The 72089-nt window shown below is 39.5% G+C and overlaps 1 protein-coding gene across 1 annotated transcript; it reads left to right on the top strand.

Annotated features, from left to right (window-relative positions):
• The first annotated feature begins 22860 nt into the window (after positions 1-22860).
• Positions 22861-50072, top strand: CDC42EP3 (CDC42 effector protein 3). The gene is made up of 2 exons (XM_084202010.1): positions 22861-23059; positions 47989-50072. The coding sequence occupies exon 2, from the start codon at positions 48269-48271 to the stop codon at positions 49028-49030; it is 762 nt and encodes a 253-aa protein (XP_084058136.1). The 5' UTR covers positions 22861-23059; positions 47989-48268; the 3' UTR covers positions 49031-50072.
• Positions 50073-72089: the final 22017 nt, after the last annotated feature.

Raw genomic sequence — 72089 nt, 5'->3', positions numbered from 1 at the left:
GGCTGGTCTTTAGGTTTACCATGTTTGGGCAGACTCTTGGAGGATTTGAGCTGTTTTCTTTCTTGCAGACTCTGTCAATGGCTGTAGGTAATGCAGTGCCCAAGTGGTGGATAGGGCACGTACCAGTAGATGGTGCTGAAGAACACGCAGCATGTTCCCGAGCTTAGGGAAGCTTCCAGCAAGTGGCTGCTGGTGGTATACACAGCTGAAGAAAAAAAAGCAAATCTGGATTTTCATCTTGTTAGAGCAGATTAAAAATCATGGTATTTTCTTGCAATGTTGAGTGAAGAACTTTCAGGAAAAAAAAAAACAAAAACCAAAAACTTTGTCATCAAAGACGGGCTGTTTCTTCCACTGCAGACCTTACATTAGGACCTCCACTGCACTCTTCTTTCTTTAAAAAAAATACAGTTTTTCATATCCTGGTATGTTTTTTTAGTTCAACCACTGCTGCTTCCTTTTTAATTTCTTTACATCTCATTCCAGGATATGAAACTTCTAAGCATGGGGCAGCCACTGTGCACAAAATCGTTTTGAGAGATTCACATATGCCAAGCAGTCAGGAAATGCAAGTCCACCTTGGTCAGATCCTCATATCTCTCCCTTTAAGTAAATTAACGCTGAAACACTTATCTTTGTACAACTTTAACTGTGTGGTTTCACTGTGTTTCTAGTCAAGGCTAGGAACACACTCATAAGTTTTCACCCTATACTAAGTTGGGGATCTTTGCTTTGATAGACAACAGATAACATTGCTTTTCTTGATTCAAAACCTAGAAGTCTTGAGGCAGGAGGGTAGGTTTTGGATGAGTGTGAATGGAAAAATGGGGAAGAAGCATGCTTGAAATAGTTTAGATTGCTGATGGTTAAATACATAAATTTGGTGAATGTGATTGAGGCAGTTTAAATGAGTGACTCTTGGTTTGTCTTTTATTGTATTCATGAATAAGGGATTCAGGGGGCCACTTCAACTGCATCTGTTTTTATCCTGATTCAAATCATTCTAGAATGAAGGAAGCCAGGTAAAATATTCAACTACATGAGACCTTTCTGTTGTCTCTTAGGGGACATGGCGTCTTTGGGACATTTAGATCCATTAATTTCAGAAAATTCCTCTATTCCTGTCTGACAGAGCTGCCCCCCACACACACCGAGCTCTGCACCCTGCTAGGTGCACAAGGGAAAGTGTGTCATTAAGTCCCCAACAACTCACATGCTGGCTCACCAGCACAACTCCCTTTTCCCAGCTTTAACACATTACCCAGGTTTATGACATATTGCAGCTGAGGCCAAGGCACATGTTTATTTCTGCTTCAGGGGTGACAATCTCTGGAAGATTCACCAAAAACTGTCTTTGTAGTATAAAGACCTCAAAGGGCTGACAGTTTCTAGATAGTTTTCTGAATTGCCTTCATTTCAGAAGACATGTTCAGCTGTAGGAGTGAGGATTAAGGGGACAGATGCACAGCCAAGGAAACCTCTTGTTTAACTCCTTCATATGAGAAGAACCATCTCCACCAGCTCCTGCCCACTGGGCACAGGGCCAGGCACAGCTGCTCTCCAGTTCCACCACTTGTGCTAAGCATGCCATGAAGTACAGAGAGGTCTTAATTGAGCTTCAGGCACCCATCTGCACTGCTCTGCTATGGCATTTCTGGGTGCCAGGGCACCAAGGGTACCTAATATTGAAATGCTGTATCTCAGTATTTAGCTCTTGAGATAACTCAGGAGTGCTTGGGGGACATGGCAGTGTTGCACATGGCTTCTAGTGCTGTTGGGAATGACACATTTCCCATCCCAGAGCCTGCAGCACTTCTGGAAAAGTTCCTCTAACACTTGACAGTGATTTGTCAGCACCACCCACATCTGGCAGCCCTTCTGTGGAGTTCTGCATGTGCACTGTTCACACCATTATCCTTCATCTTAGAGCCAAAAGGAGGGGAGGACTCATTCAGGCCTAAGACCAGACCTGAAGATTAACAGTCTTCCACATTCCTCACAGTTTTGGAACTGCTAAAATGCCTGGGATTTTTTTTTAAATACTTAATTTATGCTCTGAAAGGAAGAAATAGGTATTTCATCTTTTGTCTAATGAAGGTGAATTTGCTTACGTTGTCAAAAATAGTCCTCTGGATATATGAAAGCTTATGCTCCTGTCTGGTTTACAGCACATTGTTTGTAAGGAAATTCTGCAGTGGCAAAAAGCATGGTCTTGGCCAGAAGATCAGCCCATTAATAACACACAAAGATGCACTGTATTCTGCCAGGCAAAAACACCAGACAAGCTGGAAGCCAGTATGGAAATATTTAATGATTTTTTTTTCAGTAGAAGAGCCAGCTACTGTATTTCATTAAAAGGGAGTAGGATTTTAAGTGCAATAACACATAGATTTCATAAAATTTAGGTATTATAGTTTACACTGAAAATAATTTGGGTTTGGGTCACTGAAGCTAAGCTATTATTGAAAAAATGAATGTCTTTTCATATATGATGGCTCAGAGAAACATGTCTGGATTAAGTTCAATATAACATTTCCCTTAAATTCGTATACATGTGATCTGGTGCTGTTCTCATTCTATGATCTATATAAAAACTCAGGTAAAAACATGGAGAAGTCTGGAAGAAAGTGTCATTTTGGTCCAGTTTTTCTTCCTTGGATGGATCTTAGAAGATGCAGTGTTTTAGCTAGGAAGATCTAAAGACAGCTTTTCTGACATTTGGCAGTAAGAGAAGATACAGAGAAACTGAGCTAATCCTACAACTGAGAGCTATAACAGTAATGTGAGTCAAGTTGTAAACTGTACTGGGGGTGTTGTATTGCCATCAAAGAGTTACTGCACAGAACAGCAGAGACTAAATCTGTGGGCTGATAGGAATCCTGGCTAATCAGTAAGAAGTGATGACAAAATGCACCCAAGCCAAAAGAGTCATACCTCATCTCTGCCTTCCACGACTGGAAGTGACCAGACAATGGAGCACAGTTGATATCAGATTTACAGAGCTGGATAGGTTTGGCTTTTAGAACATTTTGGACATATTTAGAGCTTTTTCTACAAATTCCATCTGCACTTGTGCACGTACATACACTGATACACCTTGAAACGTGCTTGTCCAAGCAGTCATATACTGTCATATGAAAGATTTCTCAGCTATACATGGACTGATCTTGGCTGCATGATTTGACTCAAGTTATGTCGTCAAATGATGTAACATTACACTAAAAATAACCAAATAACCTATGTACATTTCTTACTAGAGGCAAGTTTCTCCAAAACAGAGGATAATTTTCTTTTAATAATTTAATTATATCATTCCTCCTACAGTGCAAGCTGAGTGTATCTTTTAATTTTAATGTGTATTCTTCTCTTATGTCTCAGGTATGCTTTGGGGTTTAAGATATGAGGGTGATCCCCCTGAAGATGATTTAAGGTCCTCTGTATTCCTCTCAACATATTTTGCTCCTTGGGAAAATCACTCTTGAAAACTGTCTAAAAGACAATTTATAGCTTCAGGTTAACATGTGCCAAACTGATTTGTCTACAAAAATGAAATAGGCATACAGTGTAATGGAAGAGGATTTCCAGGCAGCCAAGTGTCATGATAACTGAGTGCCTTATAGCGTTACACAATCTTAGAAGAACTAATGCACTGCAAGATAAAGTCCCACCCTTCACAACTCTCAGGAAATGCAGATTATATGTGGTTCACAATCTGTCTGATTTACTGCTGATATTATAAAGTGCTCTGTAATCTACATCCAGGCTCCAACTGTACTTTAGGAGTACCATCAAGGAAATTAGCATTAATTAGATAGAGGAAAGATGAAAGAATCTAGGAAGTATTTAGGACACAGTAATCATGTTTCCTAAAGAGAGAGACAGAGTGTGGTCAAATAAAGCTGCTGAATGATTAGGTCAGAGACTCCTGCTTTGCAAGGGCCAAATGCAATGAAAAACACTGCAACCAGAGCTGAGAGAAGGGCAGCTCTATTTATTATTTCATTCTAAACCTGCTCCATCTTCCTCCCCTGACTGTCCTTACCCTAGCTATGGCCACAGGCTGCGAATTAGAGGCACTCTCTGGCTGAGTTTGGTGCTCCTAAAATAAATGCTTTGGTCACATATAATCTCTGAGGTGTCTAAAACTGGGGAAGTAAACAGCAGAAATAACTGCTTTCCCTGGGGTTGTAATATAATCGTTTAAAGTGCAGTATTTCCCTGTACTCAGTGCTGTATGAATGGTGAACAAACTGAGCAGCAGTCTGCCAGAGCTGTTCCTGCAGCAAGAGGGGAATTAAACATGTCCATGAAACAAGACTTTTGTCGACACTTTATTCTGTAGATTGTGCCTGCAGTGTTATACAAGGTCTCCTATCACCACAGAAACTATGAGCAAGCTGGAAGGATCCTGCAGAAATTACACCTACATTGATGGTTAAATAGATGCAAGTCATATTGAAAGCAGCAGAAGAAAGGAGAAAAATAATATTTACAGACATTGGGATGGCTCATGGGAAGTGTCTCCTACTCAATGTAACTGACCTGAGCTGGGGATTTGTCTGAGCAAAGAGAAGAGTTAAGCGTTCGGCTTTCAGTGCTCTGCCTTGGCTTTGGTTCCCAAAGTGTCCCCCCACCATTTACAGAGCTCTTGCATTTCTGGTGTGTGGTGTCATCGCTGCTCAAGGAGGCAAGTGGCTGCTGTAGAGATGATGTGTGTCTTGCGCTCCTATTCTTTGTTTTCCAGAGTTTACACTTAGAGCAATGTATTCTGTCCACCTTACCATGTGATGTGCATGATGGCACCACAGCCTGAGATTAGAGTATGAGGGTTCAAGTTCAGAGACCCACATTACTTGTGGAATCACTTCCACTTGTCTGGAAGTGCACAATGAATGTAAAATGCTGCACTTCAGGCTTGAAAGCAATTTATCTTCACTTTTCTTAACAGAAACAACCATGTAAACTCTTGAGAATACCCAGGCTGCAGACTTCTGTCACCGACATGTTTTATGAAAAATCCTTTCCTTAGGATTTTTCCTCCTGAAAAGCTGAGAAGCCTCAGGAACAAAATGTAAACAATGATTATTTGCTGCTGTAGAATGCAACAGGTGGATCTGGGATTGGTCTCATCTGGTTGTTTCTAATTAATGGCCAGTCACAGTCCACCTGTCTCGGACTGTTTCAGTCAGTCTGAACCTTTGTTATTCATTCCTTTTCTATTCTTAGCTAAGCCTTCTGATGAAATCCTTTCTTCTATTCTTTTAGTATAGTTTTTAACATAATATATATCATAAAATAATCACTCAAGCCTTCTGAAACATAGAGTCAACTTTCTCATCTCTTCCCTCATCCTGGGACCCTTGTGATCACTGTCACAGACTTCCAAGTTAGATAGATCAAATTCAATCAGTACTTGTTTAATTTAAAAAATATCCTTCATAATACAGGCTAACTACTAAAAATCTTTGTTCACATTTACTCAGTTACATAAATGTATCAAATTATTAACTGCCAGCAGAAGACGATGTGCTCAAAAATTTGAAGTCTGATCTTCACTGTATCATTGAATCAGAATGTAGTGTCAGGTAAATCTGATTCACCCAACCCCAAATTACTCCATGCATTCATGGACTAATTCATAGTTCATGTCATTATATTTGATTTCAATATTTTAATATAATTTTAATTTTGACTTTGTTTAAAAAAGCCCTTTAGCAGCCGTAGTTTGGTCTAACAATAAAAATGTAAGTGACTTTGGCACAAACTTTAGAAATTAAAAAAAAAATTCCCATTACAGTTTTAACATAAAGGCACTATAAATACTTGAACACAGTATTAGAAATCCTAGCTGACTTTGCCTATTTCCATGCTAAGCATGCCATTCTAGGAATTAAGATACATCCTGGAAATTTAACGTGTGTTGGTTTGCTTTTTAATCTTTTTTTTTCAGTCCACTATTCCTTCATTTATATTTCCTCACTATGCTTTTAAGTGCATACCAAAATACAGAATCTACACTTAAAATTACAAACCTTTTTTTTTTTGCAAACTAGACACTGATTTTGTGACAGTTTCTCAAGCACTTTTTAGCCAGACTGTTCTATCTTTCCCCCTGCATCACTTTGGAGGTCTTTATTTGTGGGTGGCAGGATAGGAAAGCATGAACATTGTAAATGGTGCTACAGATGATGCTACAGTATAGCTGCCAACATAGCCTTTTGCTCTATATCTATGAAATTTACTACATTTCATAAAAAATGGTTCCTGTAATTCTGTCCTGCAAAAAGAATGAGCACATGGTACTATTAAATAAAATATAAGTTATTAAAAAAGACACACACAAAAAAGTACATCTATTTAATTTTAATACCACAATTTGTAGCTTCACCTCAAGGTTTGATTCAGATTTTGCAAAGTGTTGGGATTGGTAAGGCTAAATTAAGAAACATGATACTGACTTCTGCTTAAACTGCATTTAGCATAAAAGCCTCATAGTAGCTATTGCTGATACATGTTTGTGCAAACAGACACCACACTGATGAAAAAAAAATTCCCACTGATTAACTGAATGCACATATGGAAGGATTCTTACAACTATTTTTAATGTGAATAAAACTGCACAGGAACTGATGATACGTCAGAGAGACCTGCTGAATATCCAGGGACATAGGGAACTTTTAAGAAGAATGAAATACAATATCATGTGCTGTTTTTAGAGCAAGGTATGACACAGACTAGGTAGAAGGTCACACAGAGTGTATCTAACATCAAGGAATAAAAACAGCCTCAATATTTTTATTACTTAGATTCTTATGATTTGGGGAGAAACTATCTTATTATTTTTGGATGCCTGAGTTCTGCAATTACATGAAATAAATTGCACAGTAAACCAGCTCCTGATAAAATTTTAATTGGTATCATCTGTTTTTCTGACTGCTTTTACAGATCTCAAAGTAGCTTAGTTGGGAAGGGAGCTGGTGCACTATAAAAGTAGTTATTACTTTAAATAAAACATTTCAGTCAAACAAACTGACTAAATTCCTTAGGATGTATGAACTTGGCAAAAGATGATTCTCCTTTTTTGGTGTTTATCTTTGTCACTCTATAATAATGTTTCTGGAAAAAAATGGCTAGGGAACCCCTTTTTGACTGAAAATTCAGAATGAAAGAGTTAATGAAGCAAAACCAATGAGCAGAAATGCAACTATGATTAAAAGGTAATTATATCTATTTACCTTGCTCACATATATGGAAATGATACCAACAGCCCTATCTATGTACATATCTATCTCATACCTCCATAAGCAAAGGACATTGCACAATCCAAAATGTAGAGGGTTTTTTGTGGGTTTTTTTTCAGCCCTAGCTCACCAAGCACCAGACAAACACATCCTCAGTCATGAGAAAGCCATGGGCTAGAATGTGCTTTTTGCACAGAAGGCTGCATTCCATTCATGCACTGAAATTAAAGCTAAATAGAAACCGGAGTTCCTCCAGGCAAGAACCATAACTTCTAATTACCAAAGGTAAAAGATAAACTGAAAAAAACAAACATTCTTTCAGATACTGCTAAAATTATGATGTGAGTCTTAGAAATATTTATCTTTCCATCCATGAGTGAACATTCTTCTGGTAACTTGGAGTTTTTCTTGGATTCTTGTTGCTGTTTCACAATCATCTAAGGCTTTATTTGTAGTCTTAGTGGTGCTTATATAATTACATAAATCTAAAAAAAAATTAGAGTGGCTGATTATTCTAAATTCCAGTTAAAATAAGTCAATTGAAAAGGGAACTATACCTCAGTGTTTCAGCTACATTTCAGAGGGTCATATATTCATGTGCTCAGCAGGTCACAGAATGAACGATCTTGTCACAGGAGATCACAAGGATTTCTGTGAGATCTCAAATATAATTAAATGTCTTATGTGGATTCACAATAAGCCACAAAAGGCAACAGTGTCTAAATTGCTGGTAGTCCTGAAAAGTCTTAGAGCTGGGTCAAGTGAGAAATGAGACTCTCTCCAGTGAGAGCTTGTCTTTGAGAAAGCACTCAAGAAACCAAGTCTAATGAACTGGAAGTACAGTATCAAAGTTGATTAACTGTGCAATTGAGGATAGGACCAGGTGAACTCTGCCACAGAGGCTTTATCTCTGTGTGGCACCAACATACATGGCTTTGGGGTTTCCCAGACCTACTGCCTCCCCACAAAGCCCAGTAATTAAAGTTAATTCTTCCTGTTAGTGTCAAACTGATTGCGCAGGTCCAAAGTGGCTCTCTAATGCATGTGGGGTATATCCCATGCTTGCCAAACTAGCAGGCATTGGGTGAGTGAGGCGTAGATCCAAACTGTGTGTCCACACGCAGTACAGAAGTCTTTGATCTCTGTGCAGATCTCTGTATAGAAGTCAGGTAAAAGTGTCAGCTCACATGTCAGTTCAGGGCATATGCAAAACACCATCTGACCTTTCACCATGAATCTCTAGGAAGGCTGAAAATCCCAGACAAATATAGAAAGTGATAAAACTTGCCCAGGCAAGATTTCCAGGTAGAAAGAAAGAGGGCACATGTTTGGAAACAGAAAGCAAACAACAAAAAAGGGAATGTACTAAGAGTGGCAGTTTGCTGGATCATTCACAGCCGTTAATGCATGCTATTGCTGTTGGAAATTGTTAAAATTTTCAAAAGTCCTCCTGCAGAAGCATGTCCTGCTAATGGCTACTTGTCACAAATGAGGTTTTAAGGTCATGTAAGGAATCTTGTTAACAAACCATGTAATCAAAAGTCTGTGTTGTATATCAATGGACAGAGCTGGATCAAACTCAATTCAGATTCATTGCATATTTTTACATAATGACAGTCCCCTTCTTCTGTTGATCAGGTCATAAAGGTCTTAAAGACATTAAACTGTATTAAAGGCATACAACTGTAATTTCTCTTGTTTCGGATTAAAGAAAACCTTAGGAAGAATGACATAAAACATGCTGAGAAATTCTCTCAGTAGCTGTTCATAATGAAAACCAAACTCTTACAATATATGTAATAAAAAGTACAAATCATAGTGAAAATGGTGTTTAAAAGTAGAAATTATTTTCAATCTTTTTGGAGTAGTGGTGGTACCAGTAAGGTAAACTGAATTTTGTAGGCAGAATCCTTTACAGAGCACAACAGATCTGAATCCACTTTTTCAGATTACTAACTGAGTAACAATAGCTCACATCTTTTGCATATGCTTTCTGCTGTGCTCCACAGCAAACTCTTGTAGGTGAGGAGTCCTTGATCTTTTGGCTGGTTTCCAATCCCAGGATGTTCACTTTCCCTTTCAGTGTCAGCTTGAGGAAAAATGGCAAAAAATAAAAAGTGTAGGAAAACATTCAAGGAATCTCTTGGTACTGGGTCCTGCTCACGAGTATGTTATTGTGTTTGGACTGCTAAAAAAAGAAACCAAGGCACAAATTCAAAGCAGATCAGAAATCACTGTATTTCCATGCCGTAATATGCACTATATGCTGCCATGGGTAGTTTAGCTTCCATGCCCTTCTCCTTTGGAGAACACATTCTCCATCTAGTAAGAATTTGCTGCATGTTGAGTGCCTCCCTACCACTTTTGAATATCTGGGCCAAGAAATGTGCACCTGCAGATCCCAATACACAGCTGGAGCAACATTCCAGCAGGCTCCTGCAAAGACTCATCAGCTCTGATCCTGTTCACTGCTCCAATTAATGAAAAAAATAATAGCTGCAAAGTCCAGTTTTAAGCCTTTTATCCAGAACCACCTGGCCACTGCTAAACAATTAGTTACTTCCTCTGATATACATGGAGATTCAGAAGTTTTACAGAGGACACTTAAAAAGTATATTAATCTTCACTTAAATGTTGATTTTCATGTCAGAGTCTTAGCTTAGTGTGCTACATTAAGGACCTGCTTTTAAAGTACAATGTTATCTGCTTAGTGCAGACTCTTTCATTTCCTTTTTTATTCATTACTTTGTGCAATTGTCCAAATATAAGGTAGATTAATATAAGAAAGAAAAAAAAATATATATATATATTTGTAAAAGAAAACAGGAATTAAGTGATCGCCATCAGTCTGACATTTTGGTCTGCACCTTCTTCTTCAAACTAAACTGAGGTAGGGCAGACACAAACACTGTTTCTTATAAATATCTACAATCCTGATATTATCACTGATGTTTTTACATTTCAGCTCCCCTGAAGCCTGTGGAGTTTGCTTCTAATTTACACTGTGGTTAATGAAAGCAGAATCAGCCCTTTGAGATCATAATTACATCAGAATTTGGCCTGTCCCCATACTTACTCCTTTTCACCTCCATTAAGTAATAGTAACAAAGAAGAGCTCTGGGTAGAGGCTTAAAGCATGAGATTTTTAATTTGAAGGATGATGAAAAGGTAAATTATCTTGGCTTTTCCCTTCTATCAATTAAACAATACAAAATGCTGCATTATTTGATTATGCCATTTTCTTTATGAGACCTGTGTTGTGGAAATGAATACTGATAGTCACATTTGGTTGCTGACAAAAAGCCTATAAGTGAAAGATACAGTTACTGTTGATGTCTTGTCCCAGGAAATCATAGGAAATTCTCTTTTCACTCTTCAAAACTTGGAAAAACAAGCAGAGAAAACATAAGATATAGATGACCTGATAAAAGTTGCACAATTATTGTGTAACTGCAGAGACATTTAAGAGGAAACACATAAATCTCTGCAGTCAGCCGCAGATTTAATCCAGTCCCCGCTTCCCCTCCAAGGCGCCCTGGTGGGGCCAATGCCAAACCTACCCCCAATGACTGCAGCAGATCCCTCACTTCACTCCTGGCAGACCCTTACCACACGGCCAGAGGGATGCCAGCATGTGAGGGGGACTCCTGTTCTGCTCCAAACCCCCCAGGGTTGCACACCATCACTGCAGGAGTCCTTGTGCAGCAATCAGGCAGTGCCCTGTTCCTACCCACTCACTGTCCACAGTCCACCCCCAGCTACAGGCACCAGCTGCAGAGAGACAGAAAGGCTGGTACTAGAGGGTCATTTCTGCTGGAAGCTCAAGAAGCACCATAAGGATGCTGCAAAGAGCTTGGATGTCTTGAGATGCAAACAAGGGCGAGGTGTAGCTTGTGTTTTGAACCTACAGAGGGGTGACTCTCACTGTCAAACCAAACACTTGTCGTAGAACCAGCCTCAGGCCGGTCTGAACTGGTGGATCCAGAAACACTTCCTGTCCCCTGGGTCAGGGCAGCCCAGGCACTTCCCAGCTGTGTACAGGAGATAAACTCAGACATATGCTGTCTCGTCCCTGCCCTGGCTTCTGCTGGAAGCAACATGGAAACTGAGCAGAGAGCTGCCATGTGCTCAGGGCAAGATGACAACACTGTGGGGATAATCAGGATCCTCCCTGGATACCAAAGCAGGCATCTGCTCTCAGCTTGGACACAGCCTAGATGTGTCAGATCATTTACCATGGATATTGTGTTCCACAGGGAATGGGAAAGATCCTTGAAAATCAGTGGGGTGAGGTTGGTTTGCAGCAGCTTAGAGCCCAGGGTGACCTAATGGTGCTGCAATTTCAAGTACTCACATTCCTCAATTCAAACACACCATGAGCTAATCGATGATCCATTTGTCTCCCCATTGGATAGCAAATAATAGGGGTTTAGATGCCAAATAGGAATGTGGCCCAACAGGGGAAATTTAAAGCTTCTATTTATTTGGGACTTCCCATATTGATATCAGCAGTGATAGGAGGACCAACTGAGCAGGAAGGATATTATGGGCTGTTGCCTGCTTTTTGCAACAAATTCCTTTCAAATCCGTGCAGGATGTAGCCTTGTCATCCTGTTTGAAAACATTCTTCGCATGTTGGAGTTTTCAATGCTAAGAGAAAAAGTGGCCAAAGGGTTTCTTATGGCCACAGGGATCAGGATCACATATATTTGTGAGGATGAGCGTCACAGAGTAACACTTTATGTCATCCTGCTGGCTCACTGCACCTGTGCAGGCATTGTGTTTTTTAGGAAGTGTTTCAGTTTACAACATCCTGTTCTATGCTGCTGAAGCCACAGCTATTTGCAGCACATGGAAATACTACAAGGGCTGGAATGTAGAAGTTCAGTGTTTCTTGATTCTTCCTTAGTATAGATTGTCATGTCCACACCCACGGAAATTAGTCTTTAGCTGGAAGGTGATTCAGTTCAGATCAGTATTTATCTCTCTGGTCAATAATTTCCTTTCAGGTAATTCCTGTTGAGGAACATAAAACTCTTATACCTTGCAGAAAAGGAATTCCCACAACAGTAAAGCATGTATAATAACGTCATCGGTACTATGTTTTGGTAAGAGAATTTGGTGCCCAGTCAGGACTTTCTGTTTAGAGCCCATTTTGCCAAATCTCAGCAGCGAAGTATCAGCACATTACACAGGAGTTAATAATGAACTATAAAGCCACTGCTTGCATGCTGCATAATTTTAGCAGCTTGGTTTTAACGGCATTTTCCTTCCTACATTTTTATTTCTAGTTCACTTTGAAGAGACTGCATATTTCAAAATTTCTTTCCCTAATTGTTAATACTGTTAATTTGTTGATATCATGGGGTTTATTTATTGCAAATAATAGTGTAATTTAAAGCTAGTCATAAAAAGCTTGCTAGTCAATGTGCTCCAAACTTGTAAATCTTATTAGATATATTGCCAGGTAGAGGGCTACATGAAATCAATTTTCCTTTGAGCTTAAGTGGGACATTAGATTGCCTCTCCCAGGCAAAATCTCTGGGACTGTTCCACAGAAGGGAGTGCTAGACATGGTGACTGACTTTACAGACAAAAATTTTAATTTCAAAGTTTGCATTTTAAATATCCAACAGTTTTTCAGATAAAAATGACCCCTTATTTCTTCTTGGTCAGTATGTGTAGAGGGATGGGCTCTGTGAGGCCTGAGAGCACCCCCCAAACACTCTGGAGGCCTTGTAGGGGGGCAGACCCATTCTCTGACAGGCTGCACATCACAACACAGGTCTCTGACAGAATTACGTTAGAAGGATTTGTCAGCACTTGTTCTGTTTCACGGCTTGGAAGTGCAGTTCCACGCAGAGAGGGCATTATTAATCAGCACGCAATTTCTGCAGGATGTCATGAATCACAGGTTGCAGGACATCCTCCTGAAAGGCTCCATAAATTCTGACTCATTTTTAAAACAAACACAAGACAATAGCAAGCAAGACCAAACAAAGGTAAATATGAAAGCACTGAAATGCAGGAATAGTATCCCACCATATCTCCTCCCAGCTGCTATCTTCCTCCCTTCTCCCAGCCACTGAAGAGCAGAGAGCTCCACATCCCTTGAGGAAGGATTGTCTCTGCATCTCCATGTGCACATCCAACCAAATTGGAGCCTGAGTAAATCTTTGCTTCAGGACTTCAGGATCTGGTTGGCTGTGAGCTAACGCTGAGTAAAACCACTTCCTTTCTTGATGGAATTCACTAAGGAATTTATTGGAATCAGCACTGGCATTTTTCTTCAATGATGCATATTTTAAGCTGAACGTGTCATGAGAGAGTCATCACATGACATTTTTCCATGGTTCTATGGTCTTGTTTTCCAAAACTGCGTAAAGTATACGACTGATATTTGCACATCAGTTAGTAGTCCAGATAAAAATGGAATAGACTGAGTAGAAAAGTCATCTCTTCAAGGACAGAAATACAAGACAACCATGCATGGCTGGAAATCCAAAGCTGAGCACTAATACCCTAGCTTTAAGTTGATGTAGCTCAACCATTAAACTGAAGATTAATGAATCTACTTGAAATATTTGTAAGGAACTCAAAACTGATGGGAAATAAAGACACTTCCACTTCTTAAAAATCAGATCAGACTTGAAGAGAATTAGATACCGGAAGCAATTTCATTTTTTTTTTCTGATTTGCAGCCTTAAACAGACACACAGAAGTCAAATACAACAATTCATACAACAAATTTTATAAGTATTCAGAGAGACTGAATAAACAAATGGTTGCAGAGCAGTGTGGTTTTCTGTTCTCTATGGAGTGCTAGCTCAGATCTGGGAAGGTTCATTATACTTCATATTGGCTGCCTTTACAGGAGGGCTTGTAACAAACTTCCGCACTTTTAAAAAATTCATCAGACGTTATCAATTCAAACCTATAATCTGGTTTGGGTTAATGCATACCTCTGTGTAGCAATCTGAGAGCTGGTTTTGGAGGTTTCAGAGCACTGGCCACTGCAAGTACAAGTAATGAAAATTTTGTAACAAAAACTCTCTTTGTGTTTCCAGTAAATTGGCAGATGTTACTAACTGACAATTTGTTCCACTCCATAAATTCTGACGGACAGAATTAAGTTTAATACATCTAGAGTAAATGACATATAGAAAAAAAAAAAAAGTCAACATTTAACACACCAGGTCCCAAATAAAAACCTCCAAGAGTTGTGGTTACTTAAGAAAAACAAACTACGTCATTCAGCAGAAAGATTTGATTAAGGTTTGGTACGCATCTTCTCCAATAAAACATGTATTCCAGTCATATCAGTTTTCTTAAGAGGCTACTCTTAAGAACCCAATAATTTAGCTAAAACAGAATGGGATTTAAAATATTAGCTAAGCGACAAAATTCCATTGAAACATATGCACCTGATTCTGGACTAAGCTAGGGCAAACAAAATTCCTACCTGAATTAAGTGGGTGTTTTCTTATTACACTAACAATGCACCATTGGCATGTAGTTAATGGCCAGTTTGTAGGCTGTTTACACATTTAAAAAGATTAGTCCCTTTGCTTCCCAAATGATATTCTAGGATGGCAACATATTTATGTACATGTGGAATGGCAAGGAAAGGAGAGAAAGAGTTAATGAGAGTTAAATTCTTCAGATGAAAGGATTTTTGTCCGAGGATCAAAACCCAACACTATTTATCACCAACAAATTATTTTTTCCAGCACTGTCATATTTTTATCTGATTCCATTTGATCAGTGTTTTAATCACATACAGTACACTGTTCATTTAGCCAGACATCAGGCCATCTAATTATATAACAGAAGCATTGCAAAAAATATTGCAATAATTGATGTGAAGATTATGAAAATTAAAACACACATACCAGTTATATTTGTTATTAGGTTTCCAGACCTTTTTCTGCAAATGCACTAGGTATCTTATGAAGTGGAGGTACCTTTAGAAAAGAGATTTCGATTTTGCCATGCTAACCATTTTAAAGCTTTTTTTTGTATTTTGATTCTACTAACACTTTTCAATCTAAAATAAATAATAAATCTTTATTGCGTGTAAGAAAAAGATGTGTCCTGGGTTAGCTACTTCCATCTTTCTCAAATTGCAGACTCCTAAAAATTTTCCTATGCAGATCCATACCTACTGACAATAACTATTCTTTTCCTAATTGTCATCATAAGACCCTCAAAACTGAGCACCAGGGGCCTACAGATAACAGGTTCAAAACAAGTGCTTCAAAAGCAAGGTAGCAACTCACTTCTCTTAACCACTCTGGGGACACTGGAGAAGAGGAAAAAAGTCAGATCTTTCTGGGGGTCTTGGTGGTTTCAGGCTTGGTTTGTGGATTGTGTAAATTGTGAATTAGAGAATATTTGTGGGACTGTGGAAAAGGTAATTTTATTTTGCATTTTAAAGGCAGATTTTGATACAGCTAATCCTGTTTGTGAGGAGAAATAACTAGAGGCAGACTTGGTTCCAATCTAGAGGGCAGAGGACAGGAGCTGCACACCTATGGTAACATCAGGACATGGAGAAGTGCACGCTGTAGTAAATGCATAGAAAAGTCAACCTTATGAAGTGCATTTCTTTAAGTGATAACTGCACATATTTTTACACCAACATCATGTCACTGATATTAATAATTATTCTCAATTTACTGTAAAATCAACTGAGAATCAGTTTCATAGTCCTTAATGTGCAAAAGGCAACACAAGAAGACACGAATCATTCCCTTGTTTCTGGTAGGAACAGGACCTCAAAAATATATCAATGGCAAAGAAAATGGGTAATTGTTGATTTTTAGCCAGTTCTAAGCACATGAACAGCAGAGCTCTGCCCAAGTGTACCTACTTTGGTACCGTATTCAGTTGTGGGCAGACCATGATGTCTGAGGTTGTATTTACTGGTTTTAACTCCATGCTCAATTGCACCATTCTGTGGTGTGCTGTGGGAAAACTGGTCTGGCCTTTGTGAATACCTGTACAGATGAGACTTTGTCCCATAAACACAGTAAACTACTTTCAGCTTGGCATGCTGCAGTTTTCTCTCTGCAACCTCTGTTCCAATCAGTGGTAAGGCAGGAATCCAACTTGGAGCACTGATCTGTTCCAGCTGTTGGCATGAATGCAACCTTCATTTTGGAACCAAGAGGTAAATGCAAGACATGAGACACGTTTGAAGGCATTTTCTCAGTGACTTGTTGTTAGCCAGCATCATGCCTGGCTAACAACATGCAGACACGGGGGCAGCTGATGCAGATTTTCATAGCTGTGAAATCCCATACTGCTGATCAGTGATGCTGTGGTAAGGCAGCGAGCAGAAAGCAATGAAATAACCCTGTGCTGCAGACTAGAAAGGGTGTCAGAAGAATCCAATTTACAAGAAGAGGAAGGTTTCATGAAGCTGTTGGAAGAGCTTTCCTCTTTACTGATCTAGTTAATATGAAACTCCCTACCTCTCTCCACAACCTCTTCCTTCCAGCACTATAAAACAGAGTAGAGCTTTACTCCTAATCCTCGTGAAAATAAAGAATATAACCCAATTTGGGTTGTCCTGCTGGATTTTCAAAGTGTTTATAAAAGAGTTTCGTGGAAGTGAAACTTGGGGAGCAATTGTTTAGCTTAGTAGGAAGGGTATGAGGAATATGGGATGTGCACGTGATATCTGGATTTGAGACTGAAATCTACACTGTTACCTTTACTTTATCCTCTGTGAACTCTCATTTTCAGTAAGCGAAGGTCGTGTAAAATGACTCTTTCCCAGCCCACATCCACACCCAGCCGACTTCAGCATTTCCTAATTAGGTTATATTCATTCTTTATAATGTGCTTGTAATAGATGTGGTACTGTAGTGTAATCTCAACAGATATTATTCACTTCCCAGGAATGTACAGCTGAAGCTGCTCTGCAGGCTCTGACTGAAAACAATGGGTGTGCAGCTGACAAATAGAAGTAGCTATTTTACATGCCCTGGTCTATTTGGATGCCATTGTTTAAGTGATGTCTGCTGAACAGGTATTCGCATTAGAAAAACAAGCACCATTACAATTTTCTGATGTGGCAGCTATTTTTGAAACTCATTAAAGCTTGCTAGAGCTTTTCCCATGCAATGAAAAACTGGAATTGCCTGTTGTAATATTGGCTGGCAGTTATGAATGGCTTCAGCTCACATTTTATAATGAAGAAGTGAGCTCATGCTATATAATTGTGGGCTATCCCCAAGAATATTTTTATTCAGCGTTATTGTCAGACTAAATTAAAACCACCAAAGAGCCCAATTTCTCAAGATGTCAGGTGCTCTCAACTCCCACAGCAGTTAATGGAAGACTACTCAGCAGTTTCAGAATTCATCCCTAGATGCTGATAGTGATGCTCAAATTTTCATATTAGGCAAGATGATTTGCAGAGCTGTTGTTCTTTTACTCTTCTTTTTCTTTGTGAGTATTCATAGCTAAAAGTATCATTTATTCTATTTGTTCTATCCACTTATTACATTTATGTGAGTTACTGCCATATCCTTTCAAATGACTTGTGGTTTACTTTTCCCCTTGTAAGTCTAAAACAAGCATTAATGTCTTTTATTGAAAATAACTTTGTGATGTATTTGAAGCTGCTGTTGATCAGAGGCAGTGGCACACGTCTGGCACTAGATACTTGTTTGCATGCCCTCCTACCAAACACAGCGGAATTTTTGTCCTCATCTGCCTGAGGTGTTTGCAAGGAAAAGTGCTCTGAGCTTAGAGGACCATGAGAGCAGATGAAAAGAGAAAGGAAAATCTCTTTGAGGCAATCAGTGAACTACCACCTTCTTTCACTGGCTGAATCACTTAATGCACTCCTCCAGGCATTACTGGGCAGCCTGGGAAGACTGGGGAGGGGGGAAGATTGGTACCTGCACACACCCATCCTTCCACTTGGCATTTTACAAGCCAGTGGGAAAATGCAGACTAGGAAAGCCAAATCTTATGCAGGGTTTGAATATCAAAAACACCTGAAAGAGAAACATCCATCACTAATGTGTACAAGGTTAGGAAAAGCCCTTGCTCAAACTGTGGGTCAATTAGTCCTTCTTTTCTCCCCTGGGTCCAAAGTGTTATCACCACAGAGGACAATGAGTTAAAGCCAAGTATGGTCCTCTGGAAATCAGAGGTCATGGAACAAGAGTTGAAAAAAAGGGGTTCCAAATATTATAAGTCTTTCAACACTGTTTTCAAGGTATTCTGTTAAATATCCCACTGGGAGGCTTCTTTTCGTCAAACTAAACCACATTTCTTTGGATTCTCTTCTCTGAGTGATTTCAAATATATAAAGAATTTAGATGAAAAACAGATCTGTATTTTTTCATTGTTTAAAACATGGTAGTAAATGCTCACTTCTCAGAAGAGTGATAGTGATTTTATTTATAGAAATTCCCAAAGTGACAGTTACAGAAATAATCTGTGGCAAACAAGTTGCAGAAGACTTTTTCCCTCAGTAAGATCATATCCTTGCTTTCCAATGTTGTGTAATAATCTTCATGAAAAGAAGGTTTATTATGTAGCACTGATCATTGCTTTCATTTGGTGAGAGCAAACAGTGAGCATAAAGTTGGGGAAAATAACAGCCTCCTAATAGGATTGTTATAAAGATCAGCTCACTGTTCTCTGGGGTCATTGAGAGAAGAAATTAGGCTGATTTGCAGCCAAGAAAGATGTAAGTTTTGTATCTGTTGGGAAAACAGAAAAAATAGAGATAGTGGAAAATGAGACTATGGGTCTACCTCAGGAGGTTGTGGATTTTCTATCAATGGATGAATTCAGGAACAGAGGATAAATGAAGATGTGTAGGAATATCCTGGGTATGCGGTTGACCAATTTGCCCACAGTGCCACAAGGATCTGGGAGAAACTGTGAAAAGTGAGATTTGTATACACTTTGCAGCAGCCCCTTTTAGGGAACTCTAAAGGGGCTGCATCTACACTGGAAAAGAGCATGGCAATAAGTGCTTGATCCTCCATCAGGGCACAATGTGGAGTAGATGACACCAAAGTCCCTTCAGTTCTGACCCTACTATAGTAGTTCTATAGTAGTCTATAGTATAGTCACTCTCTGAAGTAATTTACCAGAAATGTAGTATGCTTGGATATGTGTGCATTGGTAATCCACATGAGTTACTAAAACAGAGCCAAATATTTAGACCATTCCTAGATAGTATTGCTAAATGCTATTCAGCAATAGTGTTTCAGAATGCATTCTTCAGGAACCCTGGAAAATAGAGTTTTTGAAAAAGGTTTTAGTCACATTTTCTTGTTTGTCTTGGTAGCATGAAGTTTTTTACATTAAATAATTTAACTTACTAGCTTCTAGAGCTTATGTTAATCATGTGTACTTTAGAGATCATAAAACCTTTTAAACAGGCAATTTCAAAGCAGAACAGACTGCTTAACAATCCTCACTAAACTCATGGTCTAGCTCTAGCTGAAAGAAGAGCAAAAGCACCACACACTTAAGTGGTTTATATAAATAAGCCCAATATTATGACGAATAGAAATTCTCCTGATTCAGCAAAGCACTTAAACAGACACTTACTTTAAATTCCAGTTTTAATTCCTAGTAAAAGAGGTTTGAAATTAAAAGGAGAGAAGGCATAAATCTGTGGTCAAAAGAGACTTAACGACAGAGGACACTGTCACTCCTTTCCGGTGCTCAATTAAAAATCTGCATTAATAAATCCGATACTTTAGCTGTTAAGAAGTTAAAGAAATTCATAATTGAAGTTCTCCTAGGAACCTTGGTTCTGCCTCTGGCCCCTACATGTGTGTGCTTCAGTGCTTCCCATAACATGCTTAGCTGGGAAAGGGATTGGTGGTTTTACTGCAGAGAAACTAGAACTTTGTTCTAAACCATTACTGCCTTAAAACACAAATGCTATTGATGTGCACACATATCACTTTCATATTAATATGCCATTTGCTCCTACCTAAGAGAACAAACCACTATCATTATGGCCTATGATGGCACACTTGGGTGAAGTGCAGAAAGCTGCAGCCTGGCTTTGATGTCCTTGGGATGGCTAATGTGGAACTTGAAAAGCTAAAAGCAGTGATACAAGACACCAGAAACGGCATGGCTGTGTCTTCAAATTGGCTTTTAGGGCTGGAGTAAAGCAATGAAAATGTGCACGAATCTCAGATGGGATAAAGACAAGCAGAAAAGAAGAAAGGAAGAATGAAAAGCTGGAACAGGTGCCACAGATCAGAGGTGCAAGAGGTCGCAACATGAAAGGGCACAAGAGAGAAACTTGAGTAAAATCAACTGTGGCACAGTAGAGTGGTCCACAGGTTTGAAACCCAGCTCTGGAAAGAAGAACCAAGGAAATATTTAGAAGAGGCAGGGATGTGTAACATGACTGGAACAAGCTTTTGACTGAGCTACTGTCAAGTGTTGCCAGCCTGTTATTATAGCAAATGAATCCATGTGTGTGTTTCTTTTGTCCTCAGAAGCAGTTGTGTGTATTTTCTTCAGCTTCAGCACATGGTGCCACACACATGCATGCCACACAGATGTCCCTTCTGAACTAAAAGGAAGTAAGAGCAATGTCATCCCTTCAATGTCCCTTTTAAAAAGTTTTAAACCACTTAAATTAGGTTCCTAAATGAGAATTTAGTCTCAAGCGTAGAGTTGGTAGATGAAAGGCAGCATGGAGTGCATTCACATAGGATAAATAATTGAATAATTGCTAAGTTTGAAATGTATCCAAAGAAGCCAGGAATTATTACAGAATTCTTTTTTCTTTTGCTTACACAAACTTTATAATAGCTGTTTTCTCTGACTGTCCTTTTGTATAAACTGGGAGCAGCCTCTGGGCTGCTCTCAAATTTACTTTGGCTTCTGCAATAGCATTTAAGAATTACTGGAACTGTGCAGTCTCTGGCCATGCCTCCAGTACTGTCGGAGGCCAGGGCACAGAGCCATCCCAATCCCCTGGGCAGCAGCCTCCAACCACCTGCTGTGTCACTGCCTGCTCCCACCTGGGAGGCCGCACACCGGGCGGGACTGTTTGCACAAAACCCTTGCTCCCATGGAGCAAGCAACTTCATCCTTGGCTGTTCAATGACATATGGAGGGCTTGTGGGTTTTTTTAATCATTGTGATATGTAAATCAAATGGTTAAAAAGATTTTCACAGAATTGAAAATATTTCAGCAATGAGAAACTGTGAAAAATGTGAAAGGACTCTACTTTCTCCCTAAGTTTCATTTCAGATAGCAGGATTGGGCCATGTATGGCATGATGCTTCCTGCCCAGAGACATCACCCTGTATGCATAAGGGCACAGCGGTCTGTGGGTATGCTGAATATTACAGTCTCAACACCTTGAAAGGAACATGTTCTCTGAATTTGGGTACTGTATTTACAAAAAAAGAAAATACAATTACCCTGCGGTAAAGTGCTTTAGGGTCAGAGTGCTTCGATGAAAAGAGAGCAAAGGGGAAAATTCTCTCACCCAGATGTGGGTATGTAAACATAATTTAAACTAAGTATACACGTTTACATACAATGCATCCACTGTTTACACTGATTTTAAAACCCCATACGTAATGAAAATTATGCAAATATTTAGAAAAATATCTTAGCCTGGGTAAGGTATATACCACACTTAATGTTTCAGTAAGGGCACATGCAGTGCTTGTATGGCAGTGCCAAAAGTAACATTTTGAAGAACGACCCTTCACTAAAACTATCAGACACAGAGTGCTGAGTCCAGGTACCCGCCAACAGAAACCTTTGGGAGGATGTCACTGCGAGAGGTGGACCAATGCCGGGATCTCTATCTGGATTAACCAGAGAACTTGTAAAAAATTTAACATCAGCACAGTATTTATTTGGCTTCCTAGTCAGTAATCTGCTGGACTGCCAACAGCTATTTTGAGCCCTTTCCCGTCTGGGCAAGGCAGTTTCACTTGTATAAAACAGACGGGCAGGTGCCCTTAAATCTGTCATTAAAGGGCTCTTGGCAGACGCTGAATGGTCCGCGCCCCGCGCAGCACCTCCGCGCCGCTGCCCCGCTTCGGCCCCGCCGCTGGGCGGGAGGAGACGCCCCTGCGCCTCGCCGGCTCTCGCAGTATTTGTCGGTTACCTGTAAATCACAGACCGCCGAATCCTGAAAGCCCGAACGCTCCTTAACAACGCGTAAATAATGGAGGACAGGCAGGATGAATGAGTGCGGCGGGCGGAGAGCGGGCTGAGCCTCACCCCTGACGGATCGGGGCGCCGAAGAGGTGAGGGGCAAGAGGGTTCGGGTGAGAAATCATTAGCTTTAAAGCACACCTCGGAGCTGACCGTGCTCGGGGGAGAGGGGGAAGGGGGGTTGCCCACCCGAGGGCTTCACCGGGACACTACCAGGGTGTCGGGAGGGCCTGCCGGACTGCCTGCAACGCCCCCACCCCACCAAAACAACTCAAAAAAAAAAAAAGACAGGGTGGGGGAGGAGAACCTTTTATTGTTATTGTGCTTGTTCCCGGCCTCCCTGCCCGCCTCCCCGCCGGCGCTCCGCGGTGCCAGGATTTCCCTGCAGCCCGCCCTCCCCGCCCGCAGCGCCGCCGGCAGCGCCGCCTCCCCGCGGCAGCCGCTCGCCGCCCGCGGCCCCGCGCCGCGCCCCCGGCACACGGGGCGCCGCCGCCCGCGCACTGACAGACGCTCGCAGGTGCCGCGCTCGGCCCGAGTCGCGGAGGGGCGGCCCCGCTGCCCTCCCGGTTCCGCACTGGCGAGAGGGAGATAGCTCGGGAGGGAGGAGCGGCGCGGGAGCAGCGGCAGCGCCGTAAGTCGGAGCGGGGAGCGGGGCGCGGAGCGGGAGGGACGCCACCGCCGGGCTGCGCGACCGGGACGCGGCACTGCCTCTCCTGACCTGCGGAGCGGCGGCGGGGCCGCAGCGCACCCGCTCGGGGGGGCTGGGAGGGAGGCTACGCATTTCGGGGTAGCTAGAGAGAGTACCAGTAATGATCTTGTTTGGCTGCTCGGGAGGTTCATGCCCGAGCTATCGCTTAGAAGGACTCGGGGTGTTTCTACATCACTGAAATTCCGAGCTGAAATTCGCCCCTGTGTCGGTTTAAATTTCTATGCTAGTGTATTTTGGCATACCAGATTTTATGCCCTTGCCCTGGAAACAGGAGGCATACCCAGCCTACACCCTCCCCCCCCCGAAACAGGCTGCGCTCCTTTTTGTGCGGTGTGTCCCCCTGCGCCGCGCCTTCCTGCGTGGGGCTGAGAATAACCGTGCGCTTCAGTGCCCTGCTCCCTGCCCGGCTGGGGCTGGACCGAGGGCAAGCTCTGCGCTGGGGGCAAGTTAGTACCCGGTGTGATGCTGGTTGTCGAGCTAAGAGTTCAAGTTGGGAAGTCAAATTTGAGAATTTGCGTTGGGCTGCTGCTGAAGAAATGCCGGCTGTAGATTAATAGAAAGGACTTGATTTATTTTCAGTAGAAATTTAAAAGAGACCAAAATAGAGGAAGCAATTAATTTAGGACTTGCGTCACTGTAGATTGTTGCTTTGTTTTAAAAATAGGAAGAAGGCTTATTATGAAATGTTTAATGTAACAAATACGATTTTGATCTCTTATTTTCCTTTGAAAAATATCTGCGGGGGGGGTAGGGGGAGACAAGGACTCATGCATAGACCATTAATTTCAGTTATACATAGGTTGTAAGAATGTAACATTGTTGAGGAGAATGTAGATGAAAAAAATCAGAAGGTTTAAGGTATGAAAATCTAAAGCTGAACAATTCTCTAGATACACACTACCAGAAATCTTGTAATCCATGTGCTGTGGCTCAGATGTTTAGAGGAATGACAGAGATACCAAAAAAGGCATCATGATACTCAGCGCAATTCTAGAAGCAGAATTTTCTCGTTCCCTACAGAAAAGGAAAGCACATTTCTGGAAGCAAGAAGTGACAGATGTGGCATCTTGGCAGCTGGCTAAACATAAAAGCATGTATCAGCAGGTGATTGCTGTTGCAAGGATTTATTTTTAAAGTGTCTTGTACTGAAAGGCTTCAGCCTTTTTTAGCATTAGCAGTAAGATTTACTTGCACTCTGTGGTGTGTTACAAATAGCCTTTCAGCAGAAACATTCAGAAAAGCAAGAGAAGGCTCCTATGTTCGAGGCACTCCTTGCTTTGAACATTTGTTTTGCATTACAGCCCGCGAAGGAGAGGAACTGAGCAGGTTCTTTGGTCGGTGGAAGAGTACGGAAGGGAATGATTTTTCCTGGCCTCAGCAAAAGCCAGCGGTATCTGGGAAGGAAACAATAGGGCCTATCTTCTCCTTAGATTAAAGGTAATCACAGTTACTGTTGTCTGGGGAGCACGTTGTACATCCACAGAGGTAAAAACCAGGCTGCAGAAAGTACCTCCGCCCCTCTTCTGTGATTGGTAAAGCCAGCCTGATTCACCAGGAGGTGGCATGGGTGAATTTTCGTAAAGAAAGAGATGGATATCACCTGAGAGGCAGCCCAGAGCCACATTTTCCCTGAGGCAGTGGCAGCGTGGGTCTGCACCATCTCTATTTGACTGCTGTGGCTAGATGGCACATTGACTTGAAAGAGACATCTAAAACTGTTCCAAACCACTTGTATCAGCTTTACTGTAACCAACAAAAGCCACGGTTCATGGCAGAACATGCTTTGCTCTCAGCTTTTCATAATTAGGGAGGCTGCTTTGGTTTATAGTCTTCTGACCTAGATGGCTTCTAGAAGAAATTCTGGTCCTCTGCCCAAGTTTTAACAAATAGTTAGGCAAAGAAATGGGAACTTGTATTTAAAAAAATTTATTTCTGCCCTGCAGAATTTGCCATCAGGTTCTCCTTTACTCTTGCCAGTGAGATCGTGTGTGTCCCAAGGGCTTAGCAATGTTCTCTGACCAGTTCTTTCTCTTCTTCCTCACCTTAGTTAACAGAATTGCTGTGGATCAGGTCACCTGATGCCTGTTTGGCCTTTCATAATAATGTAAACCACTACAGGCTTTCACCCTCCCCCATGCAAATTTTACTTTTTGGAAATAAACAAATAAAACCATCTTTTTTTTTTCCCCTCTCATGATCACGTCAGAGTAAATATGTATTCTCAAGATCTGAACCATCTCATGGAGAACTCTCCTTCCCCCAGTGGTAAAACTGAACTAATTGGGTGGTCTGTACCTAAAAGCCGCGGTATCTCCATGAGTGCAATGCTTATGGGGAAAGCAGTTGGCTGAAAGTGTTGTTTGGTTGTTTGTGTGATAGCAAGCTGAATTTCCCTAATAACCTGAAGTCTGAACTTAAACGAGGATGTGGGAAGAATTGTGTTCGGCTGTTGGGTAGAGGACTGGTTTTAAATGGTTTCCTCTCACTAAGAAGCAGACGGGTTAATAGGCAGTGAAAGCGGCTGGGGGTGCTAAGGGATGTGTGGGTGGAGCAGTGAGAGCAGAGTTCTGGCTCCTCTGCCGAGTTCAGTACATCCTGCGTGAAGTGTGAAGCAGGATGGCAGAAAAAGGTGCAACGACTCATGAGCTCAAGTAAAGCTCATGCTGAAGAAGAGGTGCCCTTCTAGTGCTGGATTAAAATTTCTGGTTGACTTTCATGCAGATAAGCATTGCTTACAGTATTTTACAATGTTCTGTATTTACACTCATAATTGACATTCCTAATGTTATTGAGCAACGATGTTGATCCAGCATGGTGCCTGGTGGGAAGGTGAGTCTGATGGGAGCAGCTGGGACTGGCTGACAAGACTAACTTCCTCATAGTTCAAGGGTTAAATCAAGACCCAGTAAAAGCCTCAGGAAGCACACTGCCAAGATAAAATGGGATGATTACAAGAGGACAAAGCTGGCCAGGGTGACAAGATGTAGTTATACCTTTCCTTAGTTTCATTGATATTTGTGGAATAAATAGTCAAGTATAGAAACAAGTATTTGTTTTAGGCTTTACCGCTAGTCAAGTCTACAAGAGCACAGTTAGTCAACAATCTTTGTAAGCAACTGTGAGATTTTTCTTATGAGAGGCTAGTGAACTGCTGAATGTATTTTACTCCTTTTTGTGTTGTGCTTTTGTTTATTAGAGGAAAGGTAAGCCATTTGCAAGCCATTTACAGGCTGAGCCAACAGCCAAATAACACTTTTAGTGCCTAAAACTCTGAAAATGTGAGAGTCCTTTTTGAATGCTCATGGTAAATTGTACCGTCCTGATCTTAGTAGGTTTTAATGCAAGACCATTTTACTGAAATGTATATTTAGCACAAGTAATTTGAATTACAGTTATTCTTATCTTTGAAATTAGCGAGTGTTGCAATACTCTTAAAACTTGATTACCTAGTATCTCATGAATGCCAGGGAGCCACATGAAGGGTTTCAACCCTCACTATGTGTGGTAGAGCAGCAACATACAACTTAACTATGTAAATGTTGTGTTCATGCTGTTTTTACTTGCACGGAATAATAGAGAAAATCTCACCAAATCTGATACACTGCTTTGATTTCTATCACGGGGGAGCATGTTAGATAAGAAATTAAATGGACTGATACTGTGAGTTTTTGTGCTGGGTCTCATTCTGAACGAGCTAAGTGAACTTTTCTATGATTACATGTAAACAGCAGCTGACCTTCTGTAGAGATACAAGAGCTGATGACAAGCTGAGACTAGGTATGACTTGCTTAATCAGGTCTGCAAGCTTGTTTAGGTACATTTACATGGCAATTAATTTTTTTCAGTCATCCGTAAGAACTTTCTAAAAATAAATACTACTCCATATCTTTGCTTGGAAGATCTAAAATGTAGGGCTTGGTGTATTTTTTTTTCATCCCTTTGAAATACCAGGTGTTTCAAGTGTGTTTCTCACTATTTTGCTATAGAAACTTTATATGTATCTGAGGATTTGTGTTGTGCCTATCACAAAGGAAACAGGTGTTGAGTCTTCATTGCAAGTGTGGGGTTTTTTGCTTTATGAATATTAGGCACTAGCATAAAAATAATAAATAAAAGCAAACTGTTACTCAGAAATTTCCTTTGTTTCCCTCCCTGCTAAGAAATCTATACAGTATAACATTCAAGTCAAGCAAACCCAAAACTCTAAAGCCTGTTTTTCTGGTAAAAGGATGTATCCATAAGTTGGCAAAAGCCTGTAGATATACATATATGTGCATATGTGCCTTAATACACATATATGTGTGATACACATATAAGTGCATTAAGGTCATGTTATTTTTCACAGCCCTCTTGCCTTACATAGTATGTGGGGTGAATTAGGTGAGACGTAGCAAAAAAGGAAGATCCTTTTGAAATTCTGGGCTAAAGCTGAAGCCCCTGCTCTGTCGTAGTTGGTTTGGGTGGTGCACATGATGAAGGAATCAAATAATGATTCCACAAATAATGTAATCTTTGGATTTTCTAACTTTGTATTCTTTGAGTTTGTAACCTTAGTGCTCTACTTATGATATTTCTAATTATGGGGTTCATAATTCTCAGTGATACTCTGCAAGGAAGATCAAAGGTGCTTTGCTGTTACCACAGTCAGCATCTCTGAAGCCTTTCTGCAGAGAGGTTGTGAAACCAGCTCCCTAGCCAGCAGAGCTCTCAGTCACCATCTTCACCGGGAGAAATCCTAATCCCTGTAAGAGTATGAATAAGTCTTAATAAAGAAGAGGCTAAATGATCTTATTGCTTTGGTAAATACTTTCTCTGATTCTCCTCTTCAAGTAAAGCTCCTTAAGCTGTTTATAAGGAGGTGGTGTTCTCAGACTATGTGAGTAGGTCAGTGTAGTAGACAGGGTTTTTTTCTGGGTGTGTTTTTTCTAGTACTTGTGATGCACTAGTACCAAGTGATGTACAGAAATATAATGCTGGTGTTGCTGGGGGCTATTGCTCCGTATTTATATTCTTGCACTTCTTTGTTTATTTTCCACATATTTCCTTTATATTCTTAAGAAATATATGACAGCACTTATGGAGTCTTCTCATTCAGAAAGCTTTTAAATTCTACCCAAAAAATCAATACTTCAGTGATTTCAAACCTTAAAAATCCTTTATGATGCCAGAACAATTTTTTAAATGTTCTTTGTTCTAATACTTCCTAAATCTAACCTTTTAAATTATATCCATCAAGATATTTTAATCAGAAATAAGTTCCATTCTTTATTCTTTCTTATGTGTATCTCTAGTTTGACCTAAGTAAAGCCTGAATTGTGTATGTTTGCATACATCTTTTTCATGAAGGCCTACATATTTTTTTAGAAACCTCTAACTTTACTTTTTCAGCTCAGTTAACATGGTTCAGTGCATATTTTGATTTACTTAAATTCTATTTATTTGTGAGATTGGCTAAATTAGATCTGAAACTGAAGAACAGATTAGTCCAGGTTGTGGTGGAATTTTGGTGAGTGTCCAAGGTGAATGTTGTGGTTTGTTTTTTCTTTCCTCTTTGCTGTGCTGAAGATGCACACCATAAATATCTTATCCTCATTGTGACAGGATCTTTTTAAGGCACTCTTGCCACTGATTTTAATGAAATTCTATGGGGGAATGGCCATCAATATTATTTTTTGTATTTATTTTTGGATTATTTGATAAACTGTCTTTTGAGAACTAAAGCATAATTTCAGTTTGGTTACAATTTGTTTCCAGAGGACAGTTAGATTAGTATTCTCATGTTCAGATTTCAAATGATAGCCTAATCAGTTGAAATTTTATGAGGTCCCTGTCATTTGAAGCATTAATGTGACTCGTTGGTTCTTTGAGAGTACATGTTTCTGTAACCACAAAGAATAAAAATAAAAGCATACTTGGAACTGAAGTTGCACATGCCCCAGTGAGGGTGAAGAGAAAAGAAGGTGCAGATTCTGCCTTTTGTAATGCCATATAAAGGCCAGCCATGCCATTTCTCCCCAGCACTGTGGTCCTTGCAAAGGCACTTTTCTTTGGCATTTCAGTGATTTGTCTCTATTAATCTGGAGGATGGTTTGTGGCTGTGTAGTCTTTGGCATTTCCCTTTGAAGGATACATTGCTCCTAGAAATAATTTTAGGGGCTAGCCCAATTTAAGGTTTGAACAGTAGAAGAACTACATTGTGAGTGAAAGAGGGACAATGAAAGAGTAGTGCCATAAATTGTCCTGCAGGTCAGATGCAGCTCAGTGTTTCTGCTCTGGATACCATAGATCACTGCTCTTGATCAAGTTAAGGCTGATTCTTTGCTTGCTCATGGCTCCTGTAGCAGATGACCTTGGAATAATAATCATGGTTCATAGGAGGGTAAGAGGTAATGCATCTGGGGGTATCTTCTGTTTGATTGTTTCCCAGATGGGAATATAGAAGCGAAGAATGGAGTAGCACGTCCATGCAGAGGCTGTATTTATGGCATACAGGACTGTACTTTGCTTCAGTCCAAACAGTTGGAGTGGAAAGGTGAAATAGGAGGAAGGTGATGTTCACAGCAGCTACAATTCTGTTGGTATTCCTTGCTCCAAAAGACACAACAGCTGAGGAACTGTCTTCTGTGAGATGTTATTGCTGTCATTTTATATGTGTGTAATTCTTAATATACTAGATACTTGGCTTGTGGTTAGGGGTGTAATGCTGCAGTAGTACAAATTTGTAGTAATTCACTACTCACTTTGGTCATGCTGCCTAGAAGGCAGGGTTAGCATCTAGTCAGTTTGATGAAAGACTTAAATGAAAAGGTTTGCTCATTGCTGTTAGCATTTCTGCTTAACTTGTTTCTGTTAGTAACATGCAAAATAATCAGTGGCACACAGAAATCCTGAAGACTAAATAGAAAATCTGTTGTTAGGAACGAAGATAATAGACAGTAATTTGTATGGCTGCTGCTCTGTTTTGCATGTCCCTCCCCACTTGCTTGCTATGATTTCAGTGGAAAGAGAGGCTGTGTTTCTTCTGGTTTTCTCTTCGTGTACCTTCAGGCAGTATGAATACTCATCTCAGCCTCTGGAGTCTTTCAGATAAGAATCCCCTAAGGTCAACAGCAAGGACAACAAAGTAATCCATTTGATACCAGTGGACTGTACAGCTCTGTAAAAAATGCATACTTCTGGTCCCAAAGAAAAAAAAGTTACAATAGCAAGAGTCCAAGAAGGTTATTAATCTGTAGGAGTTCCTAAAGGAATTTGTGAAGACAAAAATAAAACCTGCCTTTCCAAATGGAAGTGCTGAACAATCATGCAATTTATGCTGTGGATGGTTTTCACTTTTTTGTCTGAGAATTAATTTCACTGTTAGTTGCAGTAGTTATTTTGCCTTGGGAGTACAACCGTGCCTCTACCTTGGCAGAGAAATAGAAATTGTAAATAAGGTATTTTGTGGCATGGTGTAATTTTGATTACTGGGAGATGCTTTGACAGCTGTATAGGAGGAAGTGACAGAATTGTTTTCTAATGAAGCAACAACAGAGAAATTGGAGGCTTTTTGACATTGCCTTTTGTATGACCAGTATATTCATTCAATTGTACATCTTTAAATGTATCCAAATATTTTCTGAAAATACAAATATATAATCTGCATATAACTGAAAAATCTGCAAGGAAAGAAGGCTTCAATGGCCAAATGAACAGTCTAAACATGCAAATTACTCCTGTTGCTAAATTCCAACCAATTTCCCTGCATCAAGCCTGTGTAAATGTCTTTGTTCCTTGCATCTGTGAATAAACCTTAATCCCTTCCCCACATCCACCGTCCTCCATCTCCTGGTTCCACATCCCTGGCTTTTATGCAGAGATTCCATCACTGATCTGAATTTGGGTTGATGGCTATTCCTGCCAACTGAGTTGTTTGTGGGGATGGAGCAATGTAAGCAATGAGGCCTGATATTTTCAATAGAGTGGATTTCAAAAGATTCTAGGTGTCACACACTAAAGCTACTGAATCTTGTAAAAAATCATACACTTTAACACCTTGACATTGCCTGTCCTAGTAATTCAGGATGACAGGAAAAGACACATTTAAAAGTACAGAAGTACCAGAACCTGTTAGCAATGTTGTGGATTCTGATGGTTTGCGTATCTGTGGGAGTAAGGGGTACAGCAAGGGAGTCAAATTAGATAATTTTGTTTTATCTCATTAGAGAAACAGTTTAAAAATTTGGTTAAAATTCTCCCACCTCCTTCTAGTCCTCCCAATAAACAAACACATACAGATGGCTGCAGAAGAGGATAGAAAATGTGGAATGGCAGTGTCAGATATTGATAAACAACTCTGAAAATAAGCCTTAAAATGGAAGCTTTCAAGACAGCTGAAGTGTAGGTGGATGTGTTGAAAAGGCATCATCTGAGAAATTGTGTGTATTTTTTCTGTAATAAAAGTGGTATCTGCAGAAGTAGGAGCAACTGTCTATGTGTGTGTGTACATTTAAGATCCTTGACTTAAATGGTACCAGATGATTTTTCAGGTGCTCTGATTCAGTGTGTTCTTTCAATCCATCTGCTGAGGTAGCTGGTGGTAGTTATTGGGCTTTCCAAATTTCAAAGTTTGTCATTTTGGAATAAGTGTCCTGAAAGTCCCAAAGTCAAGTTTTGCAGTAGTAACAATACGCAGGAGATGTGACTTTGAAAGAAGTTAGAGTTGTATTTTCAAATTCAAGAACTTTGTGATTTTTTTTTTTTTGAGTAAAAGTGAATGAAGCCACATATAATATTTTTAAATTGTGCTTTTCTTCAAAACTAGGTATCTGTACTTGGACATGGATTCTGCTTGGTCATGGATCTTAAATACTCCTCTTGGACTTTAAAATGTTAATTTTTTCTTCTGTTTTGAAGAGGCCTAAGTTGCTGTGAAATGGGTGCCCTTCTGCTTGCACAGTGTCAAAGGAGGAACAGTTTTAAAAGCTTGCATGATCTCAAACTGTTGATGGCAGTTTGACAGGACAGAATTTATTTGGTTCACCATGCAGGATTTGAAGTAGTGTTCAACACAGAGATCTACTAATTTTTTTTTTTTTCTGTTTTGTGCTGAAGGATGAGAATTTTCCAAACACAAGTTTTGATGAGAGGTCTATTTTGATAACTGTCAGGAGATTTGTCCTTTCAACCTTCATAGTCATCTTGATGGCCAAAGAAACAAAATCTGTGGACAGAAAGGCTCTAAAAATTTAGTGTGGTTTACTGAGATAAAAATACTTTTCCAAATACTTAATTCTTAAGAGAAATGCCATGAATTTAGAGGAGAATACTGTTCATATCTTGAATGATAAAAGTCAGACCAGACCACTGGGAACTTGCTTCTGACAAGCTGTAGGCCTTTCCTGAATCATTACCCAGTTCTGTGTCAGTATGATTCCTGGCTCTGCCTGAGTTGTTTGAATTAAACAATAATAATTTCTTAAAAAACAAACAAAAAATTAGCAAATATTCAAATAACAGAGAAGCCTGATTAAATTGTCCTTGCTGTTCCAAAAAATGTATGTTTTCCTTTGTAATTGCTTTGACAAGCTTCAGTCTAGCAAACTGAAGCTAGATAGTTGGACTTTATGATCTTAAAGGTCTTTTCCAACCTTAATGTTTCTATACTTCTATGAAATGTAAGTGATAATGTCAGTCTTGTGGCTCTCCTGGAACTTTCTTTTGTTTCATGAATCCTCTTGGAATTGTGGCTACAGGAACTGGACATGGTGATGGCCAAATACCGAATTACTGGATCTTTCCTTTCAGTGTCCTCTCATGCAGCAGGGAATTGCACTAGCCCCTTATGACTACAGTCCAAGAGGATGAGGTTCAGCTTGGTTAACTCTTCTGACCTCTTATTTCTGTTTCTGAGCACTGTCTTCCTTCCTCAAACTGTGGCCTTTGTGATTTAGTCTTCTAGTTTAAACTTGAGTGCATGACTTGGGCTGTTGTTAATACTCAAGTGGCTTGCTGGTGTTCAGATACCAGTTTGAGGTGGTTTAACCTGACAGGTAACTGAACACCACACAGCTGCTTGCCCACTTCTTCCCCATCCAATGGGATTTGGAGAGAAGTAGGGGGGAAAAAAAGGTAAAATTCATAGGTTGAGATAAAGAGAGATAGGACAGAAAAGGAAGGGATAATCATAAAACAATTCAAATATACAAAACAAGGGATGCACAGTGCAATTGCTCACCACCTGCTGACCAATGCCCAGCCAATTCCTGAGCGGTGGCCCATGGTCACCTTTCCCCCTCGTTTGTATCCTGACCATGATACCATATGCTATGGCACATCCCTTTGGACAGTGGGGGTCGGCTGTCCTGGCCATGTCACCTCTCAGCTTCTCCCAGCCTACTCAGTCCTAGGGTGGGGTGAGAAGCTGAAAAGCCACAACTTTGTGTAAACAGTGCTTAGCAACCTCTAAACCATCAGTGTGTTATCAACATTATTCTCACCCTAAATCTAAAACACAGCACAACACTGTACCAGCTACCAGGATAAAAAAAAATTAACTCTATCCCAGCTGAAATAAGGACACAGTTGATCAAGGCCGCTCTATCCTCAATTTCATTATCTACCTTTTCATTTTTCCCTTGGAGTCCAAGTCTTCCTGTGCAGATCATCTTAGGGGAGTTTTCAAACTGAAATGGATCATTTCAAGGCAAAGAGTTTAAAGAGCACTCGCTGGTAATGCAGGCTTCAAGTCCTGCTGAGCAGAAAGCTCATACAACTCCAAATGCCCTTAGAAAAGAAGATTTTCTAAGATTTTTTTTTTAGGATTTTTTTTTCTTTGTATTATCAGTCTGACTTGGGAGTGGCACTACCTTTTAGGGCCTGCAAATGGAGAGAAACTCCTATGAAATCAGGCTTGCTAAGCTGCTGTGTAAGAACTCATAGTTGATCTGAGATCCTGTGACAGGAAAAAAAAGAATATTTGTGGTTTTCAGTGGATGTACTGGGCTAAAAAAAGAGCTGTATATATTGCAAGTTGTCCTTCAACTGCAGAGGTACCAGTTTTGTATCTTGAAATCTATTTAGTAAAGCAAGAGTTTTGATTCTGATCTGGTTTGCAGTATAGCCTCTAATAATTACACTGATTCAATTTCTGTTGAAAGAGGAAAGATGTAAACTAGTGACTCAAGAAGTTATCTTAGTTGTTTTCAGAGCTATCAGCAAAGTGTTTGACCCAGGAGCACATGGCTATTTTCGAGTACATAGGAAATTACAGAATTTCAGTGGAAAGCTCAAGAAGAATATTTTGGTGTCTGATTAAAACAAGTGAAAAAATTTTCTGTATCTTCTGCATCTGAAAGGTAACTAGCAAGAGGTATTAAGGGAGTTTTATTATTTATTAAACTTAATCAAGTTCTAAAACAGCACTCAGTTTGTCTGTTGAATAACAAGTCACTGGGAACATAATAGTCCAAATGCAAGTCAGGTTAAGAGTCTCCGGATTTTTCAGGTATTCATAATTTTTTGGTTTTAAAGTTGAGATTTTGCTTTAAGATGTAATGCTCTTTCAGCCTCTTGGCACCCTGAGTGAAATTGCCTGCCTTGTTTCAGACAATTTGAAATACTCACTTTGGGAGGTGTGAACTCAATCAGAGCCATTAATCTGGGAACCTGGTGACTATGAAAAGTTAACTGTTTTCCTGCAAGCTGCTAATGTGTTGTACTTGGAGAGTTTTAGTTTACTGACTAGGCGCAGATTTTTTTTCTTTTTTTTCTGTTTTTTGTGCCTTTTTCCTTTTCCCATGCTAAATTGTCTCTTCCCATTTTTGTCCTCTCAAGTGAATGGGTTATGGTCTTTCCAGGAATAGCAGAAGTTTAACAGCAATATATCCGTGGCTTGATTTTTGTTTAAGATATATATTTAATTCAAATTATTGTAGGATGAACCCTATTTAGTGCTGTGTTCTGAGGGAACAAACAAAAGAACAACAAAATCCCATTTTACTCAAGGATGTGGTTTAACTTAGGAAGCCTATGACTACAGCAGGAGGAGTGTTGCTGAACTACTTTTTACATTGGTCTTAGTAGCCGTTAGTGAACTATTTAATACTTTCCTCCAGTAAGGATTTCCTTGGGCTCCAAGGAAGAAACCCAGGTATGCTGCCCACTGCTTCTGCAGCCAGAAGGAGCATGCCTCTGGTGAATCCAGGTTAGCAGGCCTGTACAGAGGGAAAGAAAGAATGGCACTTGGGTGATATCTTCCTTTTAGAGGTTACTGTACATGCCTTTTGATGGAACTGTGTTTCAGAGTCTTTTAGTTATGGTATTTCTCTTCCATCCCAAGGGAGCTATATCCAGAGAGCCTGTGGAACAAGCCCTACATTATTCAATAATTTCTTCTGGTCCAGTACTGAAGCAGCAACACTGAGATGTTGGTGCCCTATCTGAATGCAGGTTCCCTCTTAAACTTCTTGAGTATAGTGTCTCTGCTGTTGTGTAATTCAGGGAGTTATAGTTTGTTTCTTGCCTTTGTTTCCACAGATGCTATCTCTGTTAAAAGAACCATATGGACCAGAGAAGAGAGGCCCACACTGTGCCTTAAATTAATGCAATCCTAGTGCATTGTTACACTATTATATGTTGTGGGGGTTTTTTGCAGGGTATGGTTTGGATTTGCTCTCAGGACAAGGACATTGACTTCAGTTTCTCTGCCTTTGCCTACAGTAAGAAAATCAGGAATACCTGTCCACTTACTTAGGTGGCTTGGTTTCTGAACATCTTTACATTGCTTTTGTCTTCTGAGTTGGTGTTGCAGTGTTTCTTTTGTTGTTGCTGTGTTTTATTTTGCTTGATTTCCCTTGTCCCCCAGCAGAAGTTTTTGTCAGTGCTGTAGCTGTGTGCCCTGGGCTCTAAAACGTCATCTTTTCTTAAATTTTTGAAGGATGGTAAACCACACTCAGCAACGTAGTGCTTCTCCCATGGCTTGAATTTTGGCTCCCTGGAGCTTGCAAGAACCATTAGAAATTTGCTTTAAATAGCCTGCAGTAAAGGTAGCATTTCATCTTACCTACTTATTAGAGGATTAAGTAAATAAATATGCCCTTTACATGGGAAAGTAGGTCCCAGAATTATGTTTTTATTTTTCTGCCTACACACCACTGCTTTCCATACCAGTTGTATGTATTGGTACATGAAGGACTTGCAGAATGTGGTAAGAGCTCGTTCTTGGTCAATACCGAGGTGCATCCATGCCCAAAGGGATTGCTACACCTAATTTCTGTGCTGCTAGAGTTGTATTAACAAGATGAACAGAGCTTTAACAGTCCAGAAACAAGTGTCACAATGCAATATATGGTATATGTGTGAGTGCTCTGATTCAGAGCCAGCTTCTCTCAACTCTGAAGTAATTACTGCAACCTGCATAAACTATAGGCTCAATACACTTAGCTGGTATCTGTTTAGTCAGACCTAAACATAACTTTTGCCTTGTGCAACACTTTGCTTCTCCCACCTGTTGTCCCCCAGTACTCTGTTTAATGTGAAGGGCAAAAGGGTAAGATTACTAAACGGTGAGCTGAGGCATTACTAAAAAGACAGTTGTTAAATTTGGGTTGAATTTGGCTGTCAGACACCTGGTATAGGTCTCCTCAGTATCTTGAGAGTGGAATGCCACTGCTGATCAGTTTTAAATCTCTGGACAGTGGTTTTGACAACGGATTATGTATGTAATGGTCACCTTCAGAATCTCTCTCCCCTTGATCTCTCTGGTTGGAAGTACCATAAGGAACACTGTAACTGGTGCTGTGGAGCATGTTTAGCACTTACTTGGCATTTATAAAGGAGTGAAAGGAGCCTGCAAATGTAGCCTCATAGCTGTGCTTCTGAGGTAAGAGGGAGGGAAAGAAGCTGTCTCGTTGACTGGATGATCTTAAAGGTCTTTTCCAGCCTGAATGATTTTATGATTCTATCTGGCCTGTGAGGGCTGCAGAGAGGTGCAGCTGGGTGTTGGCATCTGTTACCTAATGTCTAGCCTGGTTTCTGATGAAATATCTGATTAATTTTGGGGTTTTAATTAATGTGGGTTTTGGAACAAATTATATGTGACCGAGGTCCCAACAAAGATTTGAAATGTGTTTTCTGCTGAAGAAATCTTTATAAAATGAACAGCAATTTGCATCATTAAGCACACGCTTCACTCGGGATGCTCCACAGGGGAACACTGAGACAGAAATTGCCCCATGCAGTGCTTTTCTTATAAGGTGGGAGACACTTAAGCCCAATTCGTGCTTTGTCCCGTCTGTATGTTCTTTTACAGCCTTTTTGGGGAGCTGGTTGTTGTTTTACGGCAGTCTGAGTTCGGTGTGATCCTCTCCAAAAGGTCCTTGCATCTTGTGTTTCTTTAGATACTAACTAGCAACTACACATTCCCCTCCCTCTCGCTAGGCATCCTCCCAAGGATTTACAGTGTTTTAAAGGTGTGTGAGAGGGTTGGTTGGGTAGGAGAACTCATCATAAAAGTTATTACTTGTTTCTTGCAACAAAGGCAAGTTGCTTTGGTTGGTGTTACGCCACTGTGTTTGTCAGTGTCGATTTGTGTCAGGCTTTAAATAGGATGCTCTGCAATGAGTTTGTTTTCTGGTAGTTTGTAATCCTTTCAGGCCAGCTAACATTAACGAGCGGCAGCATTACTGTGGCTGGCTTTCTTTTGATCATGCTCAGCCCTAGTCAGGAAATGGGTGAGGAGCATGAGTCATGATTACATTACCCTAATGTGACTGCCCACTAGAAGTTTTCTTTTTGCCGCCAAAACTCCTTCCCTTGACACTACTTTTGAAAACAAAACGTCCATTTTGGAGCACTTTGAAATATTGACCTTTGAACAGAGAGATTTATGTTCTCTTGCGGTCTCAAGGCAAAGCTCTAAGCGGGAGCCCCTGCAGAGAGCTGAGAGAAAACGAATGTCTGCAAAATGCTTTTCCAGAAGTTTGCAAAGACAGGACTTGTATTGCAGTACACTGGGTCTGCTTGGGTTCACTGGATCCAACGTGCTTCCCTGACCCATTTACTTATCCTCTCATGTTGCCTGCACATGCAAGTTCAAAGTCCAGTCTATACAAGGGCTGTCATCCCATTCACCATTTGGCTTAGGCTTTGTCTTAGATCTGTACTTATCTTTTGAAATATGGCTACAATAATGGGAAGATAGGTGCTGAGCGCTGGCTGATGTAAACCCCGAGTGTTGAGAAGGTGGCTTTAGTGGGATTTGAGACAACAATGTTTTGGACAGTTTAATTAAATACGAGGGATTTAGAGTTTGAAAGAAATATCAGCTGCTAATCAGTAAACTAGCTTTGGCACTGAATTGCCACTGTGCACTCTGGATAGTCAGACAGTACACCTCCTTACAAGTGCTGAGTATATTAATTTCTTTCAAATTAGACTCATTTGCTCTGACCGGTTTTAAGAGCAGTATGTGAAATACGACTATTGGCACAAAGTGTGAATTCACCCTGATAGTACTTGATATATTCCAGAAAAAAGGAAGTCTGATCAGCTGAGTACAAGCAACTCAAGGTAGAGAACCAAATGTCTTGGGAGACAGTGGGGACCCCTTCACTGCTGTCCAGTGTGGTGCATCCCTGTCAGCTGGGGCATGTTGCAGGCATCACTGATATGCTGCAGAGCAGCACCAGAATATGACATGTCTTCCAGTTGTCACTTAAACTTCCAGATTCTTACCTCTGCTCAAATTGTCCCTTCAAATAGTGGAGTTGTTTTGTTAGAAGTAGAGTATAAACTCACTGTGAAGATGTAATTTCTGGGTTTTCCCTTTTGTTTCATATAAGGGTGATAAACCTTAGCTGTACTAACAATATACTTGAAACTGGATGTAGATAACAAAATTTTAGAAGCCCTATTTGCTTTGTGATTTCAGGCCCATTTTTTAAAGGAGGCATGAGTTGGACCAAAAAAGTAATTCAGTGAAGATTTTTTAAAAATCTATTGAAGCATTTTCTTTCTTCCATCTACCCCAATGTCATCAACTTTGCTCTCATCTTGATGACCATTCAATTCTCTGAAGGAGGCAGAACTGCAACAGAGCACAAGATTCATCCTTCTTTTGTGTAATTAAAAAAATAAGTTCTGTGCAACTTTAGATTTTTCTGTATCTATATATCTCTCTATATACCTCATTGTTAGTCTTTGCTTATAGAGGGCTCTCTGGCTTTCAAGTTTGTTTTAAAACTAGTTTATCAGCCACTTAAAGATGGTCAATACTTATTTAAACACTCTGAAAAATGAATAATAGAACTGGTGATTGTGATATGCCTATGTCACTTCTGTGTTTCAAGGGGATGATAAGGAGTATTTGACTTAGAGATGAAGCATATTTGAGAATTGGAGGTCAGGAGTTCAGGGTAGGGTTTTGTGGGTTTGGTGGTTGGGTTTTTTTTTTTCTTGAAACCTTGCAGGATCCTTATATTTTAGATTGCCTTTTGTCAGTAGCTAGCAATTACGAAAATTTTAAACTAAGGGTATTTTCCAGAAATAGTATGAGTATATTAAATAAAGTTAGAAAAACTTAATTTCTGTATGACAGCAGTCTTAGGAACCCTAAGGCAGAAACAAGTGGAGCTACAAAGCCATTTTCACATCAGGAGTGCATAAAGTCTGGATGTAATTCAGTGGACGTTTTTCCTTGCAGGAGAGATGGTTAAGGATTGCCCAGCCCTTCTGCCACAACTCCTTGCTTTCTAAGACTGGTGTCTCAAGAGATAGCTTAGTGTCTCAAGAGATAGCTTAGCTATTGGAAGGACTATTTACAGCAGAGTAGCAGTCTCACGCCAAGCCTAGTGTTTTTAGACCTCTTTCCTAGTTAGTTTTCACCTTGTTGTGTGCTGAACTGGCCTGTAAGGGGTCAAGTGTGTGCACACAGTAGGGGGGAAGGAGAGAATGCCTTTCTGACAGCAAGTTATATTGGGCTTGAACTCTCTTGAAGCACTGCCATCGGGCAGCTGCAGCTGTTGCTAAGCCTGTCCTGTAAACTGAGTCAGTGGAGAGGACTGCGGCTGTGACCAGTTTGAAGTGTGACTGGTAGGTCCGTCTGCCTGTGAAGGGTACCAGGAACTGCGGTGCAGAACCAGGAACCAGCAATGAGGAGTGATGAATCCAAGGTGGGAACTTCTTAAACTGGCTTTGAGAGCAGAGTTGGGTTGAGGAGCTACACCCTCTGTGTCCAAACAGAAAGCCATCTATGCTAACCTGCTCGGAATCACAAAGGGTGTGGAGTGTGGCTTCCTAATCCATTTAAATTGATCTGAGTGCTGGCTGACATCAAAGGGGACGGTTGAGATTTCAACCAGAGAAGTTTGCCGGCTTTTAGGTGGCACATCGGCTCGGGTTGTAGGGGTGATTTTTTTGTCCAATTTCATGTTTTTCCCTATGGCTGAAGAGAACCAATGGATGAGTTTACGGGTTTATGGTAACCAGCTATTTGCTCATCTGGTGTGTGACCTTGTAGGAGGAGATGTGTGACTGTGCTTCAGCGTGCAGTCTGACGTAGCAGAACCTCACCGTGGCTGGCTGCATTAACATGCTGTGCTGCACCTTGTACTGACACGCGCCTCTGCCTAAATCTGCATGGGCGTGCGCTCATCCAGTTTTTGGAAGCCAATGAACTATATGGTACTAAATGTATGTATGAATGCACCAGCCAGCAAAGCTAAGGAAAAGGTAGTGAAGGGACCTGTTTCCATCCATGAAGCTGAACAACAGAATACAGTGAGCTCATTAAGTCCCTGTCTCTGGAGAAGAGGAGAAAAGAAACTTTTTATTGTTCTAGAAAAGATGCTAACTTTTCAAAGTTGAAAGTAAGCTGTGAGTCAAACCTGTTGAAAAGTAAAAAAATTGCTTGATTAAAAAAGTTATTTAAAATATTCTAATGAGTAGTCATAAGCATTGTGTAAGGCATTTATTTTCTTACTGCATCACAACCAGATTAAAAAAATATTAGTCCTCTACAGTGTTAAGAAAGCATGTATTAAAAATGTTTAGAATCTCAGTAAATATCAAAAATAAGTCAGTATCAAAGAGGGATGTATTTCCACTGATACAACAGAGATCTATTTATACAGTATGGGTTGCATAGTATTTTTATGAGCATCTTGCAAATAAGTACAAAATTGTTGTGGTACAAATTTGCAGGTGATGGATATTGGTGAAGTATATTGGTGATGGAGATGGAGAAAGCTCAACTGATTTATTGATTCACAGCTTGAGCACATTGAAATAAAATGTTTCTCTCTCTTTCTGAAGTATGGCATTGCTTTTTATCCTGTAGAGTGTAAATCCAGTTTATTAGCTGGAGAATGATAATTTGGAAAGCTTTTTAACTTTCCTCCCCCAAGGAAAGGAGTAAAATCTTACTGGAAAAACAGTGTAATATGAGCACTGCCACTGGCTGTGTTGCCAAAATTTGTTGATTAAATTAATATATTTGTATATTGATCCTAAAAAAAATAAAATGGAGACACCCACTCTGAACCCATTAAAGGCAAGGATAACAAATTCTGATTTTTCCAGTATAGTTTATTCTGCTTGGAGAACTTGTTTTTATTATACTAGCACAAGAATTCTTAAATGGTTTGTAATATAATTTTACCCTGTAAATACAGGAAAATTCCTGTTGTAAGAGGGTGAGAATAAGAGCAAAAGTATGATCTCGTTTATAAACAAGGCAGTGATGATGGGAAGAAAGAAGTGATTTTTTTCTTCATATATGCTGTTAGGGAGAATTATATTGAAATATTGTCATTAATTCTGATCTGCTTGGAAAACAATGTTGAAAAATTGGAGGTCATTCAAAAGAGAGAGAGGGAGAGACACCAGAAGGCTAAAAATTATTCCCCCACTATCACCACATGAGGAATTCCCCCTGTTCACTTTGTTCAAAAAGGATGACTGAGAAACAACTTAGTGTTCAAGTACTTTAACAAGGTTGAAGGTTTCTGATTGATAAAGGGCATTTGTAATCTCAGACCGATAAAGAACAAAATAATAACTAGAGACTGAGGCCAGTTGCTCAAATTAGACCTCTTTCTTTTTCCTTCCCCCCAAATCAGGTTTTCTTTCCTTTGTTTCTTTTTCTTACAAGCTAAAATAAACACTCTTAAATAGATTAAATACTTCATTCATTTCCATATAATATATGAGTTGAAATGGTTGAAAATTAGTTGAAAGTGTTCCCTGGTTTGGTTTACATGAGATTGATTTGTTTGAAAGAGAGCTGAGCAGGGTGGCAAGAGTTAAAGGAGTCAATAGGTAAAAATCAAGAACTTATTTTTCCTTTGTTTGTAAATCTAGGTTTTAGGGAGGGGGAAAAAACAGGAAGGTGCTGGAGAAATGGAAGATACCTGGAGAGAAAGACGCTGTATGCAGGCTGTCCCTGTCTGTGCTTACACTTAGTGGCAATTAACCCTTCTTCCAGTGGACAACTCACAACTATTTGTACTATTTGCCTTTGATTTATGTGGAAAAAAATGTTTTATACAAGGGAAGTCAAATTATATGCTTATGTGATTTTTTGCCTTTAAAAAAAAAATCTACTTTTTTATTTCTCCACAGCTAGAATAGATAAAATAATTTATTCTATTAATCAGGAGCCAGATTGGAACAGGGAACGCTTTAGGTGCATATTCTCTGATAACTGACCTCTGTGAATTAAATTAATGGATGCAGTCTGCATTTATGGGGAATTTTAAGAGAAGGGTGGACAAACAACTTCACAGCTAGCATGTGGCAACTCTGTCTTTTCAGGGCAATTTAGAAATTAATCAAGAGTCAGGTCCTCTCTTGACCTGTGCTTCTGTAGCTGTGGAAATTATTTGGGATTTTTTTTTTTCCTTCATTTTCTAAATAGTGTATGTGATGGCACAATGAAATAGGTAAGACTTGATCCAGGAGACTCAGTTGAGTGCAGTTGAGAAAATTAGTAGAACTGAAGTGTGTTTAGCCTGATTGTTTTTATAAATTAATTAAATCTGTAGCTTTAATCAGGAAGGTGCCAATTCTTTGATGAAAGGAGAAGCAAAGGAGACAAGGACGTCTAACCTGATCAAGGGAAATTGACTTTAATACAGATGCCTCTGCCTCTTATAAACAATCCGGAGGGAGAAGTGTTAGCACCTGATGCGGTTTAAGCTGCTTAGAAGGTAGTGGCTTTATAAGTGGAGAGCTGGTGGTCTGGTCTAGAAGTGGACAGACTTGTGGCTGCTTGTCTTCAGAGCCTGATGGTTTGATAAGGACATCTGAGTCCCCAGAAACATAAGAGGTAAGCTCTGTGGTGCATCATCTGATGCTTTTCTTGTACCTGAGGAGTTAACTCGGAGTGTATTTCACTAGCGTTCAGGAATTGTGACTGCATGACTTCAGGCCCCTGTTATAAAACCAATAAAAATGTGTTTTACACTTGATGCTGTTTTAGACATAGTGAAAGTAATTGACCAGGATGTTCTTAAGAGTTTGTTTGTACTGCTGAAAGCTGCTGATAGCTAAAACCTAGAATGAAGCCCTAAAGTCTAATTCTTCTATGCTTGCAGATAGTTCATCATGTAGAAAAGTTGCAGCTGTTTGTTGCATAGTTTTGTCTGTCTTTTGCTACGTTGCTGTGCTTTCATTTGGATATTTTAGATGATGTACAGACTCAGTTTTCTCTTATTGACTTGCTTCACAAGGTATTTCAATTATATTTTAAACTATGCTTTGGAAAGGCCTTTCTCTGAGCTTCATGTACTTCTAGTCTGTGATGTGTAAGGCAGAGCCTTTGCAAGGGATTGTCCTAGAGGAAGCCCAGAGACTTCTCAGCACACACAGTCACTTCTGGCTCTGCTCAGTGGAAATGTGATTTTCTTTCTCTAATTTCTTTGCTAAGGGATCTATGTTTCTTGGGATGTGTGTGCAAATAAAAGTTTGCACCTTGACCCTTATTTGTCTCTGACTTTGCAAGCTTAGCTGTTGAGATATTTGCTGATAGTCTGTCTTTTTAAAATGGACCGTGGAATAAGCTAAGGCATCCATGGAAAACATTGAGCTGTGTGGAAGGTGATGATTGCTGAGTGGACAGAAGGCAGATTGAGAAGCACCTCTAAAAATATTAGTCTTTGTTACCAAGCAAAATACTTATATGAGAGTGTGAAGTGATAGGAATGAAAATGAGCAAGTGCTACAGCCAAACTAAAACTTTAATTTTCACTGGGCTGAAATTCCTCTGGTTTGGCTCATGCTTGGATCTTGTTAGGAGAGGGGATATCTTTTTAACTGAAATGAAAACCCTTTCATGTTGTTGTTCTCTTAAATTAAGGTCTTCCACTGTAGGCTGGCACTCCAGGATTGCAGACTTCTGGTTTTCTGGTAATTTCTCACTCAGCTTTCCAATTTAGCTATACAATCACTTGGTAACTGAGCTGAAATTAGTCAAAACAAGAGACTCTTTTAGCAGTAAGATCTGAAAAAGGTCTCATTTTAAGACAAGGAGAAATTTATTGTGTAGCCTGATATCAAGACTGGGTTGTGTTGTGTCCCTTCTCTTAGCCCATGTGCACTTGAGGTTCCATTAAATCTTGTTGTTGAGTGCAGGTGTTAGGGTGTTAAGATTCTTGAGAAAATTTTGTGGATCAATTTTTGTCTTCTAGGATTTGAGCTGGAAGCTTATTCTTGTTAGGTTTTTCTTCATTTGCCCAAGTTTGATTTATACATTTTTTTCTTACTAAAAGAACTACTATATATATGTGTGTGTGTGTGTGTGTGTGTGTGTGCATAGATATGCTATATGTGATGGCACAATGAAATAGGTAAGACTTGATCCAGGAGACTCAGTTGAGTGCAGTTGAGAAAATTAGTAAAACTGAAGTGTGTTTAGCCTGATTGTTTTTATAAAGTAATTAAATCTGTAACTTTAATCAGGAAGGTGCCAATTATATGTTAACTATTTGTATGGATTCTTCCTTATTTAATTGCAAATTAAGTATGAATAAAAATAGTATTGTAGATTTAGTGAATATTTCCAGATTTATTTTTTGAAGTATCTAAAAATCTGCACTCCTTTAGGCAGTAGTTGACAAAGAGGATAGGTATGCAGAAACAAAATACAGTTGCTCTGAAGCTATGTTATGTTGTACATGGAAGGCCTGTCCATTGGGAAGGGAGCCCTTTTCTTTAAAAGGTGTAGTTTGCAGATTTCCAATACTGTGGGTACTGAAATCTGCAATAAGAATAGCCTTTGTTTTCAGCAGAGAAAATGGTGCTTGCACTAAGCATGTAATTGTGAAATTTCTTCTCTTAAAATGTAAAGCCTCTTGCACTGGCCAAATGAAAGGCAAGGCCTTCACAGTTAAAGGGACTGCTGTATAGAGAGGGTTTAGAATTCTTGATAGTGGAGTCTCTTGCAGCATCATCTGAGGTAGTGTGGTTTTACACTGCCCCTTACTGGGGCTGTCTCGTAGTGCAAGAACTAAAGGAGAATTGGATATCCAAAGTTTGTGCTGCTTTCAGAGTTTTTGTATTTTTTTCCCCCCTGAGCTATGAGCTAAATAAAATATAGTGCTTTTCTTGTATGTTAAAATGGCCTATTTATACCTAGGAGTTATTTTACATTTTCTTTTTAATATTTCCTGATGTTCAGATGTTTCATTGTGTCCTTCAAGTTTTTTTAAAACCTCCCGGTGGAATTTGGTGATAATGGTTTTTGATACAGATCCTAAGTGGCGGAAGCCATGAAAGCTTTGGATGAACTACCATTTATCTTTCATTTTTAAACCAGTGACCAACAGGCATGACTTTGGACCACATTGTCATTACATTGTCATTCATTCAAATTAAAAGACCTTAAAGAATAAGAAATTAAAATCAGAGAGAATTTGGCCTGTTATTTCTAGGAAGTGAGATAGAGCTGAGTCCCCTACATAATTATGAAAAAACCTCACTATTCATCTTTGTTTGATAATAGTCTTCTCTGTAGAGTTGAGGACATTTTGTTTAGTTAAATGGGTTGCTTGGGTGTAGTGATAAATGGAGGGAAACAATATAGTGAATTTTAGACCTTAAAACTGCAGGGTCGATTTGACTGATCAGTTCTGTTCCCATTGCAGGTGGTACATGCAGAGATCTTATTCAGGAGTTACTTTTGTATCTTGCAGTACTGTCATGGAGTAATGTGAATCTCCTAGTATATTGTAGATCCTAATGCATTACCATTTTGTTGTGTAGGAGGAAGCTTTGAAGTGCTTTCAATTGATTGATGCAATCAATTGTATTTTCAAAATTGATCTTAAAAGTATTAAATGCCCTCATAAATTGAAGGCCAGACAATCATATTTATAAGGCTTTCCTGTTTCATCATCCTCAACATCAAATTATTGAACTTATTTTGTATTTCAACTTTAACCTGTTTACATCTGATATATTTGGTGGGGTAGGGCTCTTCAACGTTATCAAAGTGCAGTAGATACCTGGTGGGAATCAAAAAACCAAAGCATTGACCTGGCTAGACTCCCAGCTCTTCTTGTGATGCCCAGTTAAGTACCCAACTGTAGGAACTAATTATTGTGGTTAAAGTATTTGTTAAAATGCTTAAATGCTTCTTGACAACCTGAGTGTGTAACCATACAATGTTAAGTTTTAAACCTGGTGATTTGCACTGGGCTTAATTTGGTGAAGCAAAAATCCTGCCAGGGCATAAGTAAAAGGCAGAAAAGTAGCCCTTGTTACAGTCAGCTCCCTGCTCTTCTGATATAGAACAGTCTTGCTGTGTAAAAGCTATAATCTCCTTTGCACAGTGGGGGTGGTGATGGACAAAGGGTGACGGATTTGTAGCTGAGAATTCTAATGAGAGCAGGGGAATCGGTGGTGCATGGACATAATAGAAGAAAGCATAAAAATGTCCAGGCGAAAAAAATGTGTTAATTCTGAGAGTGTCCAAGAGTTAGGAACTGACACTATAAGGAAGAAATATACCATTAAAGTATTAAAAAAAGAGTGTTTTTCAGTAGTTTTTTGACTTTATAGCCTGTTAGCCCTTGTTAGCTCTATCAGGCCTTTCAAAGACCACATTCTAGTAGGACAACATGGTTTGCAGAGACTCTTAAAATTGGTTGCACAGAGCAACTCTAAATCACTGTGGCCTTGTGGTCTGCATAATTCATGAGCTAGTCTATAACTAATTGCTATGAAGAATTCATGTAGCCTAAAGAATATAGTCACAAGAATCAGTCTTCTCTAAGTCTTGTGAGTTTGGATGTTCTTAACAAATTGTAAGGACCTGGAAGAGCTCTTTCTTCTAGTTCCTAAAACTGTTTAAATGGGCACAATTACTGGAAATGTTACAGTTTGTGAGTGTTCCAGCACTAATTGGAATTATCTGAATGCTGGTAATCTGATTACCCAGTTATCTAAATCAAGGGAGTCTACTCCATATCCAAAATAGTTTTCTTAATGACTGTCAGTCTTCCTGGATCTACCAAAAACTTAATGTTCTGGAATGTTATAAATGTGTTTCTTCATGTGCTCTTAAAGGTCAGCATTTTGAATGCCACAATAAGGAAAAGAAAGTTTGAGATAGTGATATTTATCAAATGAATTGTGCTCAGCAACTGTGTCTAAAAAGTCTGACTTCAAAAAAAGCTATGGAGTCAGAGAGAGGTTAGGTGGCCCTTGTTAATCTGAACTCTTTTATCCTGCCTAATGAAGGGAAGCAACATCATAAAGCTAATCTGTAGGCTGGAACTGTCAGTACCATTGCTAATTCTGGGGTTTGGTAAAAACAAGACCGAACAAACCATGAAAAATAAATTAATGATAACCTGATTTTGTATCCCATGCAGGTTTTCTCACGTTGAGGAAGTAGCAGGGCATTTGGTTGGTACCTGACCCCAAAACGCGTGCTCTACCTTGCGAAGAGCTGATGTGGGAGACATTTACCTTCACATACGCCACAGTTCTCTGTATCAGAAGAAAAAGAGTCTGTGTGCAAGAGTGGTTCAAGATGACGATGTAACATTGCTAACACTGAAGGTCTCCTAAGAAGAACTGGCTTTGTAAGAGGCTTCTCCTTCCCTAACCTTTTTTTTTTTTAAACTACTTATCTCAGAAACTACAAGCAAGATGCCAGCCAAGACACCCATCTACTTGAAAGCAGCTAACAATAAGAAAGGGAAGAAATTCAAACTAAGGGATATCTTATCTCCTGATATGATCAGTCCTCCACTTGGAGATTTTCGTCATACCATACACATTGGAAAAGAGGGACAGCATGATGTTTTTGGAGACATCTCATTTTTGCAGGGCAATTATGAGCTGTTGCCTGGAAATGAAGGTGAAACCAAAGTTAGCCAGTCTGGTATCCACAATGAATTCTTAAGGGCAAACAGCACTTCTGAATCCATGTTTACAGAAACTCCATCACCAGTGCTCAAAAATGCTATTTCCCTTCCTGCCATTGGGGGTTCTCAAGCCCTTACATTGCCTTTATTGTCACCAGTGACATTTAATTCAAAGCAGGAATCCATCAGGTCATCCAGAAATCCTAGGCTTAGCTGTGAGCCAGTAATAGAAGAAAAACTGCAGGAGAAAGCTAAAGAGATGGAGGATGAAGAAACATACAAAGATGACATATGGGGGCAAAATGGTTCTTCTTCACATTTTACTAACGGCAGCGACAGTCACTCATCCAGCTTTTCTGAACGATGCACTGATTGGCAAACAGTTGATTTACTGGATGACAGTCGGCTTTCATGTGAACTAACCAAGACAAAGTCAGAAGAATCCCTTTCAGATCTTGCAGGCTCTCTTCTCTCATTACAACTTGACTTGGGGCCCTCACTTTTGGATGAGGTCCTCAATGTAATGGACAAGAATAAATCTTAGAACTGGTACTCCCTTGCTTCAGTGATTCACTTAAAAACAAACAGAAGACCACAGTTCAAAAGCAGATGCTTAAAAATCAGCTGTATTTGCAGTTGTATGATGAGTTTTCTAAAAATATTCTTAAAATACTATTTTTTTACCTATTGTTTTTCATTATTTTTATTAGACTAAATTCTCATATCAGGAGGATAAATTTTAATAATCAGTTTCAGCAGATATAAAATGTTTTTAAGTACCAGTATTAATCATCAGAAACTTAAGAAACAGCGTTTGAGGACGATACTGATTGTGACATTTGCTTAGTTCACTTCTACAGGCTTCTGAATATGTGAGAATCTCTTAATGTCAGAAAGGAGTAGGATGCTAATTATTCACTTTTATAAATTATTACAATATCACTTTACGTGTAGGCCTCTTTCTAGAACCTTGTGTTTGAGGGTGTTATAGTGTTTTTCTTCATTTTCCATAGTACCATTTCTGTTATAAATTCACCATAACTACTTTCTTGGTCTTACACTACCGCTCTGAATTCAGTTGTGAACAGTTTGAAGGCTTTCTCAGCTTGAATTACCTGGTCCAGCCTCAGCTGCTTTAAATGAGTATGCATAAATTTACACACGTTGAGGCTTGGGCCTGACATTGTATATGAAATGTTATGTTGTAAACAGGTGACACATGCAAGATATTATGGTTAAATTATTTTAAAAGTTGAAATATATTTTCTGTGTGCATATTGGCTTTTTACTGCAGAGCCTACACATACAGTATCTCATCAAAATACTTGCTTGGCATTATTGGTGCTCTTCTGAAAATTGTATATTTGTGTGTTTGAAGAGAAATATGTATTAATAGTCCTTGCTTTTTTCTTCATTTATTTCCACAACATGCTTAAACTTGCAACTGGTTATTTTACTTTTTGAAGAAGGCACTGGTTATTCACAATGCTAGTGATGTGTGCAGCAACAGCCAATGTTTGTGAAATGTGGATCCTTCAATACAGTACCTACATGGATTGCATAAATACCTTGTGCAATACAATAAAAACCCCTTTAAATTGCTATGTCTTTGTGATTCACTACGCTGCCTCACCAAAACACAAAGTTTTGTTTTCTGCTATAAAGAAACAGACTAGTTGCAGAAATATGAGACCAACAGGCAAATCAATTCTAACTTAATTCAGTTGATTTCTCCAGTTTAGTTCCTGAGGTTTTAAGGGCAAACTCCAAGCAGATAGGACCCTCTGGAACATATATACTGATTTAAAGAAATGGGAGATAAGAGAGTAATACTATGGGCCCGGTGAAGTTAGTGGCAGAGTTCCAGTAGCTTTCACTGTAGTCTTTAGGTAAAATCCCAACACAGTTTGTAGACTGTTCTTCATTAGATAATTTCATTTATCTGTATCTTCCTATAAGAACATGTACCTCATGGATTATTTAGTACATATTATTTATCCTTAAAATTTCTAGGGGATCAATGCCAAATAATAAGGTTCCTTCAGCATGTTTTAGGAACACAATCTTAACCCCTCTTTAACACATCTATTATTGTAGCTGCATGTCTCATTAATGCACAGTCTCCCCATATTATTCCTATAAGTGAGGAAATGAGATGTAGAATGCCCAGGAACTGTTTATTTTTAAGATAATGTTTAATTGCCTTTAACTTCATATTCTCTGTATGTAAGCCTGTATCAAATTTCCAATGTATTCTTAATCCAAGAAGAATGGTGATGACTGTGGTGCTTTTTCTGTTTTAAAAAGCAGGTTCAAAGCTCTGCTTGGCCACATTTCTTATGGGACCTGGGGATTTAGAGCCTAAGGAGAATTTGGGCCAAAACTTTCACTGGAAAAATCTGTCACTCATTAGCATAGGGGAAGTTTAGGTGAAATAGGGAATTAGACATTTTCTGTGTAAACCAGCTTCAAATACTATGATTAGAACATTGAAGTATTTGCTGAATGGAAAGTCATTATCTTTTAGGGCTTTCCAAGAAAGTATTCTCTAGAAAGCAAAACCAGATTATATTAGCAGCTGTTGCAGTTGTGTAATTTTTGTTTTGTCCTGTTTTATACTTTATTTCCTGGCTTAGGCTGCTGAAAAGTGTCCCACTATTGCAGGATTTTTTGGTCTGTATTATCCTTTCTATGTCATTGCTCTTCTAAATTTGTAAATCCTTAAGTCTTGTGATGAGGGTGGGTGGTCTGAACTAAAATAATAGCCATTGCTCCAGGCAAAAAAACTACTGTGTTGTGGAGGAGAGCCTTTCCTCATGTCAGCAACAGGACCTTTGCACTGGCAAAGCAGATTTCATATTTCTTTAAAACTTTCTTCTTACTTCCCTAAGAAGCTGGATCCCTGAATTGTTTAGATCTCCTGAGTCTTACGTGTAAAGACCTAGAAGATGCAAAGTCAAAATGTGGCCAACTTCTGTTCTGACATGGTCTTCTGTAAAATACTGCTTTGTGTAATCTGATCTGGCATCTCATCTGTCAAAATCTAAATTTGTCAGATCAAAATCTAAATTAAAAAAAATAATAAATTAAAGGTTCTGCCCTCCTGATGCCTGGATATAGTTCTTAACTGAAATGAAACTTTCAAGGAGGAGCTACATGTCAGTTTTCTGAATATCCTGCTGCAAGTTGGCCTGCAGTATCCTGCAATATCCTGCTGGAAGTTGGCCTTGTGGTTATTGCATCAGTTGGATATAAATATATATATGTATCTATATATATACAGGGAGAGAGAGAGAGGTATCTCCAAGTTGCCTTGGTTATTGCATCAATTTTCTGTGTCCATGGGAAAAGTGTGCTAACTGTACCACTGCACAGAAAGTTCCACAGGTGCTTCACAAAGCCTTCTCTTATGTCAGAAAGCTCTTTCCCATCCCTTCTAACTGCAGATCTACAGTGGAGGCCTAGAGATGTAACCTAAAGGTGCTAAAGAAGAATGCAGAGGCATATGCCTACTTCGTACATAGTATTTGCCACATTTCACATCTGTGTAATCCTGCAAGCTGAGCTATACATAATACAATAGAAAAATGTACCTGAAAGTCCAATAATCATTCAATTCAAGAACCTTGGAATTCCTGTCCCTGTTCCCTAGCCAGCCTGAGGTGATCAGTATTGTGCTGTGGGTCTTGGGAGGTAGAGAGCTAAAAAATGCTGGGAAGTACCCAGCCCCACATGGATATCTGTCAGTTTCTAAGGACCAAATCCAGACACTAAGAAGCAAAACAAGTCTCAACTGAAGGATGGAAAATGGTTTGCAAAGGAAACTAGCAGAAACTCTGAACTTGAATTCATTCTCTTGGAATTTCAATGTACTGAAGTTACTATCTCATTTCACCTGTTTGCCCACAACAGTATAAAGTGTGTACAAGACAGCACTATCTGGATTTGCTGCCAAATAGGTTTAAATAACTGTATGTTATGTTAACATGACGGAAAAGGGAAGAAAATTTAAAAAATATCCAAAGGCTGTCATAAACAAGTCAAAACCTTGTTTAAGGATGATTTTACTTTTTCATCCTTTTTCCTGTTTGCATTTTTTGGTGTTAATAAGGAAGCTAGTTAAGAAGGTTAGAGCCTGAAGGATGTTACCTGATTTGTGTAGCAAATTCTCAACAACAGGAACAGATTATGGCCAAGTTTCAGGAAAGCATGGGAGATACTGGCTCAGTTTTTTTTCCTTCTTGCTAAAATTAGTGAGAGTAGAGACAGTTAGGGTGTCTGCCTTTTTGAGGATGTCATTCATGACCAGAATCAGAAGGAGCTGAGATGTCAAATGTAAATAAAGTGTCATGAGACCAAATAAATTTTGAATGATGCAAGAGGAAGATAGGAGACACAGCGGACTTCATTCCAAGGAGAGAAAGAAACCGTTGCTGTACATTTAATAAATTAATGACCCAGCTGGTCTGCTTGCATCTATTTTCCTTTCCCTATGAATACAAAGTACAGCAATACATCTGTTTCCTATAACACTTTCATTTTATGTGTTTTTAAAGAGGTTTCCTGACTCCTCATATGAGACTGGATCCATCACTAACTGCTTCTCTCTAATTAGTGTTTCACAAGTGCTAGAAAATCAAAGAAGTACCTAATGCTTTCTGTTTATTTTGAATATTGTAAGTTATTTTCTCCCCTATAACAGTCATAAATGGACTGATTGTCTCCTAGTATAAATTAACATTGCTCCAATAAAATCAGAGATTCAGATTTATACCAGGGTATTCCCAGAGAGAAATAAATTTCCCAGAATGTTTACAGCAGAGATAATGTCCTTTTTCATGGGTACCTTGTGGTATGACCCTACACATTGTTCAAGCTATTTATCTTCCTCATTGCCTAAGATATTTCTAACTTGTGCTCAGAGAAACTAGGACTTCAGGTTTCTGGGTGGGTGACCTTTAGCCTGTGCTGTTTCCTTTGCTTCTTGAGATAATCACATATTTAAGAACTTTTCTTCTGTTAGAACTTCCTACAGGGTGAAACATGAGCCATGGCAGGGGTGGAGACCAGACATCAGTGGGGCAGGGACTGAAGGCCCTGGGCTGAGATGAAATGGGCCTCCTGAGCCAGTGGATGGGTGGGACCTGACTTAAGAACCCTGACAACCTCTGGCAGAATTTCATGGGTAATCCTTTTGATCCGGAGATGAAGTTTAATTTTATCTTCAGTGAGTCATAGTCACAAAAGCCATCTGACACACAATTAGATTTTGTTTCAGTACAAATGAAAGAGCCTTGGGCCATTTGCTGTTTGCTATGTAGGATGACCATCAGTCAAAAAAAAATCTTTTGAGCCTTTTGCTCACTTAGCAAATTGCCATTGCTATTCTAGAGCACTTAACTGCCCTACTAAAAATGCTGCAGTTTTAACAGATAAACTGCTAGATGATAGTACTACTCAAGAAGAAAGTTGCATCCACATATTAGAAAGGTAAAATTCACAACAGCTTAGATACCATATATCAGCACTTAGTCAAGTAGATTTTTTATCAGTCCCTTGTGGCATCCTTCAGCTCTAGGTGCTTGAGGTCACAGTCCCCAGATATTCCCCAGATATTGTCACATTACACTATAAGATGGTCTCATGCACTTGTGAAAGGCCGGTGGGCCTGGGCCTTTCCTTGCTTTTTTGCCAGACTTCTCCATATATACTGTCGGCTCAGTTGTACCTAATGAAACGAAGGCCCAGACCCAACCCAGAGCCACAACCAGCCATAGTGGGAACTGCTGACCATCATTTGGTCCTCAGGACCTATCAGTTGGAATATCAGCCGGAGTCAGCTAGATCAGTGGGGACTTGTGGGAGGAGACACCAGGAATGGGCCCGTCATTTGGAATGGGAAGAACAATGCCATCTATTGTGCCAAGCACATATCCTGAGGATCTAGGACCAGTAAGAGCCGTGACAAGTTCTTCAAGATTCACTCTCAGAAAAGTCACCTTTCTTGAGCTTGGAGGAGATGGTCCTTGAAAATAAAACCTCTCCCCTGGATGCCTCTTCTCTCCTAAATTTTATCCCTGGGACTTCTTCTGAGTATATCCCTGACAGGTTAAGAGTCTGATCTTCTGAAGTTTAGGGTTGTGATCTTGCTTTTGCCTGTCTCTCTCCTCTGGAGATCCAGAATTTAACCATCTCTCTCTATGCACTACAACCAAGGCTGTCCCCTAATCTTCAAATCCCCAACAGCCTGTGATCCATATGGATTAAAAATGCATTCTATATTATAGCATAGGTTAAGCTCTAGGTTACTCATTAGCTGCCTACAGATACAGTGCACAGTTAAAAAGAAAAATGTATGTTAAGAATAATGTTATGAAACATGCTCACTGTCTTCCTGTTTAGACAACAAGAAGGAAAAAACATTTCTATAACTGTAAACATTTATGCCAGGCTCCTTAGAAACCTGTCTAAAATAGTGTCAGAATAAAAAAAAAATTTAAATGCTTGGACTCCCAACCAGATATCCCTAACATCTACTTTATAATATAATAACTGGATGGTTTGTTTCCTAATATTTATTCTCTTTGTAGGAAACAGAGTGCCACTCAGTACTTTCAACTTCTGAGTGGTGCTGTAGCATGTTATCATTGTCTCTCAGGGCTTTTCCCTATTCGTTTTTGCTGAAGCACTGCGCTGCAGTACAGATGAATTTCTGGGGATATAGTCACTGTTTCTCCTTAATTTCTACTACATTTCATGGGCTGGAAAAATTGTGGGAACATATTTAATCATAATATTTTTATTTCCTCTCCTGGCAGATGCACATATCTGCAGTTCATGGTTCATATACTTATGGTTAATCATCAAATATTTTCTAAATTTGGAAAAGCTTTATGTCACCTGCTACGTTGTCCAAACTGCTCTCACTAGAAAAATGCAGATGGAGAGAGCAAATTAGCAAAACCAACTGTAAAGGTTGGCCTTCTGCATCCACAACTCTTCTGCATCCAGCTCTTACAACCTGGTGTGGCATTTGACATATGAAATTATTTGAATGAAAGCCTCAAATATGCTAAATTTCAGCTGGGGTCCTATAGTAAGTCCTATACCCTGTGGCAGAGTTGTGGAGGTCCCAGCCACACTAAAGAAGTGCATACTGACAAATACTATTTCTCATACTGACAGTAATGTGCTTTCCAGCACTTTTCCAGGACACTGATAGTTGGGAGTGCACTTGCACAGTGAAGGGAATTTCCCCTGGCACCACAGGGCAGTGGAAAGAACAAAGGAAAAGAGGAAGATTTCTCTGACTACAGCATTAACCTGAACTTCTAGACTCTTTAGACTCTTGGCTCTAGCACAGAATTGGTCTGTGCCATGAATTTGGGCAAATTATGTCTCTCAGCTGAGACTGACATCACTAGAATAAGAAAGATAACACTGTTCTTCTAACTGGGTGAAATTCTGTCACATTAGGTGAAAATATTTGCAAGTAAAATGTTTGGAGGGCAATGCTTAGCCTAAGAGCATTAGCTGGCATACCAAAGGAATATTGGATAGCTGGGGTAGCTAAGGAGTACTGCTACATGGAACTGCAGTGCTTTACTAGACTATACACAACATGGTATTATAAATACCTATGTTTAACAGACTGTATAAGATTTCAATGATAAACACCTTAAATTCATATTTTCTCTAAACTCCCATGAAAAACTGTATCATTTAAAGGAAAAGAAAACCTAGGCTTTGCTCTCAGTTTGAACAATAAGCAACCACAAAGCAATATGATTGCATAACTTGGGAAAGAGGGTAAAATAAGATAATGATGGCTTCAGTACAGCTAATAGTCAAGAATTACAAGCAAGGCATTTAACTTATTTGTTTGACTATTTTTGTTTGTCTTTTTGGAACTTTGGTGGGGAACTAGGACTATCCCATCGTATGTCTGGAGAGCAGTTAGAATAACCTGGCTGTCAGCGCAGTTCAAGAAATAACACAACACATGGTCAGCAACAGAGAGGGTAGTCACTGCACCATGACACCTTAACAGAGGTCAAATTTGTGCAGAATCAGTTAAGTGTCAACAGGTGTAATCAGACCACCATGAAATGGCTTTCTGACTAAGTTGTTCTAAGTGAGGCATGGGACAATCTACCCTAATGGTATTTGTAATCCTAAACTGTCCTAGAGCCACAGAGTATCTGACACTATTCCTAAAACAAGCCAACAAGAGAAAGAGACATCCTTAATTACTGCTGCATTATGAAAAATATTTATCTTGTCAGTATTGTGGATTGCTCCCTGATGTGGGAGCAACCAAAAAGGTATTTTCCTTTCCTATAGTTTTTGAATGAAAAGAGGAAAACTGTAAATAGTGAATGTGGGGTGGCATCCTTTCACCAAATCATTTCATCAAGATAAGAAGCAATCATATAGAGATGGGATTACTTTGCACTTCACGCAACAAAGAATTGGATCTGTCATAGCTGTCCTATAACCTGTAGAAGGCTGTGGCATTGCTAATGAAGTCTTAGTGTCCTTAACTAACTTTAAACACTGTAGGTTTTTCCACTACTTTAGAAATTTGTTCAGACTCTGCAGGCATTGAGCAACAGAGACAGTGCACATGGAAGTTAAGAGCCCTCAGTGGAACAGCATCACAACAAAGCTAAAGCGTGCCAAGCTCTCCTCTGCCACATATGTTTGGTTTCTTCTACTGAAAATTGACCATAGGAATGGAAGATGAATGTCAGCTCTGATTTCAAGCAGGATGCTGCCTGGGCATACCCCATAGACAGAAGCCCAAGAGCACACCAATTTATGCGCAGTCCTAAAGCCTTCCCCAGCTGGAATTTTGGGCTTTGCCTCTTTTGCTGTGCACCTTGTGAAGTGTTTCAGATGAAAGTGTGCCCACTGTGCCTTGCTTTCTGTGAAACTACACACTTTCCCATTTGTAGGGCTCCTCTTGTAGTTCTAAAAATGGAATATGAATTTTAAGATGTCCCCTCTTCACAGTTGTATTTACAAAGTGCCTTCAGAAAGCTTCCTTACTACAATAAATTGCAGCCATTTTGTCCTTGGCATGTTGGAAGATGCATCATGCCAATGGGCAGACCTGAGAAAAGATCACTGTACAATGCAGCTTTTTCTGGTATAGAATAAAATCCAACCTATAACATTATATTAATTTTAAGACATGAATATGCACACTCATACAAATAAACTGACATTGCTAATGCTTTAGGGTTTCTAAGAGCTTTTGTATTTTTGTTCCCAAAAAACAGAATCCTGTGTAGATTCTCTCATGTTTAAAAAGGGCTCCTTTTATAATACACCCTCTTCTGCATTGGGAGAGTATAGGCACACTGGAAGGACCACTCTCTGTTGTCTAGCTGCTTATTTTCACTTTGACTCAAACAAGCCAATGTTTCCAAAAGTACTCCAGGATCCCATCCATATATGAATCCATACTGAGATTTCAAAATTGCATTTCTTTAGAAAGTCAGGCAAATCGTATACTGTGTTGCAACCCACACAAAAGTCTAGGAATTCAGGCAAACTGAAAATTGATGCTGAACTTGACTTACTGTTTTGATATTCAGATGTGTGCTAAGTGCAAATAAATTAAAATACTACAGAGTCCAATTTTGGACTGTTTGTTCATTGTTTCTTAACACATCTTTTAATCTGCTGTGGACAATTTTATCTCTTCCTTTTTAGGAAATGTCTCAAAGAGGTAATTTAAACTATCTCATAAAAAGTTCATCACTGTCAGGCAGAGATATGTGCAATTGGGCTTGTGCATGGCTATTTTTTGGATTCTGTGAACTATTTCCTTTTAGGGGTAAAGCTATTGGCATGGCAAACTTCCACTAGTCTTCATTTAAGGGAGGTGAACATATATGCTTATTGGCATTCTATACCTGCTTGTTACATTATACATTCTACCAGCATTACATTTATATTACAATTATTAATTGATAGGTCCCAGATTTTCAGGTCAGCCAGCTTTGTTCATTTTTGTATGCAAAACATCTGCACATGAAGGAGTCAAAGTAGGGAAGACACCCAATCTGAAATATTGAACTCAGGCATTTTCTTTCTGAAACTCACCCAATAATCAATTTGATGACATCACCTGATTAAACCTACATTTATTTTGAATGTGCTTTCCTGTCCACTTAGGGTCTCCTAGTTACAAATGTGTGTATGGTGTAGGAGAATTAAAAAAGATCAGCTTTTTTTTTCTCATTTAGAAAGCTGTGTTACTGGGAAATATCCTTAGACCTTCTAACTGAATAAACCAAGGGTTTATAACTTAAGCTGCCAAAGAACACTTTGAAAAGCAAAATATGACATAGTTTTGCTGGATTTCCTTCTCTTCACAATGTAAGCTCTTGTTTTAAATAGCATTTCACATACATTCTATAAAACTCACTGATCTCCAGACTTTATAAAGACAAGGAAGAAGAAACAATTAAATATATAAATCCATCCATAAAGCTGCAAAAATTCACAGTTGTGAGGTATTCTCACAGTATCAGCTAGGCTTGAGGAAAGTAGGATTTCTCTACTGTATGTAAAAGTGTTTGACAAACTGAAAACTGTTGATATGGCTGCATCCATGGTGGTCAGTGGATTTTCTTTTGACTATCTGTGAACTCATTTTTACAGTGAAATTCCACATTTACCTCCTGTGGAATGAAGGAAGAATAATTCTTCACAGAATTCACAGTTAAATTTCCAGTAATACATAGGCGGCCTTTGATGTTTCCCACTTGGCCCACTTTAGACCATGGATCTGAAATTTAACCGTGACATGATCCTAGATCCTACTCTGGAGTAACATCATTCAGTGCACCTCAGAAGGAAGCAGGTATCTCTTGACTACATAGATAATCACCACTTGTTTTCTCTGGTAACTTATTCCTCATGTTTGTCTTGGGGAAATTTCAAGATGATCTCATAAGTCTTCTTAATCTCATCCATTTATAGGATTGTTTTCCCCTTCTCTTCTATGCACTGCTGGATCCAACTGGCCCAAATCCTTCCTACAGTAAGTGGTTTACACCAGAGATCATTTTTTTATTGTGTTGTATAAATAAATAGTTGAGATCTTTGAGTAAGATTACCCGTTAGCTGAATACACTGAAAGAGAATAACTGATATTTTTCCTATCTGCCTACAATCACTTACTGTACCAGATGAACAGTTTCTTCTTTCTGATCAGACAAAATATAACAAGGAATTCAAAACCAGCAAATCTCAACCTGAACATAAAGAGATGTGGCTCTAATGCTTTGCTTCTGTATGTTTGAGATTTGTGAAGAACCAGTCATTTTAAGAAAAGCGACATATCCAAGCAAGGCCTCACTATGTTGCATGGAAATGTGGCAGCCAAGCAGATACCTCTGGATCAGCAACAGTACAGGACAAAGACACTATCTTTAAAGACCATTTTATCTATTCTGACTAGAGGGTTGGAAGGAATTTCATCAATAGCATGAGAATACTAGGCCATGAGAGAAGCCTAAGATAGAGTCTCTGGGTGTAGAATAGCAGAATGAGTATTCCAGGAACAGCCATGAGCCTGCTCATATATAAAGGCAAAGTTTTTTTACCAAGTTATTTATTAATACAGCACTGCAAAACAATGTAGCTTTGCAATTATTTTTCCATGTTCCAATGAAGTCTAATAACACATATCCTAGGAGAAACTGCTCTCAGGAAATGGTGACAAATCCTTCATAAAAGGTAAGTACTTGCTTATGTTTCTCAAATATTTTTTTAAATGAACATTTTACAGCAGTTATGAAAACCCCAATTATACTTTCCCCCCACTCTCTCTCTCCTCAGTTGTAGAAATAACAAAAAGGTCATTAAAATCACAATCTGTCTTGTGTCTATAACTCTTCATGTAGGAAATCAAGCAAATGAGTTTTGTATTTAGTTATTAATGCAGTGACATCCAAAGCTTTTCCTTAGTCCTACAAGTAACGAATTCCAAATGCAGTAAGGCCAGGTCCATTTTTTTCTCTTGCTCACAAGGGATCCTGGAGTTATTTCATTGCTCTTGTAGAATTCATCTGCTGTGTGAAGGTTCTGCTCACTGCTGGAGAGGCAGTGGTTGGAGTTACTTCAGTATGTTTGTTTGTAGACTGGTCTTAAAAAGATAAAACTGCAATAAAGTCCCATGTTATAGACCCTTTCATAGTAAGGTCAAACCCCATCTTAAACCCTTTGTTTCCACTGCTGCTGTCATAGCTCCAGCATTTCACTCTTGTAGAAGCTTTCTGATTTTTCTATTCTAAAATCATTAAGGGTCAGTTTTTACCCTTGTGCCAGTGCTGCCTTTTACCCTAAATAGCTTTTTCTCCTAGTGTTTACCCCTCTTCACCAGTGTATTTGTCATTAGTTTTCATTTTCTCCCTTGATCTTAGTCTTGCTAGACTAAACAAGCTGCTCTATTTCAATCTCTTAAAAGGCCTTTCATTCCCTAATGATCCTTCCAGCTCTTTTCTGCAAACATTCCGGTTTAAGTTCATCCTTCCTGTACACAGATGACTATGCAATTTCCTAAAAGAGATTTCACCAGTGTTTGAGCTTCCCAGTTTGCACTGGTAGAGCCTGCTGGAGCCTTAGATCTTTCTTTCCTATATTCTGCAAGAAGTGAGAAGCCTCTACAGACTGCAAAGCAGTGAAGTGTGATGCTACTGCTGACATTTGTTGCAAAATAGAAAGTGTGTCATGTAGTGAACCAGTTAGGGGCTACAATAACTGGTGTGGGCTTTTTTCCCACCTAACTGCTCCTGAACTCCTGAACTTGCAGATTTCTGTGATCAGACCTACTTCTGAAAGGGAAGTCAAGCCTCAGGCCTGCAGAGACATTATTTGGAAACCTACTAGCATTGAAATGCTTGAAAGAACCTAAAAGTTGCTGAGCTTTTGTGAGAATTAGATGTGTTTCCACAGCACTTCCCTCTCCTTGCTACAAAGCCTTGTGCCCCCCTCATTTCTAGCTGGCTGTTCCCAATGCAGTGGTTGATTTTACTTTGATAGAAAGCTGGAGGGCTGTGCATTTGAAAGGAGGACCCTGTAGACCTGGCTACTATCCACCAGCTATTAGCACAGATGCTGCCCTGCTGCACACCCTCCTGTACCATAACTCAGATGCAGGAGCAAAACAGTTGCTTCTCTGCTTCTCCTGTTATGAAAATTGTTGTCTCCAGTAAATCCTTGTGAAGTAAAAGGATGAACCTGAGCTACATCCCACCTGCACATCCATGGGAGCAAGAAATCTCAGAGTTCTAATGCAGTGTCCATCTCATCCTTTATTCATAAGATGTTGTGAGATCCCACAGATCTGGGAAGGCTGGAATCTGACCCAGCTGAGCCACCACTAAAGGGCCCTCCTCAGGACTGGGGGAAATGGAAATACATGAGACGAAGCCTCTCTACAGTGGCTATGAACATATTGTGGTGGTATGATTCTCTTTTTCTGACAGATCCTCATTTCATGGAAAAAATTCTCATTTTTCATGCCATTGTGAAGGCGGGAAAAGCCTTTCTTGAGTGTATCTAGGCAGATGAAGTTGCAAAATCTGGTGAAAACTCACTGAGTTTACAGTAATGGCCAAACTCCTTTTGATTTTCCTGGGGGTCAGATGATCTCAATGTTAACCATAAAGTATAATATCACTGCTTCTATTTGTAATCCTCTTTGGTAAAGCCAAAAATTCTGAACATGGTTTATTATAATGGATTTTATAGCTATAATACAAATATTATCACAGAGAAGGTGAATTATAGCAATATGTGACAACCGAGCAGGAGATCTTCAGCTGCTGAGAACTGCCATGGCTTAGCTGCAATACTATTTTATTAGCAAAGAATGTTCCCCTCACATTTAGGATACATGAATAGTGAAGGTGTTAGGAACTTTAACGTGTGTGAAGCAACTTCATTACTCACTTTGGTTGAGCACTGAGAAGCCCCAGCTTCATGTATTGCAGAAGTTCTCCAGAGAAACTGTCAGAGAAACTGAACAATGCACTCAGGGTGTAAAACATCAGCTTTGAAAGAACTGAAGCCCCTGTTGTATATTACTGACTACAAGCTCAGTCCCACAAGCAAAGAAGTAATGCAGAAAAATTACGGGAAACTCCTATTTAAAACATGATACCTTCCAAAAGAATTTCTACAAGCAGTAAGAATTAATGCACTGTGAACAAAGAGTGTTTTCTCTATAAACCTTTAAAGAGGAAAAAAAGTTCAGCACAAAAAGTCTGCAGTTAAATCTCTGATGATTTAGGCATTTTCTTTTTTAAGTGTTAATAATTTATCAAGAGCTAAAAGTGTTTTCAGAAGAATAACTCTACGCTCACTCATTTTGAAGCAACTTTGGGTTTTTCCTTTTGTTTTTAATTTGTTCTAGTTGCATTCCTTCTGAGTGGGAAAATAAACCAAGTATTTCTAAGATATAAATAGTTGAGAATGAGATGAGTAATTACGTGAGAAGAAACCAGAGCTGGTTAGTGATAGATCTAAGTGACATTACAATGAAATCCATTCTTTCCTACTAGCTCAGCATAGAGGAGGTGATGATTTTATGAAACAATGCTCCATAAAAACACAATGCATTGCAGAATATTATTATATCTCCCCCCAAAATAAAAAGTAACAACAACAACAAAATTACCTTTTATTTTACAAAAGACATGCAAATTCTGGCACATTAGGCCTTTTCAAGAGTTTTTCCTGACGTTCTTTCTTCAGTTTGTAAGCGCAGGAGAACAGCCAGCGCCACACTAAATAAGCCTTACTTTTCTCCATCTGTCACAAGCCCTCACTCACCTGCCTTCTTTGGAACCTACTCTTTCTCAGCAGTAGGAATAGTAGCTGGTACTGACACATTTTTCACAGTTTGACACCCTTCCTAACACATCTTTAATATTTAGGTTTTCCTCCCTCCAAGCATAAAAGTACAAAGCAAAAGACCATCAAGGAACCAAACAGTTTATGTCTCCCTATAATTAAAAGGTAATAATCCTTATATTCTTCTAATATAATCAGTAAATAGATATAAATACATGTAAATTGCAAATGTAAATACATGTAAAATGTATTAATATATGTGAAATGTATATGCATATATATTTGTATAATTAATTGGTTATTTAGGTAAGTTTTGTTAATCTCTATTAAAAGAATTACCAGTAGACAATTATTGAAATGAAACACATTGGGTCTACATAGTCTTGCCATATTCCATTTTTACTTTTACTTTCTTGTAGACTGAGAATCAATGTATTTATTATGGTTAAATAAAAGAGCTTAAATGAACTGAAAAGAAATTATCAATCCTCTTTTGCCATCTGCTTGCTTCACATGCTTACATTTTCCTTCAATGTGAAAGACCTGTGCTATTCATGTGTATATTGTAAGCTACTTTATATTACTGATGGAGATAATATTTTAAAGGTTGAAACAAAAAAGTGTGTCTGAATTTAAAGAACCAAAGCCAAATGAAGGAAATAACACACCATTGTCACTGGGGAAGGGAGTCTTACTTCACCTGGTAGGAGAATGAAACTCATTGATAAAACCTGCATGCCCTTCCTTGGTATTTTAAAACTCTTTTGTAAAGTTAGGTTCAGGGAACAGGGGAAGGGCTGATGGTTTATTATTTCTGGATGAGTCACAGATTGCTAGGGTAGCCTTATCTACTCTAGTTTTACTGCTACAAGCTTTGACAGAATTTCCTTAGTGCAGATGAACAGGCTTATTCAAGTAGGACTTATTCGAGAAGCTGTGTTAGGTATCTCAGCATTTACACAGAGGTTGGGTGTCCACCCAACAGCCTTTCCTGCATCTAACTATTTTGGTGAAACAGTCCGCTTCTAATCAGAACAGTAAAACTTTTTAAAGTATATGAGATTTGAATGACCTTTTAATTCTCAATAGTGCTGCAGTGGAAACTCCTCTGTTTTCCTTTTTAGGAAATGTTCATCTAGATTAATTTATCTCATAGAAAGATCATCACAGGGAAAAAATAGATTGGACAATAGAGGTCCTGCAACCTCAGTCGCACAACTGATGTGAACGTCAAATCTATTGATACAAATGTCAACATGAAACAATAAAATCATGACTGAGAATGCTGGAAGGTTAAATGTAAAAATAGAAATTTTAAGCTCTAAACCAAGCCAAATACTTCTGCTACTTAAAAGAACTGCTGAAACTATTCAGTAATACAGGAGCACTGTCTGGGTGAAACAAACTGATGTTCATTTACCCTCCCGTCATTGTAAAAGCATAGTACTGATAGAGAGTATACAGATGGAACTAAGTTTGGGATGGTTTCCTGCTGAACTTGTAAAGGAAGGACTGTGCCTACCTAGAGAGCTGGTCCCTGGGAAAGTTTGTGCTTACCTTGGATTTCTCCTGGATTTCTCACCATGCCATTCACAGCAACACTTTCCTTCTCATCTGAAATGAAGTTGACTGCAAAGGAAAGGAGACAAATAGTAAAGTTACCATCTTTTGTCAGTAGGAACAAGTACAGCAGTTAAAAAGTAGCTTTCTGTCTTCTATCCCAATAAAGACTTCACAGCTTGTGCTTCTTTTTTCTTAGCAGCAGAAATATTGCATGTATGTCAACCAGTCCATCCCACAGCCTCATTGAAGCAAAACTGGTCTCCTTAGCAACAACCTTTGAGACACAAAAAGGAAATTTCTCCATCTGTCTGACCTGGAGGCTCGAACCTTCCCTCTGGGGACCAGCTGCCCTCTTTTGTCTCTAGCTTCATTTGTAAAACATTTTAGCCTTGATCTGTGTTTATATTGACAAAAAGAATATGTATAAAATGAATGAGGAAAGCTCAGCTGTATAAACCTGCCGGCTGCCTCTGCAAGAGCCAGAGGCAACAACGCTGAAGACAGAAATCTTCATCATTTTCCTGTGATGCACTGAGACAAGTAAACTGGCGCTATTGCTTGTCTTCAGGAGTTGTCATAAACAAGATGAAATAGGTACTTCCACATGGACAGACAGAAAAGGCCACCTAAATTCTCTCTTCTCTGAAGACTTACAGTTTTATTGGACCTGACTTCAAGACCAGTCCTGAAAATATTAACTATTGATACTAGGTGACATTCATAAAAGATTGCAAGATCAGGGTACCTAGCATATCTGCCTGTTACATCCACACCAGCCTACTGCAACATGAGAAACTAGGTCAATATGCCAGTTCTGGTACTGGCTTTTATGTGGAAAGATTTACTAGGTCATTGAATTTCCACCTTTTTTTTCCAGTTTTTTTTCCTTTTTTTTGCAGCTGCAGTGTAAAAAGAGCCTGAGAAATAAGTGTAAATCAAAATAGTCACACTGTCATGCTCTGGGAAAGCCTTTTTAAGAACACGGCTGAATCTCACCTATGTCTATTTGGTTAGCTTCCAGATGGTAAAAATAAGAAGTAGCAGTAAAAGCAGTTAATGATGCTGCTCACAGAAAAGCTCTAGTCCAAGGAATGCTGACAGGGTTACAGTCCTGGCTGAGTGGCCAAACAGGCTGAAGGTACCTCCTTACAATGTGTCAGTATAAGTTTAGAAGAGGGGTCCTTGCTAATGCCTTTTACTAGGATTTCCCTCAATGTTGGAGCATCTGCTGCTAATAAATGGGTACTTCAGAATAGGAATGGCACAATATGCTATCTCCAGCTTTGATGATGCCTTGCACTGGCTGGTTTACATGGCTATGAGGAAGCCTGGTCCAATGCCAGGCTTGATGGAAAGCTCTTGTGCATATAGATGTTTATACTCTGGTTTGCTTTCTGCCCCACCAAGTGACTGAGGGAGCCAATGCCTAAGATCAAGTTTGTTTCCCTTGGTGGGAGCACAGCAGTAACATTCAATGTGCTTCTTGTCTCAATATGCTATTGCTTCACAGCCTGAGAAGACCAACAGAGCAGTCTAGTTTATGGACCTGCTTTCACCTCCATTTCTGCCTACACTGTTATTCATGAGGTGGGAACACAAGGCAGCTTACGCAAATCTTCCACTGTGTAAATCATTCTGGCCCCTAAAACTGCATGTTAGAATGTACTTTGTAAGTTAAAACATCTAAAACTGATATTGAGGCGGAATCACTGCTGTGCACTAAAATGGTTTTGTTAAGAATGCAAACAAGCCAATATTGACTTGAGTAATTTTCATCTGTTACTTTATTTGAAGAAAAAGAAAACCTGCTAATAGTGCTAACAAACATCAGAGCTAGGCAATTTCATAGGGTGATTATACAGCAGAGTTCTGGAAACCTTCTGTCTACTGCAGCTCCTAGATTTTAATACAAGCAGCAGACTAAACATTTGTACTCTGTTTGTACTGCCAGCTTACAAATGAAGGTAATTAATGGGAAGCTATAAGGTGGAAGAGTCTGGAAAATAGCAAAACTGATAGTCCTGAAACACGTAGTGCTGATGCCAGAATATTGATTTAATTCCATTACTGCTGCTAAGTGATCTTGTATATTTTTACATTATATATTGATGTTTGCAGCCTATTATATTTTCTTATTTCTGTTTTATCAAATTTTCCCTTTAAACATTTATTTCTAGCTGGACATTAGACAAAAAGAAATATCCCATATCAGGTGCAGCTGTTCAAGTCAACTGGTAATATGACTTGACACTTGTCAGGTCTTTTTAATTTAGGTTTCAATTCTCTTTTTTTGGGTAACATTGACAGTGGATAATTACAATGAATATGCTTAATGAAATTAAAATCAATGTCATCTCTGTCTTTGCTCTTTGGAGAAATTGCCAACAGAGGCAAAAAAAGATTTTCCAAATACTCTTTTGGAAATGGCCAATACTAAATGAAAGTTGAAAGCAAAAGATTCATAACTGTATAGCACTTTCATTACTGTGAGCTGATTACTTTCTGCAAAATCCATAGTCATGTAAGGTGAACTAAATGTATTTGGCCTCAGCTGCAGAATTTCTTCCAAATTCACAGTTTTCTGCAGGCTGCTTTGGGCCTTCTGCTCTTCAGTGGAATCAGGGAATGCACACTCCAGCTTCATTTTTCAAGTCAGCTTGTTAGAAAACATATGGGTTTTCATAGCTATTCAAGGCAATCTTCCTATGGCTTGTTAGGTACAGAGGATAGTTTGTGGTATAAAGGGATGGTTGTAATGGTTTGGCCTGACTTGACCTCCTGCCTAACCTATCTGGCCATTTCCATGGTTACTCCAAAGACTTCAGAAGAAAATATTTTTTATGAAGATAGCCAGCTGAAATTTAAGGAGTGCAAAACATGCTGAGTTTTACATACCTGTGGTAAACTGCTCCAGTAGTTACATACCTCAGTGTTAAAAGTGTTTTTTTTATTTCCTGTTGTAAATTTTCTGGTTTAAACTTCAACCACTGCATTTTGCTATCCCTGTGCCTTTATGTTAGAAACTCTTCAATCTGCCTTTAGCACTGATAAAACCCATTCTGTCTGTGGGGTAGGAAGAAGGATAAGAGCAACACTAAAAGGCAATGTATTTGCTCTCTCCAATTTTCCAGGAAAGGCATAAAAAGATAGTCTGAATTAGTTGCTAAATTTTATCACACCCAAAAGAGCTTTCTGATACTATGCCAATATGAACACTCTATTAGATTAATCCATTTGCAGGTTATAATGCTTTCTCCTGCACAGTGTTTCCCTCAAGGTTTTTGAGTGATTTTAAAGAAAAATATTTACATTCCACATTAGAAAAGTTACAGACATTTGTATCAGTGTGTTGCCTTGTACAGGGGAAGCTAACATTCCTCTCCAGAAGGATGTTTCTTAGAACAAAACCTTGGGGATGTACGCATCAAGACACTGTGGCAGGTTCTAGTTTTCATTCACAAAAGAGGCTCAGGCTGCATTTAAGCCATTGTAGCATAATGGTAAAATCAGTTCCTAAATTTTATTAAAGCAATTCCTGTCCTAGGAACTTTTTTTTCTCTTACAGAGGAGAAAGCTCATTGTTGGGAGCCCTTGTGAGAAGGGAGAGCACAGCGATGGATGCTTGAGCCAGGTTTCAAAACGCCAGCAGTACTTGGTTGGCACATAGTAGTGACTGAGAGGAAAGGCCTGACAACGCCAGGCTGGTATGCCAAGGTTTCAGAGTTAAAGTAGAACAAAGACTGAAATTCAATATTCTGAGAGGAGACAATCTCCTCACCCTCTTCCCATTTGTCCTGTTGTTGGCTGCACACCTCATTTCTTACACCTGCTCTGGCACACTTTGGGCCCTGCTGTGATCTAATTTAATTCTAGAATGGTAGAGAACTATATAATTTTTCATTGTGTGTTTTTCAGGTGGGATTTTTTTGCCATTTTAACTAATGGAGTTAGCACATAAGAAGAGCTCTGGCAATTGCCAGCACCAGCATGTTGGTGAGGAGGAGGGAGGAGGCAGATCCCGAGCGATAGATCAACTGGCTGTGCTTTGGAAACCATACTCTTCAGTTTTAATGAGAATGTAAAAAATACATGTAATACCTTGAAATGGAAGGACCTGTCATGATCCAGAAGGCAGCAGCATGGTGGGAGCCTGGAGAAGCCAGGGCTGTGCGAAGCGAGGAGACAGGGAGAGCTGAGGGCGTCCCTCAGGGTTCCCGCTCTTTCTGTGAGGGCCTGGTTGTAGCCCTCACCTCTTCCCAAGGCAAAGCAGAGGCAGCTCCAGAGCAGCCCCACACACAGCAGTAAGAATATTGTAAGGGTTTGAGGGTTTGGATTTTTTTTTAACTTATTAATTTGAATTTACATTCTTTCCTTTATTTGCTTTTGAGTGCTGTCTGCTTACACCTCGGTGCATGGCTGCCGAGACACAGCTGCTAATGGCTCCTGGGGCTGAAGCACCAGGTCCCTCCGTGGCACCTGAGTGTCCTGGTGGGCTCTGGCATGGCCTTCATGGCACCAGGAGCTCTGGCATGGCCTGCATGGCACCAGGAGCTCTGGCATGGCCTGTGTGCCGCCAGGAGCTCCGGCATGGCCTGCATGGCACCAGGAGCTCTGGCATGGCCTGCATGGCGCCAGGAGCTCTGGCACGGCCTGCATGGCACCAACACCCCTCAGCCCAGCTGCATGTGTGGGGGCAGCCCCAGGGCCTGGCTGAGGTGTGCCAGCGGTGGGAAGCTGTGTTTTACCGTGTGGTAAAAAGCCAAAATTCCTGTGCACGGGCACATCAGGTCTGCCAAAGGACAAGGGAGACGTGAAGGGTGCTCAGGCCTCATGGGTGGTAAAGCTGGCAGCCCGACCATCACACAGCATCTGAGGGACTTGGGCAGTGGGTCTGGATTTAATGATAGATTCCAGCCACATGTAAAGAAACTGTGGGAATTGATTCAGACTTTAGGTGGTTGTTTTTATCTTATGTTTATCATGTTGACCTGCTGGGTAAAAAAATCGGAATTAGTTCAAGAAACACAGAGTTGTATGATATAAGTGATTCCAAAACAATCCCATGCTATACATGTAGCTGTTACGGAAAGACTGTTGGATTGAAAATAGAAAATATTTACACAAATTGCAGTGTGGAATTCTGTGGATCTTGCTTTTGTTCTATTGCTGTTGCATGCTTTAATTGAAGTTGTACATTCCTGGACATTTTTCATTTCTTTCCTACTCTCTTTTGTGTGCTACTACTTATTTTTTGTCAGTCTGTTGTTTTCATAAACTTGATGATTTTGAGGCAAAAAACCCTATCTTATCATTCACTGTCACTTGATATTTTCATAAATCACTGAGCATATTTAAAACTGTCTATAATCACAGTTTTGTTGCAGCAGAGCAAAAATCCTAAATATAATATCCTACATAGATACTTTGATACAGTACAGTAGCTCTAAGTCATGTGTAAAATGGCCGCTATTCAGCTCTGTGGGTCTGGTGGTGAAACAAACCATGAAAATAAAGCTGACTAAAACCAGAAATGAGAGACAATAGAGTTCTCATGCCAGCTGAGATGAGAAAAAGATAGGGTGTTATTTATGGACTGAAGTTTTTACCCTTCCTTGGATCCTAACGTACTCAGTGCCCTTTGCTGCAGAGCACTGCTGCTCTCTCAGTGCATGTTCCACTAGTATTTACAAACCACCTCCATATGTTTTGTAATGATTTTTAAAAGTAGAAATACCAGACCATCATACTTGAAATCCAAATCTATCTCTGTTAAATGAAAAATGAACATCATAAACCCAGGAGCAGCTGGTGAGCAGAGATTAGTTAACATTTATTTTAAATGCTATTTCAAAGCAATTTTTTATTTTTCTAAATTGAAGAGTGAGAACATTACTCTACTTTAGGCATTTTCTGTTTTCAAGTAGTGACAGCACCCTTGTCTGGACAGACTGTGAAGAAAAAGGCAAGGTTGATGGACAGTCAGAGCCCTCTGAGGTGTTGGCAGGCCTGCCTGAACAAGGCTCACGCAAACTGGATTGGGTTGGTAATCATGGGAGCTAAAAATTGGTAATTATTTTCATTTGTGAAGTTCTCAGGCTTTATTGTATGTGTTTTCAAAGTTTTCTCTGCAGTCATAACAGACATAAACATAAGGGAAAGGAAGGCAAAAGGGCAGTTAATACAACATAGGAAATTACTCTGGGACTTGGGGCTGGAAGCATCCTTCATATTTGGAAGGTCTTACAATAAAAGTTATGAGAGTTGGCAGTGCTGGTGAATGGTCTGTTGGATTCCAAATCCTTTGCAGGAAATGCTGTGCAGGTAGTGCTCTTTACCTGGCTCGAGTTCTCAGCTGCTATTGCTATCATCAAGTAGGTAATGTCTGTGGTGGGGGAAAGGATTCTAAAGAAATGCAGGTTGTAAATGGCTGCTGTTTCTACCAAATGTTGCTGCAAGAGCAGGACCTATGCACAAAGTCCTGTACATACTTCACTTTATGGGCAGGGGCACAAACCATTTGCTGTGTGTATCCTTAGCCATGTTTTTGTAGCCTTTTCCATGTGCTGAGTATGTCTCTAGGAAACTTCATCTTTTGCAGCCTGACATGAGTCTTAATTTACAATTCACTTGGTCTTCTAATTATTTGGAAACTAGATGATGTCTTCAATATAGATGTTTTAATGCTGGGTACTTTATATTGATTTTGTGGCTTTAAAAGGCTCAGTAAATTATTTGGACCTTTTGAATAGCCTCTGATTCCCATCTTATATTTGTGTCTGCTTTTTCTAACATGTTCCATGAGGGCAGGTTGCAACCAAACACGAAGACTGTGATAGAATAAGTAAAGGAAAAAATTATTTTCAATCTAACTACTTTTTACACGCCTGCATTTAAAAACACAGACACCTCTTTTAGTCAAGATAGTTTCTCAGTTGCAACTTGAAGGAAGCTGGAGATGGAAGAGGAAAAGTGTATAGTAGGGCATTTATCATGTCATGCCTTTCCTGTTTGTGTGTTCTTCTGTAGGAGTCTACTACCCTGTGCTGGCAGAGATGGCTTTCTGTGCTTAGGAGACAGTGGATCTGACCCAAAATGTCCATTCTTGAGCTTAAAGATTGAGGACACTCTGGCCCTTTATAAGACATTTTTAAATACCAGAATAAATA

This window comes from Fringilla coelebs, assembly GCF_963513975.1.
Source record: "Fringilla coelebs genome assembly, chromosome: 3".
Classification (NCBI taxonomy): domain Eukaryota; kingdom Metazoa; phylum Chordata; class Aves; order Passeriformes; family Fringillidae; genus Fringilla; species Fringilla coelebs.
The sequence above is the reverse complement of the archived record's forward strand: the minus strand, read 5'-3'. Positions and strand labels throughout refer to the sequence as shown.

Coding starts and splice junctions, on each gene's coding strand:
- CDC42EP3 (XM_084202010.1), top strand. CDS start 48,269: ATGCCAGCCAAGACACCCATCTACTTGAAAGCAGCTAACAATAAGAAA.